The sequence below is a fragment of the Engystomops pustulosus genome, chromosome 6, assembly GCF_040894005.1.
Source record: "Engystomops pustulosus chromosome 6, aEngPut4.maternal, whole genome shotgun sequence".
NCBI lineage: Eukaryota > Metazoa > Chordata > Amphibia > Anura > Leptodactylidae > Engystomops > Engystomops pustulosus.
This window is the reverse complement of record NC_092416.1, coordinates 72,120,821-72,191,139: the sequence shown is the minus strand read 5'-3', so window position 1 is coordinate 72,191,139 and position 70,319 is coordinate 72,120,821. Positions and strand designations below refer to the sequence as shown.

Genomic DNA, 70,319 nt, shown 5'->3' with positions numbered 1-70,319 from the left:
ATAAAATACCTTTTAAAATGCGAAAAAGTTCAATAAGTTTGAATACTTTTGCAAGCTACTCCATAAAGCTCTTGGATCCACCACTTTTATATAAGGTCCCTGTGGATCATAATGCACATATATTACTCCCAGTCAGATATAGATATACATGTCAATATACATATTGTTTAAGGCTAATGTTCTCACATGTCCTGATAGCTGTAGGTCAGCAGGGAATGTTGAGAATCAGTTGCTGAAGCTGTTGTGTTAGAAATAAGAGAGAGTTCAGTGATCAGCTGTGGTTCTGACATCAACCACTGTCTATGAAAAGGAAACTGAGTGGGTGCAGACTCTTTTACAGTATCTACAACATTTAATGGAAACCTGTCATTAGAAGGCTGAATTGAAGTAGTGACAGATTCCAATAGACATACATGTAATAATCAGACCTTATTAGTAGCTGTCAGGATTCAGGGGTAGTGGACCCACTAAACCAAAGTGTTGGATGATGACGCAAGTCAACACCTGGGAGCGGAGTCTAAGTGGCACCCAGTTTTCATCAGAGCCTGCCGCAAAGTGCCTGCCGTAGTGCCCTCTCCATTCACCCGCAGCCAACGCATGACATAGTACTACGTCACGTGTCAGTAAGGGGTTAAAGAAGATCTACCACCACGATCAAGGAACACTGACATAGTGATGTGTTGCCCCTTTGACAGGATCCACTCTTCTTTATGTTTTTTATACCCTTGTTTGTAAGAAAAAAAAAGGCTTTAACCCCATAACACAAAAAGACGTTACTATATGTCCTGTTGCGTAGGAGGAAGGGGGGGGGGGGTATGAACGGGCTCACGGGCTGAGCCCTCTTCATACGCACCAGGTGTTTACTTCACAATGAAGCAAACACGTGTTGCTAACACCCGCCATAGATGTTAACCCTTTTATCGCTGCCGCCGGCTTGTGGACGCCCATGCGCCACCATCTTTTTGAAGCCGCCGGCAGCAAGGTGTGGGTTAACATCATAGCATCGATGTGCTAGCACCGATCGCGAATGTTACTGGTAAGTGTTTGCTGCAATATGCAGGCAGCAAAGACTTACCGGCTATGGTAAGTCTTTCACCCGCGGCCGACCTATGACGTGCTATTACATCACGCGTTGTGAAAGGGTTAAGACAGATCAGGCCGAAGGGGGCATACAACAGTATTGTCAGTGTGCTTGGTTTACAATTTTTGATCCACAAAATAAATTTGAATCAAAAGGTTGTACACTCCAAAAATGGGAGAAATCAAAATGTCCTGCAAAAACAGTGATACCACCTTACACTGGTTGGTATGTATGTTCGTAAGTATGAAAAAAGTTATTGGCGTCAGAATAGGGCAAAATGAAGAATTGAAATTTTTTTTAATTCTATTAAAACCTTATAAAATCTATAACAATTTCCTCATGATTATACTAACCCAAAAAATAAAGTAGAGCAGTCTTTTAGAGTGTGCAGTGAAAACAAAGCCCACAAGAAAAGGCACAAATGCGGTTTTAGTCAATTTCACTGCATTTGAACATTTTTGCAGTTTTTCATAGAATAGAAAATGCCACCACTAGGAACTACAATTTATTACGCAGAAAATAATCCCTCATACAGCGCCATACATGGATGAAAAAAGTTTGGGATTTTTGAATGTGGGGGTAAAAACAAACTGAAAAAGTAGGAGCAGAAAGGAAAATATTTCAGACTAAAAGCAGTTTTTTTTTCGGTAGGTTTCTTTTTCCATTTTCTGCACATGATTATGGTCAGTCCACCTTTCTCAAAGGATGTACCATTGCCCTACAGATTTCATACCAAAACCAGAAACAGGGGTGGAAATCAGTGGTAACAGGGAAGTAGTGACATACACATTGCTTTTCCACTACCAGGTCCACTAGTGACCATTTGTTTTTGATATTTAGGAACTGCATACTAATAATATCCCCATACTTTGAGAACATCCACTGTATACATACATATCCTGGGTTCTATATGTGTCAACAACAAAGGGGGCTTTCACATGGATCTTATGGGGATTATGGCAGCCTCCATGTTTCCTGGATTTACCAGTACAGGATCCTCATTAGATCCCAGACATTTTTTGTGAACCTTTGCAAGTTGTTACTAAATATGCATTGAAAGATTCCCCAGTATTTAATTCCATAATATATTAATAGGGATTTCAATTTACACACCTCATGCTATGCACTTTTTATGGTGCCTGCACCCGAAGCCACCTTCATTTACTGGATGTTTTTATCATTTAACAAAAAAAAAAAAGTAAAAAATGAACATACATAACAGAAAGCTGCTGGCGAATTCTAGGAATGACGACTCTTCTATTCACGTTTCCTGTAAAGGGCTCTGTGGTAATTTCTACTCTCACGCCTCCTCCCTTATTCATTTTTATAACTAGGAAAGAGTCCAGAAAGGCCAACTGAAGATGTTGATAAATTTATTTGGGCAAAATCAGCTAATTGGTAAATTTGCTTAATGAATCATCAGATTCCAGGTTTCTGATGCATTTTATGCCATGGCAGGAGAGGAGTAGCAAAACCTTTGCATTGCAGATATCAATGTGAGGCAATTAAACCAGAGTAGAGCTCTCACAAGAGAGTCTGCAATTTTTTAGGATATAGGAAAACAAAAAAATGAATGCTATGGATACTCTGATTCAGTACAAATAAACTGTCATCCATCTTTTTGAGAGACCGATCAAAATAAAAGATTAAGAAGAATTTTATAGTACAGGATAACATGAGGAATATAGGACTCTATAAAGGATATGAAATTCCCTCCAGTTCTCCACATATGAGCATACATCATGTTACTCTGAATAACTGGAAATCACACATCACGCTTTGAAATCATCAGTTGCAGGGTCCCAAGACAGCACCGCATGTGACATGTGACACAGTACACTGCAGAGCAAGACATATGAGCAGAAAAATCCACAGGAAAAACAATAAGATAAAATTCCTAGAATTTCTTAAATATAATTTCTTATGAATAATAACAACGATTAATAAAAAGAAACGTTTCAAAAAAATGAATATAAAAAAAGAGGCATATATTACAATAACAAGGAGTGACATGTATTATACAGTGGGAGTACAGGCGGTTCCCTACTTAAGAACACTCGACTTACATACGAACCCTAGTTACAAATGGACCACTGGATATTGGTAATTTATTGTACTTTAGTCCTAGGCTACAATATGCAGCTGTAACAGTTATCACAGGAGTCTGTAATGAAGCTTTATTGTTAATCCTGGTTCTTATGACAACCCAACATTTTTAAAATCCAGTTGTCACAGAGACTGAAACAGTTCTGGCTGGGATTACAATGATAAAATATACAGTTCCGACTTACATACAAATTCAACGTAAGAACAAACCTACAGACCCTATCTTGTATGTAACCCGGGGACTGCCTGTAATGATGTATGAGACTTTGTTATTATTGATGCTATGTAGAGAGACCACTTTAGGCCAACAACATTGTAACAACATACATGCTGTTACAATCAATGACAGTGAATAAATAGCAGGCAAAAATCATTTTTCACATAAAGAAAGGGCAGGGTTGGGACCACCTCTCACTATTATGAGGTTTTGTCAGTACAGAGGAGCCAAGAGCAGAGGGCGCACGACAAGACTGAGTGATGGTTCCGAATAGGTTTTCTTTTTTATTGTTATTAATAAATCTTCATGGGTACACAGAGGATACACAACGCGTTTCGGGGAACTATGGTCCCCTTTTTCAAGTGGATAAAGAATCTGTGGGTTGGCGAAGTACAAAAGGGTATATGTGCATATATAAGTTTATACAGACATTAATATACAAAGAGTAGGGGTTTAGTAAATATGAGTAAAATACACCGATGCATATATATCAGGAAATGCATCTGTTAGATAACAGAAATCTTAAAATCTTAAATATATACACGACACATATATATGACACATATATACACATGCGACACGACATATAGATGAAAAATATCACATTTCTTAGTATAATTGGTAAAAACAATAGATAAAAACAATAGATAAAAACCAGTATTGCTGTAATTTAGTCATAAATAATTATGGTGAGGGATAACAATTAGCCCCCTGGTTAAGAATAATAATAATACATAAAATTTAGGTGTAGCCTAGGGAAATCAATTGATCTCTTAATTTAAATAAATATAATGATATAATGATATGTGTAAAATAACAATTAAATTAACAATGAATTAATAAATTAATAAATTGATGAATAGTTAAATAATTCAATTAGATTGATATATAAGTCTATGGTTGCTCAGTCTATTTCCCCAAAAAGTTGTAATGGCGGGCTTACCGATCGCTGGAGTGGTGATCGTGAGCGCTCCAGGGTGTGCGCGCACCAGAATGCGAGTTGATTATAAAGCCCGCGGACTCTGTTGGAGGCGGGTGGTACTGGGTTATCACGCATGCGCAGTAGCTGAAATGTCGCGTCCCGCGTGCACGCGGGTTGTGCGCAAGCGCATTAGTGCCGAGGAGACAGAAAACATGGCGTTCCACGGTGTGGCGTCATGTATTGTGTATATGCCACAATGGTTATAAAAACTTGGTCCTCTGTTGTGGAATAAGTTAATTGCTATTCTTGATGTAGAAGACAGTGTGGGAATGTGATTATTGAAGGGAGAGAAATATGTAGAGTAAGTTACCTGCTTGAATTTAGAAGAATGAAGAAAAATGAATGATTATTGAATAAAGTTATGAATTACAGTTATTCAGGATGTGTTTAAGTATGGAAACGGACATTAGTTACATAATTTGTATTCAAAGTGTGTGGAAATAGAAATTGAATAGAGTTAGAATATGTTTGGGTATACCAGGTTCATCAATGAATTATCAGAAGGGGCAGGGGTGGGGTGGGGTGGGGTGGGGGTGGGCGGGTTTGATGTTGTTAGAAGTTCTCTTCGAACATTTCGTTTAGTCCTGCTGGGTGTAGGCTGTTTAGTTTGAAAATCCAGTACATTTCACGTTTTCGTAATTTTTGGAATCGATCGCTACCATCGGCGGGTACAGATTCAATGGGTGTGACCGTGAATACTGAGAAGTCTTTATCATGACAGGCTAAGGCATGTTTAGAAACACTATGTTTAGTATAGCCATTTGTAATTTTACTTCTGTGTCCGTTCATTCTAATGCGTAAAGTCAGGCAAGTGCGGCCTACTTACTGCAGGCCGCATGTGCATTCTATTAGGTATATAACATAGGTAGATGAACAATTGAGAAACTGATGGATTTTAAAGGTTTCTCCGGTTTGATTGCTGGTGAAAGAGTTCTTCCGATGTTGAATGTTCAGGCAGCATTTACAGTTTATTCGGCCACATTTAAAACTGCCCATAGTTTGTGGGAAGAGGGAAGTCATTTTAGTTGTGTTTTTCTTACCCCGTAATTTCGTCGGGGCTAGTATGCCTTTCAGTGTCTGTGATCTCCTATAAATTATTTTTGGCTGTCTGGGTAAGTTTTTGTTTAGAAAGGGGTCATTTTGTAATATAGGCCAATGTTTTTTAAGAATGTTTGCGAGGGTTAGATGGTTATTATTGTAGGTAGTGATGAAAACTGGACAGTTGTTGGGTGGTGATTTCTGGGTAGGTTCTTGGTTTGACTTAGATGGTTGAAGACATTCAGCTTGTGTGAGATTAAGGGCTCTATCAAAAGCTGCTTCAACAAGGGGTTTCGGAAAACTCTTCTCTTTGAATCTCCTTTTTAGGATTAGACTCTGTTTTTTAAAAGTGGTGGTTTCTGTACAGTTTCTTCGGATTCTCCTGAATTGACTGAACGGAATGTTGCTTTTCCATTTGTTGTGGTGTGCGCTACCGTAGTCAAGGTAACTGTTTGTGTCTACCGTTTTGAAATGAGTGCTCGTGATGATCTGGTCGTTTTTGATGGACAGGTGTAAGTCCAGGAAATCAAGTTCGGTTGGGGAGAGGGTAGCAGTGAAGGATAAGCCTAAGTCGTTATTGTTGAGATGATTAATGAATGGGTCAATGGAAGTGGCGGGGCCATTCCAGATGATGAGTAAATCATCAATATAACGTTTATACAGTACAATGTTGGGTTGCCAGGTGTTGTTGTTGTAAATCAGATCTTCCTCAAATTTACCCATGTATAAGTTGGCAAAGCTAGGGGCAAAACGTGTCCCCATAGCTGTCCCTTTAATTTGTCTGTAGATGGTGTTCTGGAAGGAAAAATAATTATGGGTCAGTATGTAGTTGATCGCTTCTATGACAAAAGTGCTCTGTTGGGTGGGCATTGTGGGATCTTGGTCTAAGTAAAATTGCACAGCTTCAAGGCCCTTTTTGTGGGGAATGTTGGAGTAAAGGGCTGTGACATCCAAAGATAACCACATATAAGTAGATTTCCATTCAATTTCCTCTAGTGCTAATAAGACACTAGTGGAGTCTCGTAAATAGGAGGCCAATTGGGTGACGTGTTTCTGCAATAAGACATCTACATAATGTGAGAGATTGCAGGTGAGCGAAGAAATTCCCGAGATGATGGGTCTACCGGGTGGGTTTTTTGTGCACTTGTGCACTTTTGGGAGGTGATAAAACGTTGGGGTGATTGGAGTATCTAGCCAGATGTAGTTTCTTTCTTTCTTATTTATAACACCAGAAGTGATAGCTTTATTCAATAATGTTTTCAGTTCCATTGTGTAATTGACGATGGGGTTCGTGGGCAGAATCTCGTAGAATTCCTTATCAGAGAGGATTCTTAAGGCCTCTGAAAGATAAGTGTCCCTATCTTGTAGGACTATTCCCCCGCCCTTGTCTGCGTTTCTGATAACTATGTCAGGGTTGCCCGTGAGGTTTTTGAGAGCCGTTCTTTCTGTTGGTTTGAGGTTATGTTTGATTTTTAACTCTTTATTTATATTTCTAAAGTCGCTTTCTACCATAGAAAGGAAGGTATCGATATGACTTCCTCTATGATGTGTTGGATAAAACTTTGACTTTGGTTTGAGGTTGGTAGGAATAATTGGAGGTTCTATAGAGAGGGGTGGATTGGTTGGCAGGCTTCCTGAGTTTTCCTTGGTGGTTGATGTACTCTCAGTGGGTTTATCTGCTAGGATGTTGAAGTGACGGGTTAGTTTTCTTATGTAGGAGTGAAGGTCGTTGAATAGGTCAAATTCGTTGAATTTGGTGGTTGGGCAGAAAGAGAGTCCTTTTGTTAAAAGGGAGATCTCGTTTTGTTCCAAGATATAGGAGGAGAGGTTGAAGATCTTTACTTTTACATTAGCTTCTTGTTCTTTTTTGTTCTTTGGATCATGGGCCCAGTACCACCCGCCTCCAACAGAGTCCGCAGGCTTTATAATCAACTCGCATTCTGGCGCGCGCACACCCTGGAGCGCTCACGATCACCACTCCAGCGATCGGTAAGCCCGCCATTACAACTTTTTGGGGAAATAGACTGAGCAACCATAGACTTATATATCAATCTAATTGAATTATTTAACTATTCATCAATTTATTAATTTATTAATTCATTGTTAATTTAATTGTTATTTTACACATATCATTATATCATTATATTTATTTAAATTAAGAGATCAATTGATTTCCCTAGGCTACACCTAAATTTTATGTATTATTATTATTCTTAACCAGGGGGCTAATTGTTATCCCTCACCATAATTATTTATGACTAAATTACAGCAATACTGGTTTTTATCTATTGTTTTTATCTATTGTTTTTACCAATTATACTAAGAAATGTGATATTTTTCATCTATATGTCGTGTCGCATGTGTATATATGTGTCATATATATGTGTCGTGTATATATTTAAGATTTTAAGATTTCTGTTATCTAACAGATGCATTTCCTGATATATATGCATCGGTGTATTTTACTCATATTTACTAAACCCCTACTCTTTGTATATTAATGTCTGTATAAACTTATATATGCACATATACCCTTTTGTACTTCGCCAACCCACAGATTCTTTATCCACTTGAAAAAGGGGACCATAGTTCCCCGAAACGCGTTGTGTATCCTCTGTGTACCCATGAAGATTTATTAATAACAATAAAAAAGAAAACCTATTCGGAACCATCACTCAGTCTTGTCGTGCGCCCTCTGCTCTTGGCTCCTCTGTACTGACTCTACCACTCCAGCCGATTTAGCACCTCGTGTCTGGATACCCCAATTACGCCGGCTGCACCTCGACCCTTATACATATATACAAATACGAGAGTTGTGCCTTATGTATAAGCACAACCAAACCAGGTAAGCGACTGTCTAACTACGTCCTATACCCTGATCTGACGTTATCACCCTATGAGCGCTGTTGTGTCCCCTGTTTGCTATCTTCCTACATCTCACCGGTACTCTTTTTGAGCTCCGGACCTTATACTGGTCTCTACCCAGTTTCCAGCTGCTCTAGGTAAATCCAGAAACCTTTTGGATCAATAAGATGGACTACTGTATCCAAAGAGTTCAACAAAGGGAACTCCTAATAGCACAATGGATTGATGACAAACCCACCTCAGAACCGACCTTGAATACTGATCCTCAAGAATCAACCGGAATCTCCACCACAGATCTTCTGAAACTCTTTCATCGCCTTGAAAAACTCTTGAAAGATGAAATCCAGCACCACCTGGACGCCCTCTTCTTAAGACTATACCGCAAGGAAAACCTAATCCCCCGAGGTCTCAGAATCAGAACGGAATGCTGTTTCAAAAATGACACAGCCTTCCAAGAAGATTGGGACTGTTACCTCCTGGAATGTGCATCCAATCTGATAGACAAACTCATAACCAAAAGGGAAGAGCTAATCAGCTCTATGAACCGAGATATTTCCCACTGTCACCAACTACTAGATACCTATCGCCTAAACCCTGAATTTAGCAAGTTCGACAAACTCATAACAAGCAGAATCCTCAGCTTTGAAAAAGAGGGGTTAGAAAATAAACTAAAAAACTGAAACGGGACAGATTTGACTTCCAAACTGGAAATATCAAATTCTGGCATAAAAACGATAATACATCATCTAACCCCAATATACCCACTAACCAGATCACCCACACCACTACCAATAACCCAAGTACTCACCCATCCCAAAACCCATACATCCCAAGAAAACCAATTACAGATCTCACACAAAACGACAAACCCTCATCCAACCGTCAAACAAAACACCCACCAACCAACAAATACAAACATGATGGAAACCACAAGATATTCATCAACACCAATAACCAAAATAAGAACAAACCCAAATACAAGAAACAAACAAAGAGGCCACACATTCCCAATACAACCTCAACTACATCCTCCATCTACCAATCATTGACATCTACACAGTCGATAACAGTAAACCCTCCCCCCTCCCCTTCAACCCCGTCATTAGAAAACCCAGACACGCCCCTATTCTTCACCCCCCTGAACACTAATTTACCGCAGCAACTAGAAACAGGCCAACCTCTTGGCCTACCTCCAACTACGTTCACCAACATAGCCCATAACATCTCCCCCCTGTTAGATCTTACCACACATGAAGATTATATCCCTACTAGAGATGAGCGAACACTAAAATGCTCGGGTACTCGTTATTCGAGACGAACTTTTCCCGATGCTCGAGTGCTCGTCTCGAATAACGAACCCCATTGAAGTCAATGTGAGACTCGAGCATTTTTCAAGGGGACCAAGGCTCTGCACAGGGAAGCTTGGCCAAACACCTGGGAACCTCAGAAAAGGATGGAAACACCACGGAAATGGACAGGAAACAGCAGGGGCAGCATGCATGGATGCCTCTGAGGCTGCCTAATCGCACCATTATGCCAAAATTATGGGCAACAGCATGGCCATGACAGAGTGACAGAATGAAGCTAGATAGCATCTAAAACATCCAATAATTGACCCTGACACTATAGGGGACGGCATGCAGAGGCAGCGGCAGCAGGCTAGAGAGTGGCATGGCGACATACCCTAATTGGACTCAGGCTTCAAACCAATGGGTGTCAGAGAGGAACCAAAGGAGGTGAGCAAGAAGCGCTCAAATAATATCGGTACATGATAAAAGTTTGCCAGTATATTTTGTGGATTACACAGCAGGGTGGCGACAAAGTTAACATGGAAGCCATGAAAACAACCCAAAATTCTGCCTGACACAGCTCGTTTGATAAGGGGACCATGTATGCTTACAGTTCATGCCAGTCGCTGCACTGGCTGCCAGTCTCCTTTCGAATACAGTTTAAAATAATAATAACCCTCATCCATAAAGCTCTGTATAATGCTGCACCCCCCTACCTCTCCTCTCTTATCTCAGTCTATCGCCCAACCCGTGCTCTTAGATCCGCCAGTGATCTTAGATTAACCTCTACCCTAGTGCGGACCTCCCACTCGCGTCTCCAAGACTTCTCTAGAGCTGCACCAATTCTATGGAATGCTCTGCCCCGGACTATCAGACTAATACCTAACCTCCAAAGTTTCAAACGTGCTCTTAACACCCATTTCTTTAGGCAAGCCTATAACACTCATTAACTGCATGAAGTTTTAACTCTTCTACTAACCCGTCCTGTGTCGTCCTCCCATCTGTTATCCAGCAACCAACAGGCACCAGACTTCTCTGCAGTCCCATTCACCCTGGACCTGGTATATAAGATGACGGCTGAGTGGTTCAAGCGACAGCAATTCCATTTATTATATTTTTTTCTATTCCCTAAGAAGAATGGCTTGACCATTAAATATTCTTTTACCTCGTGTTACCCCATCATCTTCATAAACCGTAAGCTCTGGCGAGCAGGGACCTCACTCCTGTTGTTCCATACAAATGTTGTGCTCTGTTACATTACATTTGTATTTGTTTCCTATGATTTGTAAAGCGCTACAGAATATGATGACGCTATATAAATAAAGATTATTATTATTATTATTATGGAGGCAGTGAACTAGTAGTAGATTAAAGGTGCTGCAACTATGTTAGTTGGATCTTGGGATGGAGCTGGCGCTCTGCAGCCAGGCGAGCTTTCGCCAATCCAAGCCCCTGTCTCTAGGCTACTCCCCAAACAGCACTTCTAAGAACCTTTTGTATAAGATCAAGTGTAGTAGCGTTCTTATAAGTTTAGGATATGGCGGGTGAGGGGAATGTAAACAGATGCGCAAGAAGCGCTGAAATAATATCCCTAAATGGTAAAAGTTTGCAAGTATATTTTGTGGATTACACAGCAGGGTGGCGACAAAGTTAACAACTTTGATGTGGAATGCCCTGTAATAGCTCTTGGGCGGTGTGCCTTTTATCGCCTAGGCTCAGCAGTTTCAGCACCGCCTGCTGTCGCTTAGCGACGGCACTGCTGCTGTGCCTAGAGCTACCGACTGATGGCGCCATGCCCACGGATGGTAATTCGGAGGAGGAGGAGGTGGAGGAGGGGTGGGAGGAGGTATAGTAGGCCTTTGAGACCTGGACCGAGGTAGGCCCCGCAATTCTCTGCGTCGGCAGTATATGACCAGCCCCAGGGTCAGACTCGGTCCCAGCCTGCACCAAGTTAAGTGTAGTAGCGTTCTTATAAGTTTGGGATATGGCGGGTGAGGGGAATGTAAACAGATGCGCAAGAAGCGCATGATGCGCATGGAGCTGGCGCTCCGCTGCCAGGCGAGCTTTCGCCAATCCAAGCCCCTGTCTCTAGGCTACTCCCCAAACAGCACTTCTAAGAACCTTTTGTATAAGATCAAGTGTAGTAGCGTTCTTATAAGTTTAGGATATGCCGGGTGAGGGGAATGTAAACAGATGCGCAAGAAGCGCTGAAATAATATCCCTAAATGGTAAAAGTTTGCCAGTATATTTTGTGGATAACACAGCAGGGTGGCGACAAAGTTAACAACTTTGATGTGGAATCCATGAAAACAACCCAAATTTCTGCCTGACACACCTCGTTTGATAAAGGGACGATGTATGGAGGCAGCTATATGGACAACTTTTGGAGGTAGCAATGGAGACAACGTGTGGAGGCTGCTATGGAGACAATTTAATTTGGATAGTGCCTGTATGTGGCAGTCCCAAACATTTTTCAAACCAGAGGAGCAGGTAGGTGGCCCTCCAGTAAAATGGAATAGATTGAGTGCCTGTATGTGGCAGTCCCAAAAATTTTTCAAACCAGAGGAGCAGGTAGGTGGCCCTCCAGTAAAATGGAATAGATTGAGTGCCTGTATGTGGCAGTCCCAAAAATGTTTCAAACCAGAGGAGCAGGTAGGTGGCCCTGCAGTAAAATGGAATAGATTGAGTGCCTGTATGTGGCAGTCCCAAAAATTTTTCAAACCAGAGGAGCAGGTAGGTGGCCCTCCAGTAAAATGGAATAGATTGAGTGCCTGTATGTGGCAGTCCCAAAAATGTTTCAAACCAGAGGAGCAGGTAGGTGGCCCTGCAGTAAAATGGAATAGATTGAGTGCCTGTATGTGGCACTCACAAAAATTGTTTCAAACAGAGGACCGGGTAGGTGGCCCTCCAGAAAAATTAAATGCATGAAGTACTATAGCAAGAGCCAGTGGGCCCTGTCAAAAAATAGCCATTTTCCTCTGCTTTACTGTACAAAGAGGAGGAGAAGGAGGAAAATGAGGAGGAGGAGGAGTGGATCAATTATTCAGGTTGAGCTTCCTTCACCTGGTGGAGATTGGAAATTCTGAGAAATCCAGCCTTTATTCATTTTAATAAGCGTCAGCCTGTCAGCGCTGTCAGTCGACAGGCGTGTACGCTTATCGGTGATGATGCCACCAGCTGCACTGAAAACCCGCTCGGACAAGACGCTAGCGGCAGGGCAGGCAAGAACCTCCAAGGCGTACAGCGCCAGTTCGTGCCACATGTCCAGCTTTGAAACCCAGTAGTTGTAGGGAGCTGTGTGATCATTTAGGACGATGGTATGGTCAGCTACGTACTCCCTCACCATCTTTCTGTAAAGATCAGCCCTACTCTGCCGAGACTGGGGACAGGTGACAGTGTCTTGCTGGGGTGACATAAAGCTGGCAAAAGCCTTGTAAAGCGTACCCTTGCCAGTGCTGGACAAGCTGCCTGCTCGCCTACTCTCCCTCGCTACTTGTCCCGCAGAACTACGCACTCTGCCGCTAGCGCTGTCAGAAGGGAAATACTGTTTCAGCTTGTGCACCAGGGCCTGCTGGTATTCATGCATTCTCACACTCCTTTCCTCTGCAGGGATGAGAGTGGGAAGATTTTGCTTGTACCGTGGGTCCAGGAGAGTGAACACCCAGTAATCGGTGCTGGAATAAATTCTTTGAACGCGAGGGTCACGGGATAGGCAGCCTAGCATGAAATCTGCCATATGCGCCAGAGTACCAACGCGTAAGAATTCACTCCCCTCACTGGCCTGACTGTCCATTTCCTCCTCCTCCAACTCCTCCAACTCCTCTTCTTCTGCCCATACACGCTGAACAGTGAAGGACTCAACAATGGTCCCCTCTTGTGTCTCGCCAACATTCTCCTCCTCTTCCTCCTCATCCTCCTCCACCTCCTCCGATATGCGCTGAGAAACAGACCTGAGGGTGCTTTGGCTATCAACAAGGGAATATTCTTCCCCTGTCTCTTGTGACGAGCGCAAAGCTTCCGACTTCATGCTGACCAGAGAGTTTTTCAACAGGCCAAGCAGCGGGATGGTGAGGCTGATGATGGCGGCATCGCCACTGACCATCTGTGTTGACTCCTCAAAGTTACTCAGCACCTGACAGATATCAGACATCCACGTCCACTCCTCATTGTAGACTTGAGGAAGCTGACTGACCTGACTACCAGTTCTGGTGGAAGTTGACATCTGGCAGTCTACAATCGCTCTGCGCTGCTGGTAAACTCTGGATAACATGGTCAGTGTTGAATTCCACCTCGTGGGCACGTCGCACAACAGTCGGTGAGCGGGCAGTTGGAGGCGGCGCTGCGCTGCCCTGAGAGTGGCAGCATCTGGGCTGGACTTCCTGAAATGCGCACAGATGCGGCGCACCTTCGTGAGCAAATCAGACAGATTGGGGTATGTCTTGAGGAAACGCTGAACTATCAGATTTAACACATGGGCCAGGCATGGCACATGTGTCAGTCTGCCGAGTTGCAGAGCCGCCACCAGGTTACGGCCGTTGTCACACACAACCATTCCCGGCTTGAGGTTCAGCGGTGCCAGCCACAGATCAGTCTGCGCCGTGATGCCCTGTAATAGCTCTTGGGCGGTGTGCCTTTTGTCGCCTAGGCTCAACAGTTTGAGCACCGCCTGCTGTCGCTTAGCGACGGCACTGCTGCTGTGCCTAGAGCTACCGACTGATGGCGCCGTGCCCACGGATGTTAGTTCGGAGGAGGAGGTGGAGGAGGGGTGGGAGGAGGAGGAGGCATAGTAGGCCTGAAACACCTGGACCGAGGTAGGCCCCGCAATCCTCGGCGTCGGCAGTATATGAGCAGCCCCAGGGTCAGACTCGGTCCCAGCCTCCACCAAGTTAACCCAATGTGCCGTCAGCGATATATAGTGGCCCTGTCCGGCAGCACTCGTCCACGTGTCCGTGGTCAGGTGGACCTTGTCAGAAACGGCGTTGGTCAGGGCACGGATGATGTTGTCTGACACGTGCTGGTGCAGGGCTGGGACGGCACATCGGGAAAAGTAGTGGCGGCTGGGGACCGAATACCGAGGGGCGGCCGCCGCCATGAGGTTGCGAAAGGCCTCGGTCTCTACTAGCCTATAGGGCAGCATCTCCAGGCTAAGCAATCTGGAGATGTGCACATTAAGGGCTTGGGCGTGCGGGTGGGTTGCACTATATTTGCGTTTCCGCTCCAGCGTCTGGGGTATGGAGAGCTGAACGCTGGTGGATGCTGTGGAGGATCGTGGAGGCAACGATGGGGTTTTTGTGGCAGGGTCCTGGGCAGGGGGCTGACTATCAGCTGACACAGGGGAAGGAGCAGTGGTGTGCACGGCCGGAGGTGAACGGGCTTGTTGCCACTGAGTGGGGTGTTTAGCATTCATATGCCTGCGCATACTGGTGGTAGTTAAGCTAGTAGTGGTGGAACCCCTGCTGAGCCTGGTTTGGCAAATGTTGCACACCACAGTCCGTCGGTCATCCGGTGTTTCCTTAAAGAACCTCCAGACTTCTGAAGATCTAGCCCTCGCCGCAAGAGCCCTCGCCACGGGAGCTTCACTAGTTGACACATTTGGCGCTGATGCACCAGCTCTGGCCCTGCCTCTCCGTCTGGCCCCACCACTGCCTCTTCCAACCTGTTCTGGTCAAGGACTCTCCTCCGTCTCAGAAGCACTGTGTTCACCCGGCCTCTCAACCCAGCTTGGGTCTGTCACCTCATCATCCTCCGATCCCTCAGTCTGCTCCCCCCTCGGACTTCCTGCCCTGACAACAACTTCCCCACTGTCTGACAACCGTGTCTCCTCATTGTCGGACACCTCTTTACACACTTCCACTACGTCAAGAAGGTCATCATCACCCACAGACTGTGACTGGTGGAAAACCTGGGCATCGGAAAATTGCTCAGCAGCAACCGGACAAGTGGTTTGTGACTGTGGGAAGGGTCCAGAAAACAGTTCCTCAGAGTATGCCGGTTCAAATGCCAAATTTTCCTGGGAGGGGGCAGACTGGGGGGGAGGAGGCTGAGGTGCAGGAGCTGGAGGAGTGGCGATTTCGGTGACATGGGTGGACTGCGTGGAAGACTGACTGGTGGTGGACAAATTGCTCGAAGCATTGTCAGCAATCCACGACATCACCTGTTCGCACTGTTCTGGCCTCAACAGTGCTCTACCACGAGTCCCAGTAACTTCAGACATGAACCTAGGGAGTGTAGCTCTGCGGCGTTCCCCTGCTCCCTCATCAGCAGGTGGTGTCTCACCCCGCCCAGCACCACGGCCTCTGACCCCTGCAGTAGTTGGACGCCCACGTCCCCGCCCTCGTCCTCTACCCCTAGCCCTCGGGTTAAATATTTTTAAAATGAGAGTTATAACTTTATTTTTTTTTTTAACTTTTTTTTGTTTTTTTTTGTGTTTTTTTTTGTGTTTTTAAAACCAAACAATGCTATCCTATTGCTATGGCTATTTTCTAGCCAAGTATCAAAGCACACTACTATGCCAGATGAGATGACACTGAGTTAGTGCCTAATTGAAATCCAACCCCTACTAAATTTTCCCACTTCGGTCTTTGCTATGGATATGTGCGTCACTAAGCGCAGAACACAGCGGTCGCAAGTCTCACTACAAATTGCTCAGAATTGGCTAGTACATGCACTGCAGAAAGTACAGCCACCAGCAGATCAACCAGAAATCAAATATATAGAACGCTACTGTAGGCGTAAGTAAGCTCTTTGTATTCTCCTATGGCTATTTTCTAGCCAAGTATCAAAGCACACTACTATGCCAGATGAGATGACACTGAGTTAGTGCCTAATTGAAATCCAACCCCTACTAAATTTTCCCACTTCGGTCTTTGCTATGGATATGTGCGTCACTAAGCGCAGAACACAGCGGTCGCAAGTCTCACTACAAATTGCTCAGAATTGGCTAGTACATGCACTGCAGAAAGTACAGCCACCAGCAGATCAACCAGAAATCAAATATATAGAACGCTACTGTAGGCGTAAGTAAGCTCTTTGTATTCTCCTATGGCTATTTTCTAGCCAAGTATCAAAGCACACTACTATGCCAGATGAGATGACACTGAGTTAGTGCCTAATTGAAATCCAACCCCTACTAAATTTTCCCACTTCGGTCTTTGCTATGGATATGTGCGCCACTAAGAGCTAAACACAACGGTAGCAAGTCCCCCTGCTAATTCCTCACAAAATGGTACTAGATGCAAATTAAAATAAAAAAAGTAGAACGTTATTGTAGCCCTAAGAAGGGCTGTTGGGTTCTTTGAGAATCACTCCTGCCTAACAGTAAGCTAATAGAACACCCTAACGCTTTCCCTGACCAGCAGCAGCTCTCTCCCTAGCGGCATCCAGACACAGAATGATCCGAGCAGCGCGGGCAGCGGCTAGTCTATCCCAGGGTCACCTGATCTGGCCAGCCAACCACTGCTATCGACGTGTAAGGGTACCACGTCATGCTGGGTGGAGTGCAGAGTCTCCTGGCTTGTGATTGGCTCTGTTTCTGGCCGCCAAAAAGCAAAACGGCGGGAGCTGCCATTTTCTCGAGCGGGCGAAGTATTCGTCCGAGCAACGAGCAGTTTCGAGTACCCTAATGCTCGACCGAGCATCAAGCTCGGACGAGCATGTTCGCTCATCTCTAATCCCTACCTATAGTTCCTTAGAGAACAATACTGGCCCCGAAATCGAACCCCTCATCACCCCCAACTCAGCTCCATATATTCCTCTACTAGAAACCATCACCCCCACCATCCCACTCGACAAAAGTCCAATCAAGTTTAACACCATTCATCATTTTTTTCAGCAAGGCTCCATCAAAAGCCAAAAAAGAAAAAATGTCGACGAGGATGTAGAGGGGGGAAGTCCAAATCCGGCTCCACCGGAAACACAGCCCATGATCCAAAGAACAAAAAAGAACAAGAAGCTAATGTAAAAGTAAAGATCTTCAACCTCTCCTCCTATATCTTGGAACAAAACGAGATCTCCCTTTTAACAAAAGGACTCTCTTTCTGCCCAACCACCAAATTCAACGAATTTGACCTATTCAACGACCTTCACTCCTACATAAGAAAACTAACCCTAACCCGTCACTTCAACATCCTAGCAGATAAACCCACTGAGAGTACATCAACCACCAAGGAAAACTCAGGAAGCCTGCCAACCAATCCACCCCTCTCTATAGAACCTCCAATTATTCCTACCAACCTCAAACCAAAGTCAAAGTTTTATCCAACACATCATAGAGGAAGTCATATCGATACCTTCCTTTCTATGGTAGAAAGCGACTTTAGAAATATAAATAAAGAGTTAAAAATCAAACATAACCTCAAACCAACAGAAAGAACGGCTCTCAAAAACCTCACGGGCAACCCTGACATAGTTATCAGAAACGCAGACAAGGGCGGGGGAATAGTCCTACAAGATAGGGACACTTATCTTTCAGAGGCCTTAAGAATCCTCTCTGATAAGGAATTCTACGAGATTCTGCCCACGAACCCCATCGTCAATTACACAATGGAACTGAAAACATTATTGAATAAAGCTATCACTTCTGGTGTTATAAATAAGAAAGAAAGAAACTACATCTGGCTAGATACTCCAATCACCCCAACGTTTTATCACCTCCCAAAAGTGCACAAGTGCACAAAAAACCCACCCGGTAGACCCATCATCTCGGGAATTTCTTCGCTCACCTGCAATCTCTCACATTATGTAGATGTCTTATTGCAGAAACACGTCACCCAATTGGCCTCCTATTTACGAGACTCCACTAGTGTCTTATTAGCACTAGAGGAAATTGAATGGAAATCTACTTATATGTGGTTATCTTTGGATGTCACAGCCCTTTACTCCAACATTCCCCACAAAAAGGGCCTTGAAGCTGTGCAATTTTACTTAGACCAAGATCCCACAATGCCCACCCAACAGAGCACTTTTGTCATAGAAGCGATCAACTACATACTGACCCATAATTATTTTTCCTTCCAGAACACCATCTACAGACAAATTAAAGGGACAGCTATGGGGACACGTTTTGCCCCTAGCTTTGCCAACTTATACATGGGTAAATTTGAGGAAGATCTGATTTACAACAACAACATCTGGCAACCCAACATTGTACTGTATAAACGTTATATTGATGATTTACTCATCATCTGGAATGGCCCCGCCACTTCCATTGACCCATTCATTAATCATCTCAACAATAACGACTTAGGCTTATCCTTCACTGCTACCCTCTCCCCAACCGAACTTGATTTCCTGGACTTACACCTGTCCATCAAAAACGACCAGATCATCACGAGCACTCATTTCAAAACGGTAGACACAAACAGTTACCTTGACTACGGTAGCGCACACCACAACAAATGGAAAAGCAACATTCCGTTCAGTCAATTCAGGAGAATCCGAAGAAACTGTACAGAAACCACCACTTTTAAAAAACAGAGTCTAATCCTAAAAAGGAGATTCAAAGAGAAGAGTTTTCCGAAACCCCTTGTTGAAGCAGCTTTTGATAGAGCCCTTAATCTCACACAAGCTGAATGTCTTCAACCATCTAAGTCAAACCAAGAACCTACCCAGAAATCACCACCCAACAACTGTCCAGTTTTCATCACTACCTACAATAATAACCATCTAACCCTCGCAAACATTCTTAAAAAACATTGGCCTATATTACAAAATGACCCCTTTCTAAACAAAAACTTACCCAGACAGCCAAAAATAATTTATAGGAGATCACAGACACTGAAAGGCATACTAGCCCCGACGAAATTACGGGGTAAGAAAAACACAACTAAAATGACTTCCCTCTTCCCACAAACTATGGGCAGTTTTAAATGTGGCCGAATAAACTGTAAATGCTGCCTGAACATTCAACATCGGAAGAACTCTTTCACCAGCAATCAAACCGGAGAAACCTTTAAAATCCATCAGTTTCTCAATTGTTCATCTACCTATGTTATATACCTAATAGAATGCACATGCGGCCTGCAGTATGTAGGCCGCACTTGCCTGACTTTACGCATTAGAATGAACGGACACAGAAGTAAAATTACAAATGGCTATACTAAACATAGTGTTTCTAAACATGCCTTAGCCTGTCATGATAAAGACTTCTCAGTATTCACGGTCACACCCATTGAATCTGTACCCGCCGATGGTAGCGATCGATTCCAAAAATTACGAAAACGTGAAATGTACTGGATTTTCAAACTAAACAGCCTACACCCAGCAGGACTAAACGAAATGTTCGAAGAGAACTTCTAACAACATCAAACCCCCCCCACCCCACCCCACCCCTGCCCCTTCTGATAATTCATTGATGAACCTGGTATACCCAAACATATTCTAACTCTATTCAATTTCTATTTCCACACACTTTGAATACAAATTATGTAACTAATGTCCATTTCCATACTTAAACACATCCTGAATAACTGTAATTCATAACTTTATTCAATAATCATTCATTTTTCTTCATTCTTCTAAATTCAAGCAGGTAACTTACTCTACATATTTCTCTCCCTTCAATAATCACATTCCCACACTGTCTTCTACATCAAGAATAGCAATTAACTTATTCCACAACAGAGGACCAAGTTTTTATAACCATTGTGGCATATACACAATACATGACGCCACACCGTGGAACGCCATGTTTTTGGTCTCCTCGGCACTAATGCGCTTGCGCACAACCCGCGTACACGCGGGACGCGACATTTCAGCTACTGCGCATGCGTGATAACCCAGTACCACCCGCCTCCAACAGAGTCCGCGGGCTTTATAATCAACTCGCATTCTGGCGCGCGCACACCCTGGAGCGCTCACGATCACCACTCCAGCGATCGGTAAGCCCGCCATTACAACTTTTTGGGGAAATAGACTGAGCAACCATAGACTTATATATCAATCTAATTGAATTATTTAACTATTCATCAATTTATTAATTTATTAATTCATTGTTAATTTAATTGTTATTTTACACATATCATTATATCATTATATTTATTTAAATTAAGAGATCAATTGATTTCCCTAGGCTACACCTAAATTTTATGTATTATTATTATTCTTAACCAGGGGGCTAATTGTTATCCCTCACCATAATTATTTATGACTAAATTACAGCAATACTGGTTTTTATCTATTGTTTTTACCAATTATACTAAGAAATGTGATATTTTTCATCTATATGTCGTGTCGCATGTGTATATATGTGTCATATATATGTGTCGTGTATATATTTAAGATTTTAAGATTTCTGTTATCTAACAGATGCATTTCCTGATATATATGCATCGGTGTATTTTACTCATATTTACTAAACCCCTACTCTTTGTATATTAATGTCTGTATAAACTTATATATGCACATATACCCTTTTGTACTTCGCCAACCCACAGATTCTTTATCCACTTGAAAAAGGGGACCATAGTTCCCCGAAACGCGTTGTGTATCCTCTGTGTACCCATGAAGATTTATTAATAACAATAAAAAAGAAAACCTATTCGGAACCATCACTCAGTCTTGTCGTGCGCCCTCTGCTCTTGGCTCCTCTGTACTGACTCTACCACTCCAGCCGATTTAGCACCTCGTGTCTGGATACCCCAATTACGCCGGCTGCACCTCGACCCTTATACATATATACAAATACGAGAGTTGTGCCTTATGTATAAGCACAACCAAACCAGGTAAGCGACTGTCTAACTACGTCCTATACCCTGATCTGACGTTATCACCCTATGAGCGCTGTTGTGTCCCCTGTTTGCTATCTTCCTATTATGAGGTTTTGTAATATTAAATAGGAAAAATTTAAAAAATTGTAAAAATAGCAGCAGTGAAGTATGAATGCTGTAAATGTATAGTCACACACAGCAAAATTATTGCATACATTTCTGAGACTGGAAATCAGTTCTAGGTGAATAGGCTAGTAACAGATTTGTAACATATACTGTATATATATATTTTTTTTAACAATTACTTCGCTGTTCTCAAAGTGTATGTGCCCTTAGCTCACAATGGATAATGTAGACTGATGTGATCTTGGTCTTTTTATTCCCTGCCACATTAGTATGCATAGTTTGTCCTCATGGTTGCCATTGATAACTTCCTGACACCTGATTTCCTAATAATTACTCACTCAGTCTGTAGGGTTAGTAAATACAGGTAACTGACCTTTTTGAGGGATAAAGTGCAACTAAACAAAAAAAAAAAAAAAATGAAAAAAATTTGCACAAATGAATAATGCAGTTGATAAGAAAATATTTCCCGTTCCTGCCCTTTGACTGATAAGGAAATATGTTCTTGTGTTCCCTTCCTTTACTCATTAAAGCAGTTTTTGTAAGCGTTTTCTGTCCTTTATCTCTTAGATGTCAGTGGATACAGAACCAGATAAAGGGTATAACTCTTTAACGACAGTACCTGCAGAGTTCAAAAACCATTGAAGGGGTTAAACATTTGCCACCTTATCTGTCTGAAGTGGACAAACCACAGAAGGCTTTCAGCTACATTGTTCACTACTGGAGAAAGAAGGAACACAAAAAATGAGCTGCTTTCCCAAAGTATGTTACAAGGTTTATTATTATCACCTGCTCTATTCATTTGGGCAATAAAAATATTAGCTTCAACTAAATAAGTTAACACATTTTTTATTGAAAACTAAATACATAAATGAATAAAATAAAAACACCAAAAAAACAAAAATTCAAATCACCCCCCTTTTCATAGACCTTTTATGAATATAAATAAAGAATAAAAATCATAAAAATATGTTTGGTATCGCCACATCCCAAAATGTCTGATCTGATCAAAATATAATAACGGTTACTCCTGGTGTTTAACCCCGTAAATGGAAAATAGCGCCCAACATTTTGAAAAAGGACGTACAGTCCTCAAAATGGTAGCATTGAAAAGTCATCAAAATTCGCAAACAATGACACCACACACAGCTCCGTACACCGAAGTATGAAAAGGTTATTAGCGCCAGAAGATGGCAAAATGAAGAATTCTTTTTTTGTACAGGAGGCTTTAATTTTTGTAAAATGTATGAAAAATTTATAAAACCTATACATATTTGGTATCCCTGTGATCAAACCGACCTGAAGAATAAAAGTAGACATGTCATTTGGGGCGCTTAGTGAAAGCTGTAAAATCCAAGCCCACAAGAAAATGGCGCAAATGCACTTTTTCATTAATTTCACCGCATTTGGAAAGGTTTTCCTGCTTCCCAGTACACGGCATGGAATATTTACTACCGTCACTACGAAGTATAATTTGTTAAGCAGCCCTCAAAACAAGCCCTCACACAGCTCTTTACATGGAAAGATTAAAAAAAAAAAGTTTTAGATTTTTGAAGGTTAGGAGTAAAAAAAGGGGTTGGTCGTTGAGGGGTTAATGACATCAAGCAAAGCTCTTGAAACAGTGGAAACGGAAACGCACATTTCTCAATTAGCACCATTTTTAGAGTAACTTTACCTATGGATAGTGTTTTACTTGTGTGACTTATTTATTGACTATTAAAGTGATTTAGGGTTTTGCACCCTGCACATCTGTTAGTGGAATGAAAAGTGGCTGCTGCTTGACCAGGATATAACCACATTTCTAAGAAAAGCATTTTGAGTCTTTTTGGTTTTCTTCTCCTTTGGACTTCACTTAATATTTCTTGTATGGAAGGCGATTGAGCGAGACAAGTTTAGCAGATTGTCAGATGTTGCCCGTGAAGCGTAGTAAGAAGCATTGTCCTGGAAATGAAATCCATAGAATTAGGTTAGGATTCGGACATCAACTGAAGAAGTTGTCAGCAGTTCATTGCATATGATGAGGTCCACATATTTACTGGACTCGTAGTGCAGAAGTAAGGGAATGGGACATTGTAGGCCAGACGAGGAGGACTTTCATTTAGTACACATTCTCTTACCATGCTCACATTACTGGTCATAGAAGGAGTTACCAAGTTTGGCGCTGTGGAGGTCTTCAAGTCCAGACTGGAAACTTTGAGCTCGCAAGAAGGCACAGCATTTTCCCATCCAGCTAAACAATGCTAAAAGTGAAAATCAAAAGCTTGGATCCCACAGATTACAGCATACTGTAAAATATCTGTTTGCACTTAGTGAATAGAACTTTTTGCACTTTACTTATCGAAAACCATCCAGATCATATTTTGATCATATTTGTGTAGCCAGGCCTCCAATGCATAAAAAAAGTATGCCCCTATTCACTGACAGCAAACAAAGATCTCAGAAACTCAAAATATAATACATTACATAAAATTAGAAAACATAACCAAATTGGGGGGAAAACAAGGTTAATAAAAATAACAGTACAAATGTATATAGGTCAAGGAATGAAGCTACTTACAGATGGCAATGCAAGGGTGTCTGTAGGGTCAAAGCTTTTCCTCCTATGGGCTCTGTATTTATAAGGTGGAAGCAGGGTGCTCCGGGGGATGCTCACCCTAAAGTACAGTGATAAAATATTTGATGAAAAACATTAGACATTAAGAGGCTTAAGAGGATAAGACAAGTACAGCAAGGTACGAAAAATGTCAATGCAGTTTTTAGTCAACAGTATAGTTCACCATGAAAACCAATCAGAACTCAGCTTTCATTTTATAAACAGCTGTGGGAAAATGAAAGCTGAGCTCTGATTAGTTGCCATGAGCAACTAGAACAGTTCTACTTTGACACTTCTGATTAATCTCCCCATGTTTATATTGTTATTATAGAAGGGAGAGTGCATGACCCCGATTGAACGCGAGTCGTCTTTCAATGGCGAGGGGTGGGGTGAGGAGTTCTCCTTTCCCCTCCCTACTCCACCTGGCCCTATGCTTGCCTGGGATCCGGTCTGGGCGAGCACACGGTCATTTAAATGTAGCGTAAAGGGTACCTACGACCACATATCTACCTATAAAGGAAGATCGGGTGGTAGGTACATCTATAAGAGGTGAGGATAGCCCTTTTAAGGGCCAATCCTCATGCCCCACAATCTTTTGATATCTTTTATTTGGCTAATATGTAAATTTTCTAAAGCGGCTACTGGTGCATGGAGTAGCCAGAGCTGAGGCTACACGGCACGGCTTCTCCACGTCCCAGTAGCCTCTTTGTTCCTCCTACCAGAAATCTTCGGCTCGCAGCTCCTCATAGCTGCGTGCCCCGATCTTAGAAACCTGCCGTCTGCGCAGAACAGCAGGCCCGCGGCTGCACGGTCACTGCTCCGAAGCCGGAGCCACTGTGCAGTCGGCAGGTTTCTCGGACGAGGGCGCGCAGTTACGAGGAGCTGCGCACCGAAGATTTCTGGTAGGAGGAACAAAGGGGCTACTGGGGCGTGCCACGTAATTTACATATTAGCCAAAAGTTATCAAAAGATTGTGGGGATGTGTGGATTAGCCATTAAAAGGGCTATCCTGACGTCCTATAGATGCACCTACCACCCGATCTTCCTTCATAGGTAGATATGTGGTGGTAGGTTCCCTTTAATTATGTGGGGAGGATAGTAGTCCAGGGACACCTATGGGGTGGGGGAGGGTTAAAGGGAAATTTCTTCCCTACTACATAGGATTAAATATCTACCACTTTATGTAACAATGTCATTGTGCATAAAAGGTTTATCTACCTTATATATGCAGGCTCTTCCAAAGATATGGGACGTCTGCCTCTTCGCTTCTTGCATATGGGACATGCAGGTTCCATACCCATTGGGGATGTAAATAATCGCTGGTTCACTCTGTAACAGTATACACCTGCAAGATATATAAATGCCATAATGATTATAACCCACATTTACCAACTTCCTTGCCCCAAAAAGCTGTAAGCTTTAAGTCCTTACACTGATGGGTGTCCATTGAGGGATCCAGATCTTCTAAAGATGTGTCTTGTGTTCCTGATCTGAAAATATAACATAAAAGTATCAATTATCAACCAACTGCTGAACCACATGGAACATCAGTATATAACAGTAACAATCATTACATGAACTGTCTATATCAGGAAACTCCATTTTAACCGTTAATTTTGTAAGCAAGAATAATACACAATTTCACAGATATAAGTCCACCCTGTTTCTATCAGCCCTGGTGTACACAATGTACAAAAATAGGAATATATACTGAGTGGCACTACTATGTGCATGAATCTTCAGGGTATAGCACTGCCAGGATTATTTAGGTTGTGTGTCAAGCCTTGTAGGAGTAAGTGGTGATATAATTCCAAAAATTGCTAAACAGTCCCAAAATATGAAAAAACTGTAGAATGGCACTCACCAAAGCTTCTCTTTTAGTCCAATTTATTGAAAAATACACAAAGACATGGTGTGGAATCAACACTTCATAAGGAAGGGGAAGACGCAAAGACTCATACAGTTTGTGAAGTGTTGATTCCACACCATGTCTGAGTATTTTTCAATAAATTGGACTAAAGGAGAAGCTTTGGTGAGTGCCATTCTACAGTTTTTTTTTCATATTCTGGTATACACAATATTGGTTGACCCTGGATCAAACCGTAAATCTTCTTCTGTCTAAGGTCTGGCATGGCAGGTTCTCCTCATGAAAATCTCCTGTCTTCCCCTTCCAGTCGCTCTGCTCTACAACCCCGCCCTCTGCATTCTAAGACATGCTCACACATACACACTTCCTGCCAGCAAGTGAGGAGAGAAAATCTACAGCCAAGATAAAATCTTCATAGCAGGGAACTGAGTGTTTTATAACTCAGATATCATGGATCTCATCATCTCTCATCTCTGATCTGTCTCATCTCTCTTTTTCTATGTGTCAGATACTAGTAGAATGTTCAGAATGTAAATGAAAGTTTATATAAACCCTGTACCCCGATAATGTAACTACATTGTGTTTTTACATCTCACAGGGATTCACCTGATTTTTTTTTTTTTGCCCGGTGGGGATTTGAACTCACAACCTCCACTCTGTGCCATGCCATAGAGATGCAGCACCTGTATTCACTGTCAATGGGAGGATTTCTCAGAGATCTCTCAATACATCACTAAATTATTATTTTTTTTTAACAAATAATTTTATATATAAACATTACCAGGACAACCTTCACAATACATATAATAAAATATAAAAAACTGAGCTGAGCCCTGCCCCCAGCTGTTTGCATTGCATTTCTAAACGCAATGTAAATGCCCCACATGAATGCACCCTTAACACTGAATGCAAAAACTTTATTTTCTTGAAAGTATCAGATTGGTATCAAGCATCATATCGCACTCAAAATTCTGGTATCAGTGCAACCCTAATATTGACTTACCCAGCGAAATATTCATGTGCACATTCCTCCCGGTTAACACGACGAAATTCACCAATCTCTGCGAAAAACTGGTCAGATTTATTAGTGATGGGAGACTTCACTTCCAGCAATCCTGAAAAATACATGATTAACACTGGTAAAACATACTGGACTACTGAACAGACAAAAGCTGTGCTCTTGGGAAAATTTGGGAGACAAGTAAAAATTAAAAGCTTATATAGCTGGTTAGTGACTGCAATTACCCCCCTTCCAAAATCTCCCAGTTGAGGAATTTTATGAAAACTGCAGGATGCAGAGGTCTCGGTTACAAAAATAAGGGGTTTTCCAAATTACAAAAATTATAGTTAAAATGGGCTATACAAGTGACCAGTAACATATTAAAAAAGTATTTACCGCTTCCCACTGCTATAGCTACAGGTGGTACCCTACTACCAAATCGATCTGCTCTTTAAGACACGCACTTAAAGGAAATCTACCATCAATATCAAGCATGATAAACCAGGGACACTTACTAATAGATGTAGGCAACACGTGGTACTATTCTTACATTTGTTATCCATAGCCTTTTGAGATTTTTGTAACAGGTGCCGTTATTTGGCAAGCAGCAGTTCCTATGCCCTATTAACTATTCTAGTACAATTATACTGACCTGCTATCCAGTCATACCCCAGTAACGGGCGAGAAGAAAAATGTGTCCCCAGGGAAGGAGATCCATCATCGCACATAAATGTGACGTGTCCTGTATCTTTCTGCAAGAGAACACAATAGAAGGCTTCTGATTTAAGGAGGTTGCCATTTCTCATTCAGCTTCATGCAATTTTGAAAGGGATCATAAAAGGAGACATAAAAGGATACATGGAGCTTTTCTCCCATTTTGCAATCTACTCCTTGCATTAGCTTTAATGTGGAACAAAAAAGCAAAAGCTCAATTTAGAAAAGCTGTCTTAGGGGGAAGATTTGCAGATGATGGATGGCAATCATTGAGGGTCCAGGCCCTGTCATTTAAGACTACTGTGTTGTTTCACTAAAGAAACATCTTAGTCAGTAGTTTGCAGAATGAGTGAGAGACCCCAGAATGAGTCACGTCGCAGCCACCCTTTCCACCTGCAAGTCACTCAACACCAACAGCTAGGACATGAAGCTGCAGGCAATCAACATGAAGACATATGGTCACTCTTGAGAAAATTAAGGATTAAAACACAGGATTAAAAGGACCAATACACAGGTTAAATTGGCTCTCTACATCAGTGAGGGTCTGGATCACCATCAACAAGAGCTGCTCAGGATCACAAAGGGTTAAATCCCTATTACTAATACTGTTGATAAACCTAAAATCTTGATAACTGCCCAGTAACAGGAAATACTCTTCAAGATAAAATCAGAGAGAATCTACATCTCTTTTAAAGAGTGTTTCCTCTAAAATACAGAATTATCATATATATTCATTATGAGCATAATCCGTTTCTTGGAAAGCTGGGTGGAAACCACTACATGTAACTCTTCGAATGCTCAAAAGACTTTGTCACTCGAATTTACCATATTAGTGGCAAATATGTATCAACAAAACACACTTGTATTATTTAACCGTGGGGAAAACCAATGCAGATGGTACCTTTGTGCTTCGGTTTGGTGTCAGGAGAATAGATTTTGGGGTTCTTGGCTCTTTGATTCTCAGATTACCATCATCTTCTAACCGGTCGAAATACTGAGGAGGAAACTCACTTGCACCCGTGTAATGGCTAAATTCAGGTTTAATCATTGTAGAATTCAGGATGCTGAGAGGTTTCACGGGAGAATCTAACCTAATAGCATCCTGAGTAAAGCCAATCCCCTGTTTGGATGCCCCCAGATTTACAACATGAGTAGACAATTTGCGAGGGCTGGATTTTCTAGGGGTACACAGGGCTTGTCTTGCAGCTTTGGATGAAACTTGTGTTGTCTGCAGAGCTGGATCCTGATTTCCCAGAGGACATCTCAGAAGTGCCCTGGGTCCATTCCATGATGTGTCAGGTATACAAGTCTACATGAAAAGAATATTCAAGTATCATATAAGATGGAACAGGTGTTAAAGAGACGCTAGATCTGAAACTGGTCTACTAAGAATTTTATGTATAACAGGAGCCATTGTAAGCTTAAGAGAGGTTAATATGAATGGCCTTCAGTAGTCGAGTGACTGGAGACCCCCTTGACTGCCATAACTTCTACTTTGTACCTTTCATGTCCTTAGCTAGTGCCATCCATAGACGTCACCAGCTACCTGTCTCTCCGATGATGTTACTGTACAATGATAAGCTGATTACCTCTCAAGAAGGATCAGTGATGCTCAGTTACCTGTAAGCTGCACAATATTATACCTCTTGAGGCACATGGGTGTATTTCATGGCTGAAGTCACTTGTTTAGCTTTGCTTTATACCAAAATCTACCATCAAAATGAAACATGATAAACAGAGACATTTACTTATAGATCCAGGCACCATGACTGTGGTAATCTTCTTTTCCTCTCGTCCTACAGGCAGCACTGATGGGTAAGAGTCTGGAGTCCTAATTATGACAGAAGAACACAATAACAATGTTAATTAACAATAAATCAATTAACCGACTGCCCTATAAGTATCCTAGGAGTCAAGGAAGAGGCGTGTTTTTTTTTCTTCTGTCCTAATTAGGTTTACTGCCAGTATCCTCTTGCTCCCCTGAGGCCTGGGCTGTGGTGCACGTCCAGCAGGGTAGAAGCAAATGTCTTACCAGTGGCAATCCTGGTGAAATTACATTCTGAGGCTGTCCTTCCCCCCGTGGTGGCGGAAGTCCAGTATTTTCGGAGTTTCTGGATAAACTCCCCTCCTACTGCGTCTCCCATTGGAAGCGGGAACCGCTGTATTCTCAGGTACGGCTTTTGAATAAGCAGAGAAGTGGAGGTCAGATTTGTGTTGCACTCAATACTTTGGGATATAGCTGCTGTTTTGCCGCATCTCCCCCTTCCTGAAGCCACCATCTACAATGTACCGTAAGGTGGTTTCTATATTGTTGTGAACAAAGCTCTTGCTAACCTTAGGGCTCAGAGCGTCCCTGCATCCTTTTCTTATGTTAGAAGGATTTGGTTGTTAGCCCGGGTGTCGCCTCTGACCAGGTGCATTGCATTTCCTGTTGGGAATGTTTTAAGGCTGTACTGTTCAGGTATGCTCTCTGCACCTGCCAGGCAGCAGAGTCAGTCTGAGCTTAAGGTTTGTTCCTTTCATGAGTGCCCTTGTTCCTTCATTTGGCATGTCCTAACACTTGTTGTTTGTGTTACAGATGTCCAGCCTTGGTAAAAGGAAGAGAAAGTCTCATCATAGAGACTGTATTAGCTGTGAGCAGCCTATACCGGATGATTGCCCTGATGATGTTTGTGCCCCTTGTGCAGCTCCTGCTCAGACTTCAGGAGGAGACGTATTTTTTCAGTGGATGAAGGAAAAAATGTCTGCTGTATTTGATGAGATGAGTTCAAAGAAAAAGAAGTCTAAAAGACATCATAAACGTAGAAAACATCATAGGCAATCATCTTCTATATCTTTACCTTCTAGTAGCTGCTCAGAAGCCCAGATAATTTCTGGGGATAGCCCTGAATCGGAAGGTTCTGGGCCAGATGTATCTGAGGATTTTTTTCTGTTTCACAAAGATAAAACCTCTAAATTGATCAAGGCGGTTAAAAGTGTAATGGAGACAGATGAGTCTCATAATGACTCTGTTAACCAAGATGCACTTTTTTATTTTCCCAGAAAAAAAGCCAAAGTATTGCCTAGTCATCCTGATCTTAAAGTCCTCTTTGAACAGGGTTGGTCTAAGCCTGAAAAAAGATTTGATTTGGGGTCTCGTTTTCGAGCAGTATACAAAATCGACCCTAAAGAATCTGAAGAATGGGAATTGCCTCCCAAGATTGATATCCCAGTGGCTAAACTATCTAAAAAATCTATTTTTCCTGCAGATGAATCTTCTTTACTTAAAGACCCTCTTGACAGGAAAGCTGACGCTATGCTCCGCAGAAGCTATCAACTCTCAGCAGCCATGGCTAAGGCATCTCTTGCTACTGTGCCTGTTGCACGAGCCTTAAGATTATGGCTAAGCCAGATTGGTCGGGACATTTTGGATGGAGTCCCTAGAGAAGAAATTTATGAGAATTTGTCTTCTGTTAAACTTGCAGGCGATTTTCTGTGTGATTTTTCTCTTGACTCTTTAAAACTTGCATCTAAGAACATGCTAACGGCTAACTCTGCACGTCGTGCCCTGTGGATAAAACCCTGGACAGGGGATGTAGCCTCCAAACATCACTTCTGTTCACTTCCCTTCCACCCATCTTCCTTGTTTGGGAAAGACCTGAAGGAGGTGTTGAAGAATCTTAGTGAAGATAAGGGGAACTCTTTTCCACAAGTAGCCAGTACCTCCAAAAAACCGAGCTTTCCACCTAGAAAAGCAAGACCGGAAAGACCTTTTCGTGCATTTCGTAACCGACGTAGAGGAGTTCAGAAGTCTAAAGACAGAACTGTCTTCCACAGTAAAAAAAACGAGAAGCCTGACTTCTGACGCCATGCCAGGTCTGTCTCCAGTAGGTGCAAGGGTGGCAGACTTCGCTCACTTATGGACAGACATCACATCCGATGCTTGGGTACTGTCCACAGTAAAAAACGGATACGCTTTGGAATTCGACAAGATTCCGCCAGAAAGATTTTTGAGTACAAAAATCGAAAAATCTCAGATCCTTCCCTTGTTGCACGAATTTATCCAAAAAAGAGCTCTAGAAGAAGTCCCTTTGTCAGAAAGAGGAAAAGGAGTGTACTCCGCCATATTTGCTGTACCAAAGCCAAACAACAGGTGGAGATTAATTATAGACCTCCGCTATCTAAACAAATTCTTGACCAAAATTGCATTCAAGATGGACTCCATAAAATCAGCCACCGCCATTCTACAGCAAAGCAACTACATGGCCAAAATAGACCTGGCCGATGCTTATCTCCACATTCCCATCAGGAGAGGTCACAGAAAATATCTGAGAATAGCAATTGTGACCAATTCAAGAACTCTTCACTACCAGTTCACCTGTCTGCCATTCGGCATTACATCAGCCCCTCGCGTCTTCACCAAGACCACCATAGTTCTGGCGGCTGCACTGAGACTTCGGGGGATACAGATCGTGCCCTATTTGGACGACTGGCTGATCATAGCAGAGAATCAATCTCTCTTGAAACTTCATCTTCAGATGACAATCGATCTTCTACAACAACTGGGTTTCCTAATCAATTGGGAAAAATCCCTTCTTATTCCAACAACCAGAATTCAGTTCCTGGGGTATATTCTCGACTCGTGCAGTATGACTATTCATCTTCCTCAGGAGAGAATCTTGAAAATCAAGCAGTCCGTGCACTACCTTATCAAGACAAGATGCACAACGGTCAGAGCAGCCATGAGGGTCCTGGGTCTGATGACTTCAATAATAGAAGCAGTTCCTTGGGCAAAGGCACATTTCAGACAGCTACAACTCAACATTCTGGCTGTTTGGAACAAATCTCCAGCAGGGTTCGACAAACCGATTGTACTAACTCCTCAGACCAGAGTCAGCCTCGGTTGGTGGTTGAGGAAGAATTTGGCGTCCGGCAGATCTTTACGTTTTGTTCAACCCCAGATCCTGACAACCGATGCCTCATCCTCAGGTTGGGGGGCCCACCTCGGCAATCTCTGGGTTCAGGACAAATGGAATTACACAGACAGGACTCTGTCCTCAAATCAAAGAGAATTGAAAGCCATTTATTTAGCCCTGAAATTCTTTCAGACCCAGCTGAAAAAACAGCATGTGAAGGTACAGACCGACAATCTGTCATGTGTTTATTACATAAACAAGCAAGGGGGTACCAGGAGCACACCCCTCATCAAACTGTGTCAAAAGATTATCTCCTGGGCCGAGGAAAACCTTCAGAGTCTGTCAGCAGTCCACATTCGAGGGTCTCTGAACACTCGGGCAGACATTTTAAGCCGCTCTCAACTAAGACCAGGGGAATGGTCCCTGAACAGTGTTATCTTCCAACAGATTGTCAGTCGGTTCGGTTGTCCACAAATGGCGACCAAACAGAACTCGAAGTTGCCAATGTTTTGCTCTCTTTACAGGTCAGACCAACCCTATGCAGTGGATGCCCTGTCTCTTCCCTGGACCAACCTGTTCATTTACATATTTCCTCCGATACCGCTCATTCAGAGGATACTTTACAAAATCAAAGAAGAGAAACCGAATGCAATTCTGATCCTACCATTTTGGCCACGCAGAGTATGGTTTCCTCTTGTAATGAGGTTGTCCAAGGGCGAATATTGGAAACTTCCTGCAGTTCCACATCTCTTGGAACAGATGGGGTTTTTCCATCCATCACCACAGAAGCTACAGCTTACGGCCTGGAGATTGAGAAGAAGACCCTAACAGGTCTAGGTCTTTCATCCAGAGTTATAAAGACATTGTTGTCAGCTAGAAGACCAGCGACCATTAAGTCCTATGGTAGAGTTTGGAAAGTCTTCACATCCTGGTGTTCAGATAATTCTGTATCTGAACCTTCAGTCTCAGATATTCTTACTTTTCTACAGGATGGCCTTGATAAAGGTTTAAAACCTGCTACCTTGAAGCTTCAGTTTGCTGCAATCAATGCTTTAAATAACAATAGATTCTCATCTAATCATTTAGTACGGAGATTCTTCAAGGCTTTAAGGAACATCAAACCTCCTATTAGGCCACCATGTCCACAGTGGGATCTTGCCTTGGTCCTACATCATCTCACAGAACCTCACTTTGAGCCTATACAGGAAGCTTCTCTCAAATGTTTATCGTGGAAGACCTTCTTTTTAGTTGCCGTTTCCACTGCTAGAAGAATTTCAGAGCTGCAAGCCTTATCCTGCAAAGAGCCATACTTACAGATAAGACCAGACTGCATCATACTAAGAACAGTTCCATCGTTTATTCCTAAAGTGGCCTCAGTTTCTAGTTTAAATCAGGAATATTATCTTCCAGCTTTGTGTCCAACTCCTGCTAATGCTCATCAGCAAGTTCTGCATCTTCTGGATGTTAGAAGATCCGTCTTGACTTATCTAGAGAAGACAAAATCTTTTAGAAAATCTGAATCTCTGTTTCTCCAATTTCAAGGTCCAAGAAAAGGGATGAAGGCCTCTGCAGCCTCTCTCTCTCGATGGATAAAGCAGAGTATTTCTATGGCTTACAGAGCCTTGGGACAACCTTCACCTTTACAGATTAGGGCTCATTCTACAAGATCTACTGCTACTTCCTGGGCAGAGTATGCAATGCTCTCTATAGATCAGATCTGTCAAGCAGCTTCTTGGACTTCTTCTAATACTTTTGCTAAACATTACAGGCTGGATGTCTCCTCAGCTGGCTCAGCCTTTGGCGTATCGGTGCTATCTACAGTGGCTTCGAAAATTTGTCCCCCCCTTTGATTTGCTACCTAAATCCCATCAGTGCTGCCTGTAGGACGAGAGGAAGATCTAAATTTTGCTTACCTGAAAATTTCTTTTCCTCGAAGTCCAAAGGCAGCACTATTATATTCCCTCCCAATAAAATAATTTTTTTGCTGCATAAAACACGCCTCTTCCTTGACTCCTAGGATACTTATAGGGCAGTCGGTTAATTGATTTATTGTTAATTAACATTGTTATTGTGTTCTTCTGTCATAATTAGGACTCCAGACTCTTACCCATCAGTGCTGCCTTTGGACTTCGAGGAAAAGAAATTTTCAGGTAAGCAAAATTTAGATCATATTTGTTACCTATGGCCTCCTTCCTTCTCCAATCAACTCTTAAAATCTTGCTTATCAACCTGAAGGCCTCTGGGGTGTTACCAGAGCCTCTCCGTGCTGCAGATTCACAGGCTGTTACAACAAGGATAACATGTCAGTATGAGACCTGTTCTGCTCATTGTAAAAGGCTGTAAAACTACAGCAGTGAGGAGCTCTGTAAACACCCCCAGAGCCATTCGGGCTCATTAGCATAATTACAAAAGCTGATTTTAGAATGACCGAGGCCATGGATAACTAACATAAGAAGATAAGCACAGTCACAGTGCCTGGATTTATGAGTAAGGGCCCCTGGTTTTTCATGCCTGGTTTTGATAGTACATTTCCTTTAAATACTTCTCTTTTACACACTAAAGATAATAAATGACACCCATTTAATGTAACGATTTCACCCTGCGCTGGCACACCACAGCCTGTAATTACTTAGTGGCTCTGGCCTCTTAGCAGATATGAACGCGATCTACAACAGGTCAGACCCAGCAGAGAATTTAACTGTAGTAAGTATGGTGGGTCAGGGCACTCATGCCTGGCGGGTCAGGGAATTCATGCCCCCGCCCACCATCATGCCTAGTTTGGAAAAGCCAGAGATAAGGCTTGTTATATGCCTATAAATATATCTGCCTCAATAAATAAATGTAATTTAATAAGGGAGCCTCAATTAAAATGTTTTATAGATGGATAGACCCCCACTTACTATGCAGAATTTACCCCTGAACATCTAATATGTTGATAACCAAAAGTGGGTAAACTACTGTATATCTGGAGGTCTTGTAGTAAACGTATGCCCTTCTGCATTTTGTTTACTTTCTATCCTATTTCAATTCTCCCATTTGTGGGGATCTCAGATCTCTTTGACAACCTAAAAAGGGAGGATAGGTCCATAGACTTTCATATATTGATATTGACTGAGTGGTAGGAAATGTAAATCTATGTAAATACCCATTGTGGGTGAAATGCTTCAGGGGTGGACCTACAGGGCATGCCATTCAACCTGCTATATGTAACACTTCTACCTGTGGGGACTTACTTTTTTTGTTGTATTTTTTTTAATTGCTATTGCTTTACAATGCTTATAATTGAAGGAGGCACCTGGAAATCGGATATCCCCAGAGTCTCATGTATATCTTGTATTTTGAAAAGCCCAATGAAATTGTATTATACCTTTAGAGCTACACTGGCAATCCTTATGATTGTCATCAGAAACCCTTAGCTAGTGCAGCTCTGCAGCATAATATACATAATATGTACATAATATACAGGATAAGGTAATGTATGTACATAGTGCCTCCAACAGCAGAATAGTGAGTGAAGCTCACTGTATGATACAGAATGTAAATCAGGATCAGTACAGGATAAGTAATGCATTTATACAGTGACTGCATCTCTGGAGTGAAATACAGGCTCTCACTTGGGATCAGTACTGGATAAGTAACATAAGGAATTGTACATAGTGACTCCAATAGCATAAAATAGTGAAACATTCCGTGTGTACTTTGCATCATCCTATATGTAACTCTACTCCAGAGCTGCAGTCACTATTCTATTGGTTTAAGGGACTGTTTCAGGTCCCCATATTACCCCTGATGGATGGGGTCCCCACAGATGGAGCATAAACGTTGCCTCTCCATTTATTATCTAAGGCGCTGCCAGAGAAAGCCAGGCTCTGTGCTCAGCTATTTCTTGCAGTCCCATAGACTGTGAATATAGTGGTAAGGCAGCTGGGTGACTTTCTGCTCCATTCTTTAGGAGGGGACTACCCTTTGTGCAATTGGTAGCGGGCCCCTAGCCATGAGCATGTTATCCCGATCTACAAAAGAACATGGAAGCGTTAGAAAATCTCTCCATATACAGTTCCATCGGCTCTTCGGACATGGCATAAATCTTACCTTGGAGAGATCATGGGGTGCCATGAGGTGGACATTGCTGTCAGTGAATAGCTGCTTCCTTACTTCATCCTGTTTTATGTTCAGCTTCTCCAGAAGAGATCTATTCAGGCGTCTGAGCTCCTCAAGTTGATCGGAAGAGGACATATTCTTATTTCCACAAATTTTTAATCACAGACTGAATGTTATCATTTCTAGAACACAGGAGAAGACATTTTGTAACATTCACCAATAAGTAAAACTACAACTAGTACCTGAGGTTCTATTAAAGAAATTACACCCATCAGGATACATGGGCGGTTATGCTGGGAGTTGTAGTTGTGGCCAATATAGATGCACCTACAGGGGTGGTTACTCAACTTTCTCAGATGTCAGTATTATGGGGGCAAGTATTTTGGAAAGCATTCAGCTTTCCCAGGAACAGATACAGCTAAGAAATAACATTTCACAGAGGAGGAGGGCACAGTATGTGCGCATCATTGGCTCTGCGAGGAAAAGGCAGCAACCCGGGCGCGTACACGTGTCCTCCCTATGTGATAGACACACCGGTATTACAGACACACTCCTCCAGCGCACACCTCACACCGAAACCCGTGTCTTTCCCCGGGGAGATCTCCAATCCGCTCCCCAGTGCATTAACCTGTAACGTCGATCAACCAGCGACACTTACTGGGGATGTAACGCAATGAACAACTTCTAAAAGCAGCAACACACGTTTCCGGGAATTCCAGTGCGCGGCCTCCGAAACACTGTTGCTGATTTAAGGAAGTTTAATATTTCCTCACGTGACTTCTGGTGACTTCAGCCATTGGTCAGATTAAAACCGCGTCTATTCGCGCGTTACGTGAAGAGGACGCTCTACGAGGCGCTATGGTAACCAAATTAGGAGTCAGGCGGCGGCCGACACCACAAAATCCAGCCTGCGTCTGTGGTGTGTGAATGTCCAGGCAATGATAGTCTAGAAATGATGCAGTAATAAGAGCGCGGTGAGACCGCCCACATCTCCAACTAATGCAAGAAACAGAGGGATAGAAGTTGTGACATTGCTGTAGTATAGTCAAGGGGGTTATTTATCATTAGGCGGCTCCTTGGGACAGTTCTACGTCTGTTTTTGGAGGTCAGATTCATTAAGTGGCTTTGGTCCTTTAATAAATGTTGTTACACTCTACTTGCCAATTGGGATTTAAAAATAAAAAAAGTTGCAAAATGCACAGGCGCAGGGGTGACTATGCAGCATTTTATGCGACTTTCTTATAGGCAACCTGTCACCAGGGACCTCACAATAGAATTGAATGTTATAACTTACCTTTCACCCTGACAGGATCCTCTCTGTAGTTCCAGGGGTTGGACTTCGGTTTGGATGCATTTAAAAAAATAACATGTAACTTGTGTGTGCTGCAGACTTCTCAGCTCCTCCTAGCATGCCCCGGACCATGTGCCCCGACTGTCCCGGGTCAGCAGGACACTCATCGCTCTGCACAGACAGATTTCTCCACTCTGTGCACTGTAATAGTGAATGGAGCTGTCAGCTCAGTTCTCCACTACAGAGAGGAGAGGCCATCACACAGCAGTTCCTGCATCAAACAGAGAACTATAGCTGCGGGGAGAAGGAGACGCCAGGTGATGACATCACCATTCCTCAGGCCTGCAGAGAGAAGCCTGAGAAGAGAGAGTGAGTACGAGTGTTTTTTTTTTTCCAATTATGCAGTGGGTGGAGAGGGGAGAGGCACAATGAGGGAACTTGGCCCTGTGAGGGACATTACATGGCGGCTCTGCGAACAATAGAGGGGGCTGCAGGGGACATTACTTAATGTAAGTATTATTAGGTGAGTGTCTCCTTTATATGTGCATAATTAGGCAGGGCATTATTTAGTTAAGGGTCACGCTGAGGGCAAATTAGTGGGGCAGGGGGCACAGGTATTAAGTGTAGATTCTTGCTTGGTAGTTCAGGTTTAGGGAACATTATTAAGGTGGGTGGCACAATGAGGGGGTGTAATGTAAAGTATGAGGCTATATACTGTGGTGGGGGACACTGTACTGTGCGTAAACCAGAATGTGCGTGTGATATACATGTATGTGAAAGTGGCTTTACAGTAAAGGAGGGGGGAGTGTTTGGGGTAGTAGCAGGAGAACACTGTTAGGGTAACAAGATGTAGAGACAAACAAGAACAAAGATGTCTGTGTGGTAAACTCCACAGGGAAGACACGTGGCTGAAGAGGAGACATGGTGATGCTGGGCCTAATAAAGAAGCTGGAGGACACGTCACCTGCAGTCACTGGATGTAACAAGTAGGGATTTCTGGTGTTGGTTCTGTAGCTAGATATTTTAGGTACAGTAGCTATAGGCCCAACCACATATGAAGGGGGGTCATGTATAGGGGCAGGAATTACTGAAAGTTCAGTACATGTGCATTGGGGCTCGTTCCCCGGATCTTTTCCCACCCTGGCAATGCCCCTGGCTGTGAGAGTGGTTATGACGGAGGGTCCTTCTATCCTTCATCTGCCACAGGCCAGCAGGTCAAGGGACGTCACAGAAAATGCAGAATGTTGCTGCCCGGGAGTCACGTGAGCAGCATATTCCAGTGTCAAACGCCAATCTAACAGGTAAGTATAATATGGTTGACCCCATGAAGTAAACGGTAAATCACATTAACCCACTGGGATACACCACAGACAAGGATTTTGATTTATGGAATTTTTTTTCATTTTATTTTCTTTTTAATAGTTAAAGTTACAGCCAACATGCAAGTGACATACAATTAAATACACTGTAGAAAATAAAGCTGTCTATATGACAAGAGAGACCTGGAAAATAAAGTGCATATCGCCTAACATCGCTGAAGCGCCTTCTACCAGTAGCTTCTCATTTCAAGTCAAATCATTTTTGGCAAATAAAATAGGTGAAATGGATCAGTGACGCAGACAATGCCCAGGATTCTGCACACTCGGCTAATAGTGTCTTTTCTTCTTGTTCCCAATACAATTAATCTCCAATAATAACACGCTTAGAGGGGGGTTGTGCTACCATGTCATGTAGATTACCGCTGTCACAAGTACAATGTTAAAGGTTAGGCTGGAAATAAATTGTAGATCTCTGCAGCCCAGCTTCCTGAACCAAGGAAAAATTGCGATTATGTGCATGAATAATTATAGGAACTGTATGGCACTATATAGGGGGCTTTGTAGCCAAGGAAATTTTGACAAATAGGACACGGCCCCATCAGATCATTCCTATCAGTTTGGATTATTCCGGAAAATAACATAACCGTGGTAATTTTTCAGGGCAGCTATAATCCTTTTTGAACAGGACTGTTTATACTATCTTATAGCTTTGACAAAACTGTATATTTGTTGGTATAGACAACATGCTGAGAGCTCTAGTTCTACAACAAAGAGCCATAGCATGACCAAAGACATCATGGGGTTTAAAAAAACATACCCAAGACCACCAATGTGCAATAATACAAAACATTCCTATTTCATACATTTACAGATCATACTTGCAATAGTCCTACAAACTAGACATAAATACCCTACATGGGAAATTGGCATATAAGGAAAAGGGTTCAGTGCATAAAAGTCACATGTATTCTCATTATAAGTTATATTCCAGGCTTTTCCATCCTCTTCATTTAACAAGATTCCATTTACATGCATGACCCAGGCTACATGTCATTTCTTCTTCCTATTCTGTGTCTACATCAATGTCCTATAACAGGAAGGAGTAGGGCAATTTATACAACCAACCTCATGTCCCAGTGCAAAAGGATTCTGGAAATGTATTAACAGACACAGAGAATTGATAGGATATAAACATATAACTAGTGTAAACTGAAATAAATACGACAACAGGCAAACAAATTCTCTCAATATTACTGGATATAAGTGCAGCATAAACTATCGACCATGCTCCAAAGATCAGGGTCGCAAGCAAAAAGGAAAAGGAACAAAGTGGTTATGTGACTGGGGACAAGGTGAGATTATATTCACCTGTGGGAGGAAAAAAATAAATAACTGAATAAAAATTGTATGTATTAAGGCAACGACACATGCTGCACCAGTAATAAAAGCAGCATGTGGCTATAAGCCAGTCAGCTATACATCCCATTTTATAAGTTACATATTGAGTGAACCTATGCAAACAGTTGAGTTACTGCATACATACATTACCGAACATATACTGGTTTCTGCTTTGCAGCTTTGGGGTATACCACCATCTGGAATTAAAGGGGTTGTCAACAATTCAATAGCGTATTCCTTAGGATAGGCAATGACCAGGCCTTGCACTGATCAGGTTTTTTTCTACAAGGTATAGAGGAGAATGCAGAAGACTGCATATATTCTGCAGTTGCCATGCTCTCATTCATCTGTATGACAGCTGAGCTTCTTAGCAAATACAGTTTTTTGCTGTAGTCTCCAAAAGTTTTCCAGGCTGGGACTTCACACCCCTGCCTGCCCTGCTCCCCACCCCAACACTCCCAAAGGGAAACAGGAAAACTGGAGGATAGGGGGAGATTCATGTGCCTTCTCCGCCAGAAAACTGACAAAGGTGGCATAATGAGTCTCCCCCAGCTTCTAGTTCCATACACAATGCAGGAAACTTGATCAGTGGGTTGAACCTCTAATAATCTTAAATTAAAGGGACACTCATTTAGAGTCACAGACAACCCCTTTAAGCTATGTAATAAATAGTGTAAAGTATGTAGCAAGTTAATCAACTGAGAGAATATACTACCAATTGCTATCCCTTGCTTCTTGCCATTGTTCCTATATAACATATAAATAAACTCTGCATTTCAATTCCTCACCATTTGCAAGATCTCTGTTTGCTTTCAGCAAATGGAAACATTCTCACAACTGTACTGAAGGTAAAAGTCTACCAAAGCATTGAGGGGCAATTGTTAGGTCAGGGTGTGTTTCTATTTTCTGATTGAAAAGCAAAGTACTTGTAGTCCTTGGTTTGTCACACTACATCTGGGGGACAGGCCAATAAAGCACAGAAGTTACTGTAGTTATTTTTTTTTACCAAAATCCCTAGAATGACTCACATATCTCTCCAGAACCAGAATTCTCTGTACAAAACAGGGACAATATAAACCTAATGTCTCCATATGAACAATAAATGAACCGTATCACCTGCCATCTTTCAATTTTACTAACCAAGCATTTTAGTCAAAGCTGTAGTTTCATATATTCTTTAGGGGACCTTAACACCTTCTTAGCAACAGTTGCAATAGTACAGCATGACAAGAAGCTGTGTACAATTTGCCAGCTCAGAGATGGCAGAGATCATAGCGTATTTATGTAAACTATACATATCAGAAGGTAGATGGCACAGCGGATCAGTTCTGAGTACAATAGAGAGAGATTTTGGGACGCATGACATTACGTAGAAAGTGGATGTGGTTATAGAAATTCCCATTCGCTGGTGGGATGGTGGTCCCGCCACATCAGCTCTGCTCCAGGTATTGATGAGTGAACATATTAAGTTCGCTGTCCAGCCAGCCAGCTTTATTTCTGGAAAAAAAGTTAAATCTCAGATAAGATAATATCATAAAAGTTCAAAGATACATAATTAATAAATGGAGCATTGGGATAAAATCTCTCTTGAATACAGGGCATGATTTTTCTCACACATTTTTTAATGTTGCATTCCTTAGTTGGCAGAATGAAAATCTGTAGGTAGGTGAATGAAATCTGTACCCAGCTGTATACAGATCGCCCACTAGTGGCAGAAAGTCCAGAATGTTTTTTTGTGAATGATTCCACATGGTCAAATTACCTCAACAACTTTGCTCTGCTCTGTAGACTGTCCAGGATTTCAATCTTTTTATTCAGCGCTGCTATGTCTTGTTCTAGATTTTCACGAGTAACATCAACCTGCTGACACAGGTGAGCAAATGTCCCAGAGAGTTCCCTGTAATGGTGCAACAAGACAATTAGAAACAAGGATTAGCAAATTCAGTGAAAAGTTGATCCATTTTGTACACAGTCCAGAGGATGGGAGTCTCTGCATTATATAGAAATACAATGCAAGGACGTTCCTGCTGCTGACTGCAGATCACACACCCTATGATAGGTGGAGCAAAACTACGATGGGCAGAGCCCAATGGCGGAATTGGGTGGAGGCAACATAAAAAAGGCTGAAAAAATTTGTGGAGCAATTTTACTGGTGGGAGGAGACAGAGGGGGAGGGAAGTTGTAAAGTTTATTATGCCTGTTCTTGATGACAGGTTCCCCTTTAAGTAACTTATCAGAAAATCCAGTCAGATTCCTACAGGTATATCCACTGGGCTCTGCAAAGTGTATACAGCCACCACAGCCAGGGAGACGGATAATACAGGGACACACTAAACTGAGGAGGATAGCAAAGAAAATGCTGCACTTAGCTAATGAAAGTAACTGGCAAAGTTATCACATAAGCTCATTTGTGAGAAAAAAAAATCAGAGTAGCTTTAAATCTGTAATCTCCCAGCAGATGAACTTGGCAATGTTGCCCTTGTGGATTTCTTAAAAAAAAGTGGCAGAAAAGATAGCACTGCATACTATTACAAAAAAATGCAATATATCCATCAATGCTAATATTTTTATTTTCCTGTCCCAAAAACTGAACAAAAAAAAAAAAACAGAAATAAGAGTAGAGATGAGACCCTAACACAATCCAGGGTATAACACAGGATCAGTATAAGGTAAGTAAGGAATATAACTCATGACTCCAAATAATAGTGAGGTAGAAAGAAAAAGTTCACTGGCACTACCTCCGATCATAGGTGCTCAGCTCCCAGGTCAAAGCAATTAATCCAAAATATGAAGTATTTCGGACAGGGTACACATCAATAAAAAATCTAATTTCATAGACTTACCGAACTAGACTAATGGAATACCTAAATTGTAAAATTTGCTTAATTACTTTGATGCATAAGATCTGGATCCACCAACTTACTGTTGCACTTGGTGACTACAGTTGGAACCGGTGTAGCTAACTATTAGCTGGAGTTTCTCAGCTGCGTAGTCCACAAACTGACGTTTGAAGGCTCTTTCTTTAGCTTTAGTCGTCCAAGTGAGGCGCTCATAAACATACAAGAGCCCGTATAGGCCGAAAGACAAGGCAATAAGCCGCCAGCCTACTGCCTTCCAGACCTGGAAAACATTCCATAGAAATGCTCAATTACTTTTTCTAAAATGGCTAAAAAGCTTCCACTCTCCTACATTTGGTCAGCCACACATGAACTACAAACAGATCAACATCCCCTCCTACACATCAGATGAGTGTAACATATCCTCAAGGCTATAAGAACACTAGTAGTAAGAGTGCACTTACCACTCCTCCAACAACCAAAATACCCATAGATGTTCGGGAGGTGAGTGAAGCCAATCCAGTCACCATAGAAACCATAAGTTCTTCTTGGGTCATAGCCCCCTGCTGCATTGGTGGCATACTGGGATTCACTGGGGTCATTGCACGTGGTATCTGAAGACAGTAGCAATACATACATGTTAGAGGTAAAACGGCAAGAGCTACAAAAATGTATGTATATGTTCCACCAACCTGGTCATTATAAGCCATCAAAGCTCTGCGGCTGTTCTTGGGTCCTAGGAATCGGTTCACAAGCATCGTCCACCCGAGAGAGAAGTGAAATTGAATGTCTTCTTGGAAGTCAGCACACAGCTTGTCACAACTCAGGTCATAGCTTAAGCTGAAGCTCTGGCGGGGAACCAACAAGTCAATCTGGGAGCGAGTGGATGATGGTAAAAGAGGCAATAGACCATCTACATGAAAAGGAGAAAATAAAAGCCAGACACTCATTTAAGACTAGAGAAAAGTATGGCACCTTTTCATGTACACAGCCAATATGCAGAATTTATGATTGAATTTTAACCAAAAAAGCCAGTGTAGTTGGATCCGGTAGTCATATGTTACTTATTTATACCTGCCCCTGATTCCACGGTTTGTTGGTAATGCCTGCAGTGGATCAACACTAGACTACACATGATTTGTTTGTATTCGGTCACAAGGTTAGCATAGTAGCAGTATACAAAAATACTAGATTTTTAAACAAGAAGGACTGGTGTGTGCCCTTCACACATTCACCTTACCGATCATCTCTTGTTGGGTTGTCTGCAGAGACACAGATATGGTGCTGGAGCAACGATCAGAGAGGTTTCGGACCAACCCTTCCTCTATGTGTCGATGGAGCTCCTGTTGGAGGAGAGAATTATTGGAGAAAAAAAATTCCAATCCAAACAACAAAGGAGACAAGAAGACTTCAAAAATCAGAAAAGCTACTCACATTTCTATATACTTTAAGAACCACGGGTGATGGATGAAACTCCATCTGGAAGTCATCTACCAGCACAGAGAGGCGACGGATTTCCTCAGCCATGGCGTTTGACACCTGAAAGTATTCAATATATAAAAGCAGAAATGTGAAGTTACTTAACAAAAACAGTTTTTAAAATTCCAATGATACCAATATCATGCTTTTGTCTTCTTCACATAACACTCATAAGGTAATGTAAAAAGACTTCCTTGTAGGATGTAGGATGACCTGAAGCTTGTGACATAACTTAATGTCCCAGATTTTTATTTCATGTTGCCAGCAATTATCAAGACTGATATTCTTGTGCACCCAGATGCTACAGCTGGGGAGGGATTACCTCTGCTAGTGCCCCTCCCAACAAGATTCACCCACCTTCCTCTCCAGCTACAGATTCCCATGGCAACCAACAATGGCAGGGAGAACAGCCAGGGTGACAAGGTAAAAGCCCTGCTAGCAGGCAAACAACTGCAGATAGCTAATGAGAGCAAATCAGAGAATTGCTTATTTTTAGCTTAGTGCAGAGATAGGCAAAAGTTATAATACTTTACAATTGTTCTTTAAGTAATGAAGTAATAATACAAATCCATGCTCTCCAGACATGGTGCTACTTGTGAAAGTAAGCCTGCTCAGTATAAGGACTGCTCTCCTCATTTATCCCACCTTATAGCATACATTTATATTTTGAACCTTTCAGAAAAAGAGTTTTCTTGTGTAAATTCTCTCACCTGATGTTCCACCTCATCTGTGATCTGCTTGATTTTCATTCTGTAATCTTCTGCCAGCAATTCAAGTTGTTTCTCAATGAATTCCAACCGGTCCCTGAACTCTTCCCGCTTTTCAAGGCAGTAAACCCTGTGTAAGTTATAGAGCATACAGATGACAGATGTGACACAAGGTGGATATTGCTGCAATCTGATAGAAAGGCCTCGTTCTTCTTTCACAACACACTCACCTCTGCTCCTGGGCAGCCACATGCACGGACTCCATGATCTGACGGAGAACCTCTGCTATGTGCTTCGCTCTCATTGTATGCTGCTCAAATTTGGTTTTTACAGCTGACTGGGAGATGCATTCCTGCCAAAAAGATAGGAAAAGTCTGGATGTACCTTGCCAGGTAATATTTCAATGGTAGGATGGAATAATCGGATTCTTATCAACAATAATAATTTACCTCAAATCTTCTCTCAAAGTTCTGGAACTCAAACATCCTCACTTGAAAACCTTCAGCTAAAGCTCCACCTACAGCCAGAAAGGAAAGATCAGAAAGAAGATAAGAACATATTTATGTGTGTTATGTCCCTCTGGTGCAAAAAAAAGTCGCAAATCTATTTGGCCACGCACCTTTTTGAAAAAAAAAATAAATAAAAAATTAATAATAATAAAAAATGTGCATAGATAACTGAGAAGGAGCAGAGCCAATATCAGACGGGGATGATTATTATTATTTTTGTAAACTTATATATGCATTCTAGGGCAAGGGGGTGACCAATAGGTTAAGTGCTGATATCAGCGGTTGCACCAATCGGACGGCTAACCGCAGGTCTATGCTGTAGGATACAGAAGACATCTGCCCTGCCTTATCCCGTGAGCCTTCTCTATACACCCTTTGGCCTCATGAATGTTTTGGGAGCCATGATGTGGTTGCAAAATTTGTGGCCAGATCACAACCCCCATAGAGGTCTATGGCTCCCGATCATGGTACCGTGAGCACACTGTACCTCACCACGATGTGACAGGGAGGCCGCTGGGCTTTCTATGGCGAAAAGATGACTCACTCACCCCTCCTCCCTCTGGTGACGTTCATGTACAAGGGACCATAACAGCATAATGACATAATGCGTAAAGGTGTTAAGCTCATGACAAAGACCTACTATCTTTGGATAGCTAGCAACGCAAGTCCTAAGCAATATCTTTTGCCATCATTATAGGTCTTATATTGCTCCTGTAGAGATCGCAGTAGCTTATTGGGGTATACAGTTTTTGGAAACATCAGAGACCCTGGGGAGAAGGCAGAAGCAGTTTATTTCTGCTTCTGACTTCTTGTTGGCTCACTACATAGCGCTGAACAAGCAAAATAAAAGAAAACAGAAGCAGCATTGCACTTGGCAAACATATCATCACAGAGTCTCATCGGGTTTAGCTGAGCTTCTAGGTCTTCTCAGACACTAGGTCATTGGAGTCTTTTAAAGCCTGCTCAATAATTTATGGGGTCCATTGATAGGCTGTTTACAATACCTCCTTCTGGCATTCCTTGAGCTTTTTGTATTCTAGCATTAAGAACTTCCTTGGCAGACACAAAGAAAATGCGGTCTCCTGCTTGGGTTCGATCCAAGACTCCGAGTTCATCCACCAAGAAACTGGTGCATCGTTCCATGTGCTGACGCCGAACCTACAGAGCGGGGAGAAATACTATATAATGTCTACGAGAAACAGAAAACTGCGGCTCTTGGAGTAGAGGGGGAACAGCTGTGATGACCTTTGGGATGGTGCAAATCTCTTCCTAAATAGCACAATCGCTTATAGGGCTAGTGTACTGGGATTCGCTATGCTATACTGCTACTGTAATCTCAGTTTTTCCATTGGATGATAAACACACACTGGTTATGGACAGATGGCTCAATTTCCCGTTTTTACCTGGCACCTTTATAATAGACAGGGCACAACAACCCACAATTATGACCAATCCAGACATGCTGTGATGGGGTGTGGTCTGGATGCAAACAGTAATGTTGCTATTGGAATAATCATACAAGGCATTACAGAGAATCCTTAAATGCTATTATTACATAACTGTGCGGTGACAAATTGTTCTTGAGCCAAAGCCAAATGAATGCAGTCAGGTAAACAGCATTCATGGATAGGCTGGTGACTGTGTATAAATATGTATGAAGCGGCACAGGGGCGCATAATAATAACAGAGGCTATCATCTGCAAAATAGTTCTGAAGTATTATAAAGGAGCTACATCAGGATCACTACAGGATAAGTTATGTATGTACATATTCCACCAGCAGAATAGGGAGTGAAGCTCTGTAATATAGTACAGGAAGTAACTCTAAATCACTACAGGTTCTGTAATAATAATAAAGCTCTGTAATATGTACACTGTGGTTTAATTAATTAGAAAAATTTGTTATACAGGCAGTCCCCGGGTTATGTACAAGATAGGGTCCGTAGGTTTGTTCTTAAGTTGAATTTGTATGCAAGTCGAAACTGTATACTTCATAATTGTAGTTCCAAACATATTTTTTTTTGCCCCAGTGACAATTGGAGTTTCAAAATTAGGAATATCCGTAAAGCTTAATTACAGAAACTTTTAAGCTGGTTATTGCAATCTGGGACTATAGTAAAGCATCCAGAGAGCTTCACCAGAGGTCACAGTGGGCAGAGAGGTCTGTCTTAAGTGGGTCATCTGTAAGTCGATTGTCCTTAAATAGGGGATCCCCTGTATATGTAAACTATAAAATTCTGAATACACAGCTTAAGAAATATTAGCTGAATTGTAAAAACTATACCTAAATTGTTCCCATTGTCAGTGACCTCACTAATATAAAATGTGAAGATAAGGTAGGTAACCTGCTTCTTACTGGAGGATTGTATATTGGCTCGAAGGTTTTAGTGTATATGGCATTTTCCCCAGGACTGAGCCTTAGGGTGGCAGTAGTACCTTGAAAAATGGATAATTTTATGACATCAGCCATATTTTTGCCATCCAGCTTTCTATCTAAGTAAATTTTCCAAGAAGCCTTAGTTGACCCTGCTCACCTCATCCATATATTCTGGTTCTGAGGCTGATGCATCCCATCGATTGTTCAATATAAAGATGTTTGGTCGGGAGAGACGTTCATTGACCTTGTGGAAAAACTGCTTTTCCTAGGACACCAGAAGAAAACCGTCAATGAACAGCGTGGAGTTAGAGCAGATATTCCAGATATTCACAATAACTAGAACATATCACACACTTACTGTCTGCATTAGGGTGGACTCAGAATTTGCCACCAGTACAAACACATCTGCATCAAGGCAAAACTTATCTATCCAGCTGTCCAGCTCCGTGGTCACATCAATACCAGGGCTAAAAATAGAAAAGACATTGATGCAGCAAATTAAAAGGAATGTGGGAATTTTATATATTTGTTTAATAAATAAATATACATGTTTAGGCTTCTTGAACACAGGACCCGTGTGTAGAATATGTGCCGCTAGAGAGGCCCCTCATCATAGGAAGGCGTGCTATGGGCCGTTGTTGAAGCAAAATATTGAGCATGATCTATCTTTTTTCCGGCATGTGTATGCTCACCATAACATGTGTAATGCACTCCTATGGCGGCCTACGCACAGCTAGCATAAGACCCCTATATACGGTCGTGTGCAAGGGGCCTTACAGTGTAAGATAAGTGACAATGAATCACAAGTTAATGCCACCAGACAATGGGCCAAGCCACCGTTCAATTCAATAATTTACTAAATTGCAAACTAGTGGCAACAGCCCATTCCTCTATCGTTCTTGACTATATCAACAATGCAAAAATAACTGGCCTAAGTGGTCATCTGTACACCAGAGCCATAAGACCATAAGAACTTCATCAGCTGTGAAGACTGGTAATTGCAGGAATTGAACTGCAAGAAATTTGTCAAATAAAAGTATGGTTGATTTTTATCCCTGTTGATTTGTTTTTGCAATAAGCATTTTCACTACCGTACAAACTTGTCTTCTTATTAAAGAAATATTTTACAACAATTTCTGTACCAAACTGCCTACACCCTTGCCAATCCCAGTTCTTGACCTTTAGGCTACATTCACACGAACGTATGAAAACAGCCGTATCCGTACCGTACCGTTTTTTTTACGGATTACATACGGCCACATTCATTTCAATGGACAATACGTCTGACCATTTATATTGCCGTTGTTAACTCCGTTCCGTACCGTACCGTATACTAGCCGTATAAAAATATAGAGCATGTCCTATTTTCTCCCGTATTTCAGTTCCGTATGCCCTAGAAGTCTATGGGGACGTATAAAATACGGGTTACATACGTGCTGCATACGGATGAAAAACGTCACGTATATACGGCCCGTAAATACGGGACTGGAGAAATCATACGGTCGTGTGAATGTAGCCTTAATCTACCTGGCGTTAAAGGCGTCAACGCAATTCTCTATAAAGATTATGTAACAAACATAAAATAAAATGAACGTGGCCTACCTCAAAGCACTTATAAAAGCGAGTTATATTTATGTTCAGATTTTATTCATGGTTTTTCAAGAGTTAACATTAAATAAAATGTGAATATAAGAAAATGCTTGAGACTCTATATTAGTAGAAAGATAATACAACAGTCCAGAGTAAAATACATTCAGGAGGTGTTGAAGCAAAAAGAGAGATAGCATAATGGCTGTCTACTAAGAGCTTAATGTCCAACATATTTAGTCTCATTAATGTTAAAAGCTTTCAGAGTGGTCACAGGGTTCGCCAACATGCTTGGCCTGCATGACAGTAATATTAGCATATAATATGGAATTTTGGTCATTTAGATTAGCGTTAGGCTTAAAGGAAATCTACCATCAAAATCCAGCATGATAAACCAGGGACACTTACTCATAGCTCCAGCCACTGGAGCTGGTTTGGAGTAGCACTGTGGTAATCTTCTTATATTTGTTATCCATGGCCTCCTTCCTTCTAAAATCAACTTTTAAAAGATGCAATGAAGGGGCTCTGGTAATGCTTTTTCCACAGCCCTTACAGCTCTTTAGCATAATTACTAAAAGTTTATTTTAGAAGGAAGGAGGCCATGGATAAAACATACAAGAAGATTACCACGCTCACAGTGCCTAGTGTCCCTGGTTGATCATGTTGGATTTTGAGGTTTACAATGTATTACACTGTAGTGCTTTGTTAGAGGGGAATAATTAAACCTAGATAAACCATATGATAAAACTGTTCATTCTGAGTTTCAAAAACCGAGTACATTAGAATGAAAAGTCACATGGAAGTTATATGAAATTTGTTGTTACCTGTCCATCAACACCAGGTCATCCTTGAGGAGGGAGCACTTGGAGTTAGGCCACATAACACTGACCAAGGATCCAGAATCCAGGAGTTCATCTTGATGAAGGGCATGAGCTAACTGCATCACAGTCTGGAAGAAACGGATCAAGTTTAGACTGAATGGACATAATGCATAAAAATATTTGAGCATTGCAACACGATTACTGCACATTGCCCACTGGGGATACCACTACTAAATTGTTATTTAGTAAGAGATTTTACAGTAATGTAAATTTTGAGGCTGTGATTCACAAAAGGGTTACTTTTAGCTTGCTCTTCAACACATCTGACACAAAAAACATAATGGGACACATTGACTAAAAGGGCTTTGCACTTTCTTTTATGTGAAAACTGCTTGGACAGGTACTTAAGAAGTATCCGCGCCACTAAGGCACACACACAACCCTTTTGTGGCGCAGCTGTGCTAGCCACAGTGCACCGGATTTAACATGCAAAGTCTGTTGCACGTCCTATGGTCAGGCCAGTGCAGGGGAGCGCCAGATTCATGATTTCTGGAGCACGTTCTTAATGAATCTGGCGCCCCCTCCATTATACACGAACAGAGGAATCATAGTGCAGTTTCCCACATTCTTCGTAAAGGTTCCCCAACAAGCCTATTTGTTCACCTTGACACTCTTCTTCTCCTCTGACCCATCAGTCAGTAGATAGGCCTCATTCCCATCACTCCCCTCCACGCGCAAGAAACAGTTAGTGGTATGGCCAATTCCAGAAGGAAGGACTTTGTCCCACAGCATAGCATTGATCACAGTGCTTTTCCCATTGCTCGTCCTGGTGCAAAAAAAAAAAAGCATCAATAAGTAAAGGGATACAATACCTGAGCACAAACACTCCGGGACTGTCTTCTCTCTTTGCAAACATATCATAGTCATTGCAGTCGTAACCTCCGAGTTAATCCTGGCATGTTTGAGACCAGGTTATGAGACCATTGGTTACGTGCTGTCATTTCCAAGAACCCATCATGTGCTGTCATTTCCAAGAGGCAGTCGAGAGCCGCAAATGGGATTGGGCATTTACAGTCAACTACAAAATTTCATATTATATAATGCAGTCACTAGAGGTTTTCTGCATAAGAAACCTGTAAGGAGTGGAGATGAGTGGCTTTTGGCAGCAAAAATAACTGGTTTGGGAGGTGCCACAATATATAAATAAGGAGGGAAGTATATCTTACCTGCCAAAAAAAGCCACTTTCATGTGACGTCGGGCAAGTATCTCACTGATGCCCTTCACATTGGTGAGATACCCTTTGACCTCCAGCACTTGCTCTTCAGAGGTGACTGGATCAAGCTCTGCATTCTGGTAGGTTTCTAATCAGTAAGAAAAAGAATTTACATAAGAGACAGAAAAAAAAACAAAAAAAAAAACAGGTAATAATTTCAGCCATAAGAAATAATTCACCTCCCCACTTTTACAGATATAGTACAATAAAATGCACATTCCGTCGGCCAACATCAGCCAATTTTTAACAGTAAGACTGGATTTATTTCTAAAAAGAGGTAAATATATATATATATACCGTATTTTCTGGACTATAAGACGCACTTTTTTTCCCCAGAAAATGGGGAAAAAACAGTGGTGCGTCTTATAGTCCAGATGTAGGGAATGGAGGGCATCTGGCTGCGCTCTGCCAGCTAATGCTGGCAGTAAGCGCAGCCCTTCACAGTGTAACGCAGCGGCTGTGCTGAGTGCCGCTGCGCTCCTCTCCTCTTCTCAGCCCTCCACTGCTGGAGGGAATGGAGGGCTGCACCCCTGTGCTCTGCCAGCTCTGATGTATATCATGTATATCAGGGCACTGATATACATGATAATTATGGCAGCAGTGGAGAGAGAGAGGGGGAGGAGAAAATCACTGACAATCCCCGCTTGTAAGTAGCCGGAGAGGAGCCGAGCCTGTACAGCGCTGTGTCTGTGTCCAGCTCTCCCAGCACAGGATCAGATAAGTGATTAGTGCTCACTTCCCCCGGGTCTCTGCTCTCACACTCTTAACCACTTGTTGCCTGGTATGTAGTGGCTGCTGTCCCCCTGGTAGATTGTAAGCTCTTGTGAGCGTTGTACAAGCACTGTCATCTCATGTGTCCCCCTCCTCATAGATTGTAAGCTCTTGTGAGCGTTGTACAAGCACTGTCATCTCCTGTGTCCCCTCCTCATAGATTGTAAGCTCTTGTGACCTTTGTACAAGCACTGTCATCTCCTGTGTCCCCCTCCTCATAGATTGTAAGATCTTGTGACCTTTGTACAAGCACTGTCATCTCCTGTGTCCCCCTCCTCATAGATTGTAAGCTCTTGTGGCCATTGTACAAGCACTGTCATCTCCTGTGTCCTCCTCCTTATAGATTGTAAGCTCTTGTGACCTTTGTACAAGCACTGTCACCTCCTTTCCCCCTCCTCCTCATAGATTGTAAGCTCTTGTGGCCATTGTACAAGCACTGTCATCTCCTGTGTCCTCCTCCTCATAGATTGTAAGCTCTTGTGGCCATTGTACAAGCACTGTCACCTCCTCTGTCCCCCTCCTCCTCATTGATTGTAAGCTCTTGTGACCATTGTACAAGCACTGTCATCTCCTGTGTCCCCTCCTCCTTATAGATTGTAAGCTGTTGTGGCCATTGTAAAAGCACTGTCATCTCCTGTGTCCTCCTCCTCCTCATTGATTGTAAGCTCTTGTGACCATTGTCACATATACTCATACCTATACAACCCTGGTAACTCTTGAGACCCCCTGACTACGTGCCAGCATAATTCTATCTATAGATAGGCTGCTCGCCCCTGCCCCTCTCCAAAGAGGAACATGGTTGCACTGCCCAGTTATTTACTGTTACTTTATTAAATACTTTGGCATACTATTTGGGGAAAAAACATTTTTCTTATTTTTCCTCCTCTAAAACCTAGGTGCGTCCTATGGTCCAGTGCGTCTTATAGTCCGAAAAATACGGTATATATATTCATTCCTTACCTTCCAGGAAGTTGTAGCTTTCCTGGATATAGGCCCCAAGCTGATCGAAGATGCCATTGATCTTCTTCTTGGCAGTCACAAAGTGCTTAAGCGGTGATGCGCTGACGTCAGCCATGTATCTCTTGTCTTTCTTAGTGGAGTTTTTAGCTGTCGGTCGTATAAACAGAAGGGACATTGCGCTGTGGACAGAGAGAAATGATTCCGATTTGTAAAGACATTTAGGTGGCAATTTCATCAGACTGCACTCATATATTGACCAGCTGTACCACGGTACGGACCTCAACCTGCGTAGACACGGCCAAATCTTTAATCCCCATCAGTAGGTGTAGAGTCAATGAAACATTGTGAGCTGCGTTTATAAGGAGCTTTGGGAACTAGCACGTCATAAACATAAGCAAATCTAAAGGTTTTATGGGAAATTCACACAACGTGACAGTCTGGTGCCTAGAACTGACAGGTCTTATGCGATCTAATGTGTCTTATATCCCTGTACTACCAGTCCACACAATGCAGATAAAAAGGAAGTAGACAAAATACAGAGTACTCAAAACATTTAAAGGGAAGTTCAATATTTTCTTCCCCTAATGAAAAGTTATTTAATTCTCCAATATACTAATATCCTTCCTGTGTACCTTCATTTCTGCTTTCAAGATTATGGAATGGTTGTCATTAAGTAGAAATATCATGGTTAAGTCCTAGGAGAGGCCTTGAATTCCTTAGGTGGACAAGCAGTAGCCTGGAAAGTTACACTGACAAGGTTTCATTTTCAGAATTGTCTCTTCAATCATCCAAATGATAAACACAATAACTACAGTCTGTATTACAGCTCTAAAATGCTGTGTCCATCTCAGGAAACATCTCCTGGGGGATCTATAAATATAGTGTTAGCAGCCACAAAGAACGTCTCACTTTAATTTCATCAGGTATAGTGTAACAATGGCCATCCACATACTATGGAAATTGCTTCATTCTTCAGTTTTTGAATAATATAAAAAAAAAAAAAAGTACAGTCACCTCAATGATCCCTGCTCCCATCTTATCCTAAAACTTGCAGGGTCTCTTATTCCTAGTGAGATCTTTAACACAGGGGATGCCAGCTTAGTTATTTTCCCACTTCAAGACTTCAAGTAACAATATCACAAAGAGAACAGCTGAGTTGGCACTGCCAGTGCCTTAAGATGGATGGTAGGACAAGTAGATCAGTAGGGACTAAAGATATTGGCTAAACTACCCAGACTCTGCAATCCTTTGCAAATAAAGGGCTCCTCCAGCTGTTGGTGTACTAAAAGTCCCAGCATGCATTGACAACCATGCTGAGAGTTGTAGTTTTTACAACAGTTCATTTCTGTAGGCAGGAGCTATATGTACATATGGTCAAATAAGGTGAATGTCAGGAGTCCGTCAGGCAGAAACAGCCACTCATGTTGTGTATCTGTGTGAAAGGGCAGATATATATAGCACACAGCGACGTGACCTGTCTGGAGTGCTCCTAGGTACAGCTGGTGCCTGATATTTGCCCTTCAGACATATAGATATTAGATAAATCAGGAAATCGGAATGAACCCTGAGCCTGACGTCGCCCGTCAGACCAGTCATTGCAGTACAGCATCGCACATTGAGTACACTCAGGAACATGTACTAGATCATTCCAGGAGCACAATACTAACCAATCCTGAGCTACTTAACCCTTCAGTGACCTGCCCCTGTGATTATTGTAGCCAAATCTAGAGTTGTCTACTAAAGGGGAAAAGCACTGTCTCCCTATCCAAGTTTCCCTCCTTCCAGCCACCTGACTATGCAGAGTGCAGCAACCAGCACCACCAACATGGAAAAGGTTGCAGCACTTTGACCTGTTCATGCGGGAGTGCGTTGGATCAGAGTTTGGAGAAGATCCGAGATGCTTTATTTACAGAGGTAAAACAGGATACAAATCCTTTCAAATAAACTCCCCACTCCACCAGCAATCACTACACTAGTAACTGGTAATGTAAGAGCAGGCGGTGGCAGGACTATTCACGGTCTATGTGCAGGAGCTGTTACCCAGTTAAATATAAAACAATACAGTACAACATAGGATCCAGGTCTGTGGGGGGTAGGTGATGGATACATTGTATAACGTACAGTTAGGATGTACCGTTTATACACGTATCAAGCATCTGTTTGAGAAAGGCCTAGAGCGACCAACATGACCAGTGCAGCATCACACTCATCTTCATTAGCGACAAACAATAAGTAGCCAATGAGACTATTCAGATACATAGGGGATGATCACTAAAACAGACAATCGTGCTGGTGGAGAATGAAACTGGGAGCATCACAGTGATATACAATGACAGGAGTACCTGCTTCCCTGTGGTACAGCAGCGGCAAAGTGGAATCAAGATAACACTTAGGCGCTGATGTTTTGCAGGGAAGAAGGGACTATTGGCATCGTATAGAATCCTGTCTCTACACACTGCGGTTGGTCTGTGAAATTTGGCCAGTGTATGGTCTGTGATGCATTAGCTGACCATCAGAACTAGGTGCATGCAAATTTGCCAGAGATTAAGCCAGATGAAATTATATAACCAATCCTGTCCACATTCTGCATAAAAAACTGCAATACAAATAGTTTTGAGCCCACATGTCACTTACGACTGCGGATTCTCCTTCCACTGCTGCAATAGTCAATAATACAGTAATGGAAATGGCCATTCATATTAAACATTACATTATTACATGATTATTTATGTATTTACACATCCACCTAGTAGTAGACTGTACATTTTTCATCACTTAAAAAATAATAACCCATATTTAGCGTGGGGCCTATCCAGCTGTTACTGGAGCTAAATATGACCAAAACCATTCAGTTTCAGCGCAGTGATGACCCTTCTATGAATTATCCCAATTTTGGGTGTAACAATGGCACAGCTATCCAGCACCGGTGTCATTACCACAGGCTGGGGGCACACACACATACATCACAGGGGCACTGCCCACCAGCTGCTTACTTATCAGTGCCAGGAGAGTCAGCTGCTTCTCATACCAGTCACACAGCGCGGGCAGGGAGCGTACTCGTTACGTGCAGTGCGCCCATCACCGGCCTCTGACACCTGAGCGGCCTGTGAAGGGTACAGTACAGGAAGCCGCCTCCAACGCGCAACCACGCCCCGAACCGCAGACTCCACCTCCGCTGCATTCAATTGGCTGAGTGACGTCACCATTTTAAACACTAGAGGGAAAAAAGGACTGCCCAAGTGTCTGCATTTTCCTGTCATGTTTAGGACATTAGTATGAGGGTAAATAGACTTTTAAAAAATGGCCGCCCTAAGTACCACTTTTGGAGACGCATTAGATACGCTGCTATTTTATCTCTAGTGGTAATAAATGTGGAGGTCAAATAGGTTCCCTTCACGAAGCTTTGTAAGGGTTGGATTCAGAAATGTGGATCTCACGTGTGATGGAGGGACTTGTTATGTTAGAGGGATTGGGCAAGGAGCACCGCCGAGATACGTTTGTGCTACATAGTCCAGGGATTTACATAATAAAATCATTGGCGAGGAACAATTGTCAGCTGTTAGGTGGAGACGACATGGCATGACAATGGCGAACCGTAGGGCTCTTTCACGGATGCATTACTGAGCCGTTGTTTTCAGTGGGTGTTTACACATTTCAGTTCTTTTTCACTCAACAGTTGTGCGTAAAAAAAAAAATCAAAATGTATGGATCGAACCACTATAGGAGATATGCAACTGCTATTCCTACACTAATACTGTGCAGCAGTTCTGATATGTCGGCTCTATGCACAATCATCAATGGACAAATGATAAGTTTCTGTTACTGGGGACCGACTGGCTATATACTTGGGGGGGGGGGGGTGGCTGGCTAAATACAGGGGGTGGCTATACACAAGACACTGGCTGGCCATATACAGCGGCCTGGTTAGCTAAATACAGGGGGCTGGCTGGCTTTATACTGGGGGTTGGCTCGCTATGTACAGGGGACTGGCTGGTTATACACAGGGGGCCTGGCTGGCTATATACAGGGGCCTGGCTGGCTTTAAACAGGGCCCTGGCTGGCTATATACTGGGGACTGGCAGTATACTGGGAGGACTGGCTGGTTGTATATTGTGGAGAATGGCTGGCCGTATACTGGGGGGACTGGGTGGCTATATACTGGGGGTGGGGGGCGCTGGCTGGCGGTGTTATATGGCATAGTAGTAGTAGTTATATTCCTGTACATAGGGGCAGTATTATAGTAGTTATATTATTGCACATAGGAGCAGTATTATAGTAGTTATATTCTTGTACATTGCTGGCAGTATTATAGCAGTTATATTCCTGTACATAGGGGGCAGTATTATAGTAGTTATATTATTGCACATAGGAGCAGTATTGTAGTTATATTCTTGTACATAGGGGGCAGTATTATAGTAGTTATATTCTTGTACATAGGGGACAGTATTATAGCAGTTATATTCCTGTACATAGGGGGCAGTATTATAGTAGTTATATTCTTGTACATAGGGGGCAGTATTATAGTAGTTATATTCTTGTACATAGCGGGTAGTATTATAGTAGGTATATTCTTGTACATAGGAGGCAGTGATGTGCAAATTACAATGTATTAAAGTGCATAGTGCATATGTAATGCATACAAAATACGAATGTAGACAGTATAAAATGGCAAACCACAGTGTTTGTCCCGGATGAGTTTTTTTATATATCATCACATATTATGGGCACAACCAGACCAACACACACACACACACACACATATATCTGCATGGGCCCATGCACATTCACCCAACGCACACACCACAACATACAGTCAAAGATATTTCATGATAATCGCATCATAAAATTTATAACAATATAGTAAATACAGAAAAATACAGAAAAGTACAAAATAATGGGTCAATATGACCATACAGATCTTAAATACAGAGCCTATATGAGGTCAGGATACACGTGAAGGTAGGACCGGTGAAGAGTTACGCAAAACAGCACAGAAACACATCTCTACGATCAATAATGCGGAACGAGACTTCAAGGATGGGAAACAACTATCCACAGTTGCAAAACACTTTCTCAGTGTGCACAGAGGTGATCCCTCCAGCCTAAGAATCATCGGCCTTGACAAAGTGCAACCCAACATAAGGGGAGGGGATTTAACCCCGGCCCTTCTCCGACTCGAAGCCAAATGGATATTTGAACTGACAACACTGGCTCCCTTGGGGATGAACGAAGAAATGCTCTTCTCCGGCTTCTACAAAAAGTAGGTATACTCACCTGTCAGGCCCCTACATCTGCAGCATGCCTCACATTGGTATCTTCCTTCTTTCTGCCTCTTCCCTGCTCATGCTTTAGTCCACATCCAAGTTTTCTTTTCTCACATTTTTCTCACCCTATGCTACAGTGACCCCTTCCTGATACACGTATATGCACACTGCCACTCTTCTCTCACCATTCACTTACACTTTTTCACCCTCGGTGGCACTATGCCACATTCATTTTTCACTGGGCCTTACTCAGCACCAGGTTCACACTTCCCTGCCAATCGGTCATCACTCTACACACCACAGGTTTTACCTGTCACAGGGGGTATCCCACCCACAGGTATCGCCATTCCTCCCACCACGGGTTTTTAATAGACATTTGGGTCACCTCTTGTGTTCACTTACCCACCTTTTGTTTTTTTTTTCCCTCTTTTTCTTCCTCTTCTCGTTCCCTCTTCTTTTCCCCTTTTCCTCTCTATTCCTCTTTTCATCCCTTTTTCATTCCATGCAGGCATGCACCTACCCTTCACGGGTAACATCTTTATCCTAGTCATATCCAGCCAATACTACTTTTCCGCTTACTGTCTTGTTTGCGTGCCTATCACAACTCTGCATTGCCTTATTATTCTTAGATCCATGACTTGACCCTATAGAAGCTCTTTCCAACCATCTTCACCCTGGGTCCCCAGTGGCTCTTGTGCTATTCCTTCCAGAAGCCTGTCAAATCTAGCGTCTCTGTCCGGCTTAGATCGACGCTTGCCTTCTTCCAAGTCTCCGGTCCTACCTTCACGTGTATCCTGACCTCATATAGGCTCTGTATTTAAGATCTGTATGGTCATATTGACAAATTTAAGTACCCATTATTTTGTACTTTTCTGTATTTACTATATTGTTATAAATTTTATGATGCAATTATCATGAAATATCTTTGACTGTATGTTGTGGTGTGTGCGTTGGGTGAATGTGCATGGGCCCATGCAGATATATGTGTGTGTGTTGGTCTGGTTGTGCCCATAATATGTGATGATATATAAAAAAAAAACTCATCCGGGACAAACACGGTGGTTTCCCATTTTATACTGTCTACATATGCACTATGTACTTTAACACATTGTAATTTGCACATCACTTTTTATTCATTTACCTTTTATTCATTTTCTTTCTATTATTCACGTTCACCAGTTAGGGTTTTTTTCTGTGGCACCCTCGGCATTCTTATCTCATTTAGAATCATGCTTCATCTGGTTCTACATTGGCTTACACCTACCATCTCTTATCTACCCGGCAGCGTCTTTGACGTTGCCTGGATACGGGTTGGAAGTGCGCATGCGCGGTTGGCGGCCTGCGTCAGTGGATGTGACGTCATACCGCGGCGGACTCCTCCCCGTTTCCGGAGACGCTGATTCCAGCGCAGCCCCGGCACTCACACACCGGTAGCTGTATGGCAGTTGGGACGGGGTTAAAAGCCTTTTTTTTTTTGTTACTAGTCACACTGTGATGAACCCCCACTCTCACGTTCTGTCTTACACCTACACTAGGGAGCCTTCCAATTTACAACATAAATCCCAGTGGCGTAACTAGGATATGTATGGGGCCCCCTTCTCACTTAAGAAATATACATATTTGTATACTCACACATGCAAGTTACAATCACACATTTATACACTCATGCACACACACATAGAGCATAGACACATCACTGATACAGTATATATACATCACATATATGTTATATACATATTATGCTGTACAATGTGCAGCATAATATATATATATATATATATATATATATATATATATATATATAATGGTGCACATCCTCCATTCTTTAGTATGTGAGGTAGGATGATGGTGCCCCCTGACACTGTAGGCCCCATAGCGGCTGCTATGGCTGCTACCATTGTAGTTCAGCCCCTGACAAATCCCGCCCAACTATCCAAGCTGGTGTATTTATGCTAAATACCGGTAAGTCTAAAATTGAATATACGAAAAAGTACAGTGCACACATAAAATATAAAATTGTCAAGTAAAAAAAGGTTATAAAACAACAGACATACAACACATTCAAGCAGTTACAAAAATAAAAAGGGGAAAAAAATGAATAACCTTACTAATGAAATAGCTCCAGTTATATGTGCCACATGGATTCAGGAGAAGTTCCCGGGCAGCTTATCCATGTTCAATGAATTCCCCAAAAGACTGACAAAGGGGGCCCCTGGACTCGGGGCCGATTTTAGCCTTTTTGCTTCCTGAGGCAAAAACTGACATTGCACCCCCCTCCAATCATAAGTGAGGAATCCTACTAAGCTAGTGAAAGATACATATTTGGCTACTGAGAGTAAAGCCACACGTTAAGTTTTTGAGATGCAGTTTTTGATGCCCAATCCAGAAGTGGAGTGAAAATAGAGGGGGAGCAGCACCTCTTAACCCGCGTGTTGGGTGTGGGTACATAGCCGGTAAGTCTACCACCGCGAACGGTGTTGCCGCCATCTTGCCGAGGATTGTTGCTTCCTGTGACGTCATTGGGGAGCAGGGATCCGTCGCCATGACAGCCTCGGGTCTTCTGAAGACCCGAGGCTGTCTTGTTTTAACCCTTTCATTACAATGTGCAATCAGCACGTTGTAATGAATGAGGAGGAAATTCCCCATATACTGCCATACTACAGTATCAGACAACCTTGGATTAAAGTACCCCAGGGAGTCTGAAAAATAGTAAAAATAAATAAAAGTTTAAAAAACCATAAAATTATAATAAAAAAACGTAAAAATTCAAATCACCCCCCTTTGCCTAGAACTGATATAAATATAAATAAACAGTAAAAGTCATAAACACATTAGGTATCGTCACATCTGAAAATGCCCTATCTATCAACATATAATAACGGTTTTTCACTGCATTTAACCCTGTAATGGAAAATAGCGCCCAAAGTCGAAAATTGCACTTTTTTGCCAATTTGAAAAATATAAAGAAAATTCTATAAAAAGCGATCAAAAGGTCGTACAGTCCTAAAAATGGTAGCAGTGAAAAACATCATTGAAAGTCGCACAAAATGACACCACCCACAGAAGATGGCAAAATAAAAAAAAAATTTGTACAGGAGGTTTTAATTTTTGTAAATGTATGAAAACATTATAAAGCCTATACAAATTTGGTATCCCCTTGATCGTACTGACCCAAAGAATAAAGTAGGCATGTCATTTCGGCGCACACTGAAAGCTGTATAATCCAACCCCTCAAGAAAACAGCACAAATGTGTTTTTTCACCATTTTCATTGCATTTGGAATTTTTTTCTGACTTCCCAGTACAAGGCATGGAATATTCAATACCATCAATATGAAGTGCAATTTGTTACGCAGAAAACAGGCTGTCCTAGAGCATTTTACTTGTAAAAATACAAAAGTTATAGATTTTTGAAGGCGGTGAGTGAAAAATGGAAATGAAAAAACAAAAAAGGGCCAAGTCGTTAACGGGTTAATCATAAGTCCTCACCCATTATGATCCACCTCTTGCTTTAAGCTTCAAAAATTGCATCTGAAAAACTGAATGTGTGGATGCACCCTGAAGACCCAGGGCTATGTTTAGACGTTCTGGTTAGATTGCATTTCTAAATGCAATCCAACTGGAAGAGGGAGGGGATTGGCACGACCATGTATGCGCTTCAAGTGAAAGGCATGCAATTGGTAAGGAGTGCCACTTGTTTTGCATTGTTAACAAGCAAAACACATTGGGGCTTATCTACTAAGGGTTGCGGACCACACTTTTGTTGGACTGTTTGGAGTTTTCGGTATTTGGGCAGCTTGGACAGGTATTTAACAGGTGCCTACTCTGGGATTGTGTGTGATTGTTTTTTTTGCACAACTGCGCTGGTTTCCATGCAACACAAATTGGGGGGGGGGGGGGGAGAGCGGTGCCGTTGGACGATCCGACTAATTTAGACTGAGTACAGGTTTTAACTTTCAAATTGTGTCGCAAGACAAAGCACTTATATGCACCAGGAAGAAGAAGGTGAACTCCAGTGGACCTGAGTGGGGAAGCAACACATCAGACTGACCCCTGAGGAGGTCGTCTAAGACGACGATACGCGTAGGGAGCCCGTTACCCCTGCTTTCCTCCCGCCTGTTTGCCAGCCTATGAGGAGTACTTTAGATGCCGGTAACATCTACACATCTTATGCACTCGCACTTTCAGGTTTATCATATTTTGGCAATTGCTGACATACTTTATTTGCTCTCTGGCAGCTTTCGGGATTTATAAGTTTTTAGGAATGTACCATCAGGACCTATTTGTGATTTGACTTTTTGATAGTTGGTCATCCCCAATACCCTTTCATTGGGAGGATTTGTGTTCACCACAGTGTGAACTAGCAGGGGTCTTTACGGGGTAGACCTGTATGATGGTCGCCAGTTGATTTGTATGTATATTAAATTTTTTAGGTGTTTTTAGATGTGTGTCATATATGTATCTCATTTGGCATTGAATAAAGTTTACATGATTTTCTGTATACTGTATTTATGGAGCTTTCTTTGGTGCATACCTTTCCTCTCTTTGCTACTTAGTAAATGTGCCTGTCAGGATCAGTGGATCCTCTGGACCACCGCGGGAGATGTAACTAGCCAACACTCGGAACCGGAGCCTAGCGGCACCTGGTATTCACCAGAGCCCGCCGCAAAGCGGGTTGGACTTGCTGCGGCAGGATACCACTAGGTCGTTCCCAGGTGTGACTAGCCCACGGTGGCAGCCGAGGTCGAGGTACCTTAGCGCAGTGATGGCGAACCTTATAGAGACAGAGTGCCCGAACTACAACCAAAATCTACTTATTTACCGTTAAGTGCCAAGGTGGAATTTTAAGCAGTAATTTCATAGTTTCATAGTTTCATAGTTTATACGGTTGAAAAAAGACACTTGTCCATCAAGTTCAACCAAGGGAGGGAAGGGATTGGATGAGGAAGGGATTTAGGGGAAACAATTCTATATAACATAACCATCAATGTTATTTATGTGTAAAAAGGCATCTAGACCCTTCTTAAAGCTCTCTGCTGTCCCTGCTGTGACCAGCGCCTGAGGCAGGCTATTCCACAGAGTGACAGTTCTCATAGTAAAAAAGCCCTGTCGCCTCCGGTGATTAAACCTTGTTTTCTCCAGACGGAGACAGTGCCCCCTCGTCTTTTGATTTGATCTAATCTGAAACAACTTACCACCATATTTTTTGTATGGACCATTCATATATTTAAATAAATTAATCATGTCCCCTCGTAGTCGTCTCTTTACCAGACTAAATAAATCTAGTTGTTTTAATCTTTCCTCATAACTAAGACCCTCCATACCCCTTATCATTTTTGTGGCTCTACGTTGAACCCTCTCCAGCTCCAGGGCATCCTTTTTATGGACCGGTGCCCAGAACTGGACAGCATATTCCAGGTGAGGCCGAACCAGTGCCTTGTACAGGGGTAATATTACATCCCTATCACGAGAGTCCATACCACTTTTGATACACGACAAGATCCTACTAGCTTTAGAGGCAGCTGATTGACATTGCATGCTGTTATTCAATTTATGATCTACTAGTACCCCCAGGTCCTTCTCAACAAGGGACTCTCCCAGATTTACTCCCCCAAGGACATATTTTGCCTTTGGATTATTGGCCCCCAGGTGCATAACCTTACATTTATCCACATTAAACCTCATTTGCCAAGTGGATGACCAAACATTCAGTTTGTCCAAGTCACCCTGCAGCCTATGAACATCCTCCATAGACTGTATTACACTACACAGTTTGGTGTCATCTGCAAAAATAGACACAGTGCTATTAATTCCTACCTCTATATCATTAATAAATATATTAAATAGTAGTGGGCCAAGCACAGAACCCTGAGGTACACCACTCATAACTGGTGACCATTCCGAGTAGGAATCATTGACCACAACTCTCTGGATACGATCCTTCAGCCAGTTTTCAATCCAATTGCAAATGATTTCTGCCAAACCAATAGCCCTAATTTTACCCATCAGGCGTCTATGAGGAACAGTGTCAAATGCCTTTGCAAAGTCCAAGAACACAATATCCACAGCTGCTCCTCCATCCAGGCATCTGCTCACCTCTTCATAGAAGCAGATAAGGTTAGTTTGACAACTTCTATTCTTAGTAAACCCATGCTGGCTATCACTTATTATTCTATTTGATGTCACATACTCCAGTATGTAGTCTTTTACTAACCCTTCCAATACTTTCCCCACAATGGAAGTTAAGCTTACAGGTCTGTAATTGCCTGGCGAAGTTCTAGAGCCCTTTTTATATATTGGCACCACATTTGCCTTGCGCCAGTCACTTGGCACCACACCAGACATTACGGAATCCCTGAAGATTTTAGACAGTGGTACAGCAATAACAGAACTGAGTTCTTTAAGAACTCTGGGGTGTAACCCATCTGGTCCAGGAGCTTTGTACACATTGATTTTATTGAGCTTAGATTGGATCATGTCTACATTCAGCCAGTCTAGTATATTACAGGGTGCATGACCCGCACTGGCACCACCCAAGTCACAAGTTCTCTCTTCTATTGTATAAACGGAGCTAAAAAACCTATTAAGTAACTCCGCCTTCTCTTGGTCTCCAGTCACCGATGCCCCATTTTCAGAATAAAGGGGTCCAACCTGTTCTGACCCATTTTTTTTTGCATTGATATACTTAAAAAATTTCTTGGGATTTGTTTTGCTATCTTTAGCCACCTGTCTTTCATTTTGTATTTTGGCTGATTTGATTTCTTTTTTACAGATTTTGGTAAGTTTTTTGTAAGTATTGAAAGCCTCTGATGACCCATCAGATTTATATTTTTTAAATGCCCTCTTTTTCTCATTAATTGCCCTTTTAACTGTAGCTGTAAGCCACGCGGGATGTGATCTAGCCCGTCTATACTTGTTACCTATTGGAATAAATTTAGAAGTATAAAAACCCAGGATAGATTTGAATTTCTCCCATTTAACATTAGTATCACCATGTGACAATATCTGATCCCAGTCTATATCCTGTATTGCAGCCCTGAATTTTTGGAAATTAGCCCTCTTAAAATTCAAAGTTTTCGATTTTCCCACCTGTTTCTGCTTTTTAAAGTTTAAGAGGAAAATAATTATATTATGATCGCTGTTCCCAAGGGGTTCCCTGACACTGACATTTTGGACAATCTCCTCATTGTTAGAAATCACAAGGTCCAACAATGCGTCACCTCTTGTGGGATCTTCTACCAGCTGCACCATAAAATTATCCTGAAGAATGTTCATAAAATGTTTCCCCTTCGTAGATGAAGACGAGCCCTGACCCCAATTTATATTTGGAAAGTTAAAGTCTCCCATTATCACTACGGTCCCCTCCTGTGCAGCCCTCTCCATCTGTTTATATAGGTGACCCTCTATTTCCTCAGAGATGTTAGGGGCTCTATAAATTACACCCAAAATAATTTTTTCAAAGCTCTCTTGGCTTTGAATTTCAACCCACAAAGTTTCAGCCTCCTCACACTCTTCTGAGACCACTGACTCATTCACAATCGCTTTTAAGTCTCTTCTGACATACAGACATACACCACCTCCCCTCCTATTTGCCCTGTCTTTCCGAAAGAGTGTAAAACCTTGAATATTAACACCCCAATCATGCGATGCATCAAGCCATGTCTCTACTACACCAACAACATCTAACTGTTCCTCTAATATCAGAGCCTCAAGCTCGCCCATTTTGCCTGTGATACTTCTGGCATTTGTGAACATACAATTTAATTTTCCACAGTTATTTGTCTGATTTAAAGTAAATTTACTGGTACATATATCCTCACCACCGTTCTGTAACTTGTGGATCTCCTTATCCACCGCCTTGGTCCCACATACACCGCCCACCTCACCACCCACCAACATAACCTGCCCCCTCTCTGACCTGTCTACCCCTTCAGTGTCTTCCTTTTCCTCCTCCCTGCTACCTGTTCTTCCACTTCTTTCAATTGTATCGGCCACCTGTGGCCACCAATACAGTAAAAAGAAGGAGGGCAAATTGAGACTTTCATTGTAGCTTTTCTACAAGTTCCCTGGGACTGCAGGAAGATTTGATGGATTTGGTCCTGTTTTGTGAACTGTCCTGAGGTGATGGCCTGAGTGCCCACAGAAAGGGCTCTGAGTGCCACCTCTGGCACCCGTGCCATAGGTTCGCCTCCACTGCCTTAGCGGATGACAATCTCGTAGACAGGTCCAGGCACAGGGTCAGGGCAGGCGGCAGAGATGCAACGTCAGGTCCAAGTCCGGGGTCAGCAACAGGAGGTCCAGGCAGAAGGGGACGGGAACACAGGCACAGGAACACAGCAACACGTTGGAACACTGGAAACACAGGACTTGGGAGCGGAGACACACAGGAACGCAGGAATACACAGGAACGCAGGAATACACAGGAACGCAGGAATACTCGCTTGGAAGCTTTCTCTAAGGCTATGAGGCACAAAGATCCGGCAAGGGTCACAGGAAGGGGAAGAAACTTATAGCAGGCCAGCGCCAATTATTGGCGCGCTGGCCCTTTAAATCTAAGAGTGACGGCGCGTGCGCGCCCTAGGAGACGGGTACGCGCGCGCCGAGCTGCGGGAGCCAGGGAGGACATCGCGGGAGCCAGGGAAGGTGAGCGGGACCCGGGACCGGGGGCAGCAGCAGGAACACGGGTGCGCCCGCGATCCGAGACATCGATCGCGGGAGCACCCGTGACAGTGCCCCATGGTGTTTGTTACCGATCGCATATGTTTCACTTGAAGAGCATACGCAATCAGGCAAAGCCTCTCCCCCTTCCGGTTGGATTTCACACAGTCATCAGATATAGTTTACACATATCATACACCGTGTATACTACAATTACACACACAGCATATACATGCTACACAGAATTTTATACATACTATATATAGGCTATACATACACCATATATATTAAACAATCAAATATAGGTACACTTAAATAACTACATATGTCATGGTGTCTGTCAACTTAAAGCAAAATAATAGCACTATATTTCTGCAGCGCTATGTTCAAGGGGGCAGGCACTGGCTATATACAAGGGAGCTGCTGGCTATATACTGGGGGGCTGGAACTTGCTATATACTATCTGCAGTGACTGCACTGTCACTTATAATAAAGTCTGCAATGGAGGTATATAACTAATAAACAAATCTTTACAATTACACATATATAATACACACCTATACACCTTATACTAGTGCACTCATGTAATACACACAAAGATTAAATGTATGCACTCATATTAACCCACTTATCTACATATACACAATCCTACATGGTCCCTAACCTACCATGCTGAACCAGGTAAGCAGTGTTCTTAGCAGATGCCATCCTACTTCCATAATACCAGAATTGCAAGGGAAAGAGGACACAGACACAAAATAGCACCTAACTGCTTAAAGGCATAGGAATACAGCCTGCAGCACCCTCATGATGTGCTGTGCCCAGTGTCGGACTGGAGTACCTTGGGCCCACCAGAGAAAATTTTTCGGGGGCCCATCCTTCATGTAACGAGAAAAACTACTAGACTACTACTAATTAAAGTGTAAAAAACTTCTGGCGGACATATTAACACGTCTAACATTAGATACAGGACCTGAACCAAGTTTCGTATATACCTGCAGCTTTCAGCCAAGGTCACTATATACATCAGAAATACAGAAATATAGCACCAAAATATGCTCCATACAAACAGAAAAAAAAGCTTAGAACAACACAGATGACGTACCCATACTAAAACCCCTGCCGGCAGCCGGAGAGCAGATGAGTCAGAGCAGCTGGCATCACTGTCATCCTTAGGCAGCTGCAACTATGTACTGGGTGAAACGCGACTATGTTTCTGCAGCCGACTAGAAGTGCGGGTGGCCCGTGGGTGGAGAGGCGCGCTGTAAAAGTGCAGTCGTGTACTAGTACTGTGACAAAAACGCTTGGGACCTGGGGGTGGCACCAGTTGGTATGAGGTGAGTGGTGATTGACCTGCCTGCCGCCCACAAAGGACATCTGCTGCCTGAGGCAAGATTTTCACCTTGCCTCATGGCAGATGTGGCCCTGCCTGAACTCACTAATTTAAATCCAGTAGGTTTTTGCTCCCATAACTAGACTGTGATGTCACTAAGAGGGGGAGGTTTGCATTACCCCTCTCTTAAATGAGGTACACTTTTGTATGTGATTTTGATGAAAACCCCATAACTTTTGATCAGAAGATGTCATAACTGTGCCATTGTCTCCAATCATCTGGGCATTTTGTTGTCTCTCACCCCGCGCCGGCACACTCGCTGCCGCCGGCAGGGCCTCCTGCTCCCATATATCAAGAGGCTTCCGTCGGATGGGTAAGTAAATGTGCCCCATATATACTAAGGGTCGCGCTGCTCACTTTCGTTGGACTGTTTGCCTTTTTTGGGATTTGTGCAGCTTTGACAGGTATTTAACAAGGGTTTGCGCTGGGATTGTGTTGCAATTTCCCTGGTTCCCTTGTGACCCTGGTTCCATTCCCGACTTTGACTCCGTGCTGCTTGTCCTGACCTCCTGCTTTGTCCCTGACATTCATCCCGTGCTGCCTGTCTTGACCTTCTGCCTGTCCCCAACCACGAGTCTGCCTCAAGACTTTGTACCACGCCTTGGCCACCACCGCGGGCAAAGTCGCGCCTGTGGAGCGCCCTGGTGGTATCCTGCCGCAGCAAGTCCAACCCACTTTGTGGCGGGCTCTGGTGAAAACCAGGTGCCACTTAGATTCCACTCACAGGTGTCGGCTTACGTCATCGCTCATGGTGGTACAGATCCTGACAAATATATGTAAAATCAGCCTGGTGGTAATATATAATGTATGAGGGTGTATCACAGTCTAGGAAAATGCCAATTCTTTTCCATTATAGGTACATAGAACCCCTACTGGTCACTGCTAAAAGTGTTTAAATTGATATAACATGACATTTCCTCTACACGTGTGTTACATTTATTGTATGTACAACAGGGACATAACTACAGTGGTAGCAGCCACAGCAGCCGCTATGGGGCCCACTGTGCGAGTGGGCTCTGGTGTTTGGAGTATTGGGTGTATGCGTTATGTGTCTGGTGTGTATATAATGTACCTGTGTGTATATGCTATATGTGTTGTAC

At 42.5% G+C, this 70,319-nt stretch overlaps 2 protein-coding genes and 1 long non-coding RNA gene across 8 annotated transcripts; 1 reads left to right on the top strand and 2 right to left on the bottom strand.

Moving 5' to 3' along the window:
- Window positions 1–22,191: 22,191 nt before the first annotated feature.
- Window positions 22,192–37,889, bottom strand: MIIP (migration and invasion inhibitory protein). 5 transcript variants are annotated; one of them, XM_072156540.1, is made up of 10 exons: window positions 37,871–37,889; window positions 36,568–36,758; window positions 28,482–28,889; window positions 27,519–27,618; window positions 26,870–26,981; window positions 25,431–25,489; window positions 25,218–25,344; window positions 23,964–24,060; window positions 23,524–23,646; window positions 22,192–23,347 (listed from the first exon to the last, which is right to left on the bottom strand). In XM_072156540.1, the coding sequence occupies exons 2-10, from the start codon at window positions 36,709–36,711 to the stop codon at window positions 23,255–23,257; spliced, it is 1,263 nt and encodes a 420-aa protein (XP_072012641.1). In that variant the 5' UTR covers window positions 36,712–36,758; window positions 37,871–37,889; the 3' UTR covers window positions 22,192–23,254. The 5 variants fall into 5 exon arrangements, with proteins under 5 accessions (XP_072012641.1, XP_072012640.1, XP_072012637.1 ...); XM_072156539.1 differs by lacking the exon at window positions 37,871–37,889 and adding an exon at window positions 37,205–37,487; XM_072156536.1 differs by lacking the exon at window positions 37,871–37,889 and adding an exon at window positions 37,235–37,485.
- A 483-nt stretch (window positions 37,890–38,372) lies between these two features.
- On the top strand, window positions 38,373–40,317 carry LOC140135274 (uncharacterized). Its single transcript, XR_011856494.1, has 2 exons — window positions 38,373–39,168; window positions 39,290–40,317. It is a non-coding gene; the product is annotated as an uncharacterized lncRNA (long non-coding RNA).
- MFN2 (mitofusin 2) lies at window positions 39,072–57,075 on the bottom strand. Of its 2 annotated transcripts, none has more exons than XM_072156535.1 (18): window positions 56,888–57,075; window positions 53,906–54,084; window positions 52,127–52,262; window positions 51,564–51,726; window positions 50,904–51,028; window positions 48,851–48,959; window positions 48,650–48,757; window positions 47,121–47,274; window positions 46,057–46,124; window positions 45,838–45,959; window positions 45,611–45,737; window positions 44,856–44,960; window positions 44,662–44,764; window positions 44,114–44,334; window positions 43,886–44,035; window positions 43,508–43,704; window positions 42,347–42,481; window positions 39,072–42,081 (listed from the first exon to the last, which is right to left on the bottom strand). In XM_072156535.1, exons 2-18 carry the CDS (start codon window positions 54,078–54,080, stop codon window positions 42,015–42,017), a joined length of 2,265 nt encoding a protein of 754 aa, XP_072012636.1. In that variant the 5' UTR covers window positions 54,081–54,084; window positions 56,888–57,075; the 3' UTR covers window positions 39,072–42,014. The 2 variants fall into 2 exon arrangements, with proteins under 2 accessions (XP_072012636.1, XP_072012635.1); XM_072156534.1 differs by having other exon boundaries at window positions 56,899–57,075.
- Between the last annotated feature and the right edge of the window lie 13,244 nt (window positions 57,076–70,319).

Excerpts from the sequence above, each read along its gene's own strand:
- MIIP (XM_072156540.1), bottom strand. The coding sequence starts at position 36,711 with ATGTCCTCTTCCGATCAACTTGAGGAGCTCAGACGCCTGAATAGATCT. Across the intron at positions 27,619-28,481 it reads CACCAAACCGAAGCACAAAG|AAAGATACAGGACACGTCAC; the intron begins GTACCATCTGCA and ends GTTCTCTTGCAG. Across the intron at positions 23,348-23,523 it reads TGACCAGTAATGTGAGCATG|GACAATGCTTCTTACTACGC; the intron begins GTAAGAGAATGT and ends TTTCATTTCCAG.
- MFN2 (XM_072156535.1), bottom strand. The coding sequence starts at position 54,080 with ATGTCCCTTCTGTTTATACGACCGACAGCTAAAAACTCCACTAAGAAA. Across the intron at positions 48,758-48,850 it reads AGTCCACCCTAATGCAGACA|GAAAAGCAGTTTTTCCACAA; the intron begins GTAAGTGTGTGA and ends CTGGTGTCCTAG. Across the intron at positions 47,275-48,649 it reads AACCAGAATATATGGATGAG|GTTCGGCGTCAGCACATGGA; the intron begins GTGAGCAGGGTC and ends CCCGCTCTGTAG.